General features: G+C 37.4%; 7 protein-coding genes across 7 annotated transcripts; 3 read left to right on the forward strand and 4 right to left on the reverse strand.

Moving 5' to 3' along the window:
- Positions 1-189: 189 nt before the first annotated feature.
- Positions 190-3,756, reverse strand: LOC146146837 (transmembrane emp24 domain-containing protein 6-like). The gene is made up of 5 exons (XM_083387100.1): positions 3,697-3,756; positions 3,472-3,604; positions 2,511-2,656; positions 1,578-1,745; positions 190-380 (listed from the first exon to the last, which is right to left on the reverse strand). Exons 1-5 carry the CDS (start codon positions 3,754-3,756, stop codon positions 312-314), a joined length of 576 nt encoding a protein of 191 aa, XP_083243226.1. The 3' UTR covers positions 190-311.
- Positions 3,757-7,422: 3,666 nt separating this feature from the next.
- Positions 7,423-10,365, reverse strand: LOC146146838 (cytochrome P450 2J4-like). The gene is made up of 3 exons (XM_083387101.1): positions 9,494-10,365; positions 8,288-8,627; positions 7,423-7,833 (listed from the first exon to the last, which is right to left on the reverse strand). Exons 1-3 carry the CDS (start codon positions 10,363-10,365, stop codon positions 7,423-7,425), a joined length of 1,623 nt encoding a protein of 540 aa, XP_083243227.1.
- A 2,194-nt stretch (positions 10,366-12,559) lies between these two features.
- Positions 12,560-20,581, reverse strand: LOC146146839 (uncharacterized). The gene is made up of 2 exons (XM_083387104.1): positions 19,769-20,581; positions 12,560-12,673 (listed from the first exon to the last, which is right to left on the reverse strand). Exons 1-2 carry the CDS (start codon positions 20,579-20,581, stop codon positions 12,560-12,562), a joined length of 927 nt encoding a protein of 308 aa, XP_083243230.1.
- Positions 20,582-27,406: 6,825 nt separating this feature from the next.
- LOC146146840 (organic cation/carnitine transporter 2-like) lies at positions 27,407-39,310 on the forward strand. The gene is made up of 11 exons (XM_083387829.1): positions 27,407-27,719; positions 28,273-28,419; positions 30,953-31,056; positions 33,217-33,371; positions 35,047-35,215; positions 35,402-35,510; positions 35,600-35,712; positions 36,227-36,441; positions 36,917-37,099; positions 38,438-38,582; positions 39,080-39,310. The coding sequence occupies exons 1-11, from the start codon at positions 27,492-27,494 to the stop codon at positions 39,111-39,113; spliced, it is 1,602 nt and encodes a 533-aa protein (XP_083243955.1). The 5' UTR covers positions 27,407-27,491; the 3' UTR covers positions 39,114-39,310.
- A 5,859-nt stretch (positions 39,311-45,169) lies between these two features.
- LOC146146841 (putative methyltransferase DDB_G0268948) lies at positions 45,170-46,084 on the forward strand. Its single transcript, XM_083387105.1, has one exon. It carries the CDS (start codon positions 45,170-45,172, stop codon positions 46,082-46,084), a length of 915 nt encoding a protein of 304 aa, XP_083243231.1.
- Positions 46,085-50,300: 4,216 nt separating this feature from the next.
- Positions 50,301-53,429, forward strand: LOC146146842 (solute carrier family 35 member G1-like). Its single transcript, XM_083387107.1, has 2 exons — positions 50,301-50,537; positions 52,893-53,429. The coding sequence occupies exons 1-2, from the start codon at positions 50,301-50,303 to the stop codon at positions 53,427-53,429; spliced, it is 774 nt and encodes a 257-aa protein (XP_083243233.1).
- Positions 53,430-57,673: 4,244 nt separating this feature from the next.
- Positions 57,674-60,413, reverse strand: LOC146146843 (solute carrier family 35 member G1-like). Its single transcript, XM_083387108.1, has 2 exons — positions 60,023-60,413; positions 57,674-58,230 (listed from the first exon to the last, which is right to left on the reverse strand). The coding sequence occupies exons 1-2, from the start codon at positions 60,411-60,413 to the stop codon at positions 57,674-57,676; spliced, it is 948 nt and encodes a 315-aa protein (XP_083243234.1).
- Positions 60,414-67,557: the final 7,144 nt, after the last annotated feature.

The raw sequence follows: 67,557 nt of genomic DNA on the forward strand, positions 1-67,557 counted from the left end.
ATAGCTCCGCTGGTGATTGTAATTCTTTACCAACGTTTCAGCAACCTGTACAAGTCGCCTTCGTAAGGGTGAATGACAACGAACGCTTGTACAATATGTGAAAAAACACTTAATAACAAGTTGATATATCGTTTTTATCGTTTTTGGTAACCTTATTCCACAGCACAAAAGTATATTATTATAGCGAGGCACTGTGATTACAATAGCGCCAAAAATGCGCAAATGCATCAAATAGTTTAACTTGTTGCATTTATAGCATCGCGTATCCATCGCAAGAACATTTTTCTTTGATTGTCGAACTTCTCTTGATGTCAAATTTTCCTGCATGTGCCACTGAACGGACGTCCGTCGATGTTGAACAATCGCTTGAGGAAATAAACCTGTATAACGAACCGTTTATACAAAAACATTTCTGTTGCATTTAAAATAACCTTAAATAACCATGTATTGATTTACTTGTTGGTGTACTATATGGTAAGCACTAAAACTTAAAAAGCTACAGTAATGCAGAAAAATCTGTAATATCATAGTATTATGACCAACGACATAATAAAGCCGCAAATACACAGTAATATCCACGGGAGAATAACTTAATCGTCTGAATTAGACATAAAACATGTCGAAATGTGTCCTAAATTCTTCGGAATAAGGCATAAAAAGCTAAAATAACGCATAAAACTGCAGGAGAGGGTTTGGCTTCGGCCGTTTTGGTGTCGACTTTGGGTTAAGATAAAAGCTGTATTGGCCTGATTGTAACGAGTTAGGTTTTATTCCAACGGGTTTAGAACCTCGATTTAGACGTTATTATGACTACTAGGTATTGGTCCTATTTTGGTTTATTCCGGCCTGTGTTTTATTCTGGCGTTATTGTTGTCCTTATTTCGGGTTTATGGCTGGATTTCATCCAAAAATATTCACATTTGAGCTTTTCACATTTTGAATTTTGACTTATAACATTTGGTATTGGATCAATCAGCCGAAAGTTTTGCGCCAAATTTCGCGTATCGGTGTCGCGAAGATAATATCAAGTTACGGATATGTTTCCTGTTAATTCACTGCGTTTTTAAAACATAAAAAAGTCATTAGCAATATTTATAAGGTTCCGTGCTTTATATTGCTGTGCTTTTTGCCAAACCGAACGAACACGTCGTTTCACCTTTAGCCTAGGGTTGCAGAGTCGGAGTCGGAGTCGGACCCGGGACTCGGGACTCGAGTAAGGCCACGTAAAACTACCCGAGTCCGACGTGCGTATGCGCAGTTCCAAATTTAAAACTGATTTGCCGACAACTTTAAATTGTAAAGGTGTAATAGCATTTAATGGAATTTTTTCCAACCATGTATTGTGGGTGGATGAATTATATGACACCCCTATAAGTGGATTGCTGAATATCCACCTAAATTGAGTTACGTAAATTGGTAAAGTACATGATGTAGAGTTGGAGCCTGATTCGTGGCTGGACGAAATCGTACATTTAGCCGGAGTCGCACTAGGATTAATTTTAATGGTCGGAGTCGGACTCGGGTAATTGTTAACGGACTCCGCGGCTCTGGTTTAGCCTATTTGTTGCGTAACGAACCTGTCCAAACGAAACGCTGCAAACCAGCAAAATCATTGCGACGGAAAAGTTAGCGACCAAAGTGTTATTATTTTCCACCAACTCTTCGTCACGTCTTGCCATTGAGTTTTCGTGCTTCACGCTGGCACTTACCCTGGCAACATCGTGGAACATTTTGAACAGCGTATCCTGAAGAAAAAACGGAAAATTACGTTTTCGTGTATCTTACTACACAAAATTTTTTGCGCTTCGAACATGACTTAACTTTCTTGGATATGCAACCACAAAAAAAAAAAAATTCCAAATACTGTTTTACGGTAAATTCGGTAAAAGGTTCGTTTTTTAATATTACCAAACTGGGTTAAAAAATTGAGCAGCCTGAAGCTCTTAAGTTTTATCACAAAAACTTAAGTCCGAGTCTAGTCTTTTAGAAAAATTACAAGTAAAGTTCCAGTCCGAGTCATCAGTTGCCCAAGTTAAGTCCCAGTGAAGTCATTATTAGAGCAAGTCACCTTCACGTCTAGTCATTGGCATAAAAATAAAACGTTAAACTATTAAAGTCATTAAATTCGTCTGATTAAGAGCAATAACTCGACTAAAAATAACGAAAACCCTGTATACAGCATGGAACATGTATCACGTACAAAAATTAAAACAAATAACCCAAATTTAGTCAAAAATATTTAGTGAAGACACCTAATTTTAACCAAAGGTGTTTGACAAATTGACATTTCCAAGACAATTCATTCGTCCTAAAGACTTAAGTCAAGTCGAGTGATTTTGGTCACAAGAATTAGATCAATTCAAGGCAAGTCATTTCCAAAAAACAACAACAAAAAACAGTGACTTAAGGGCACTTAAGTTAAGTCATTGACTTAAGTCATTACAACACTGTAATATAGTAACAAACATTTAGGTTTGCAAACGGGCAAAATAAACGAATATTGAACCTACATATAAGGTGTACATGGTGTCGTTCCTTTGCTTTTCCACAGAGTGAAAGGTAGTCACGTGTTCATGATGCAGTACAGTCAGTTGGAGGCTGACTCGCTTCGCGGAAAACCGGTCGACGATGTTTTCAAGACAAACCTCGTACCAACCTGAACCAAAGCTAAAACAATTAGTTTTTATAGGTGGTGGATAATGTCAACCTGCATTTTTTGACCCAATGGCGTTCTTAAGCAACTGTGTGGATCATTGGCATTTGGCATTTTTTGTCAGCCGATAAGTAAAAAGTGTCCGTCCAGATTGCATGTCCAGCTCAGTGGTTGCGACCTTTTTTTGTTTTCGCGACCCCCTTTTTAGTTTTCGTTAACATACGCGACCGGCCCCAATGTTGCTGTAGTACACAAAAAACTGAGTTAATTAGAACCCTTTTTAAAAAAAAAATTTTGGTGTTGTTTTATACAAAAACGGAGTTAGTTAGAACCCTATTGTCTGGAATTTTGCCCGAACTGGACATAACTAACTAAATTTACGGTTTAAGCACTAAAAGCAGTTTAAAAAGCTGAAATGAGTATAGTTATCCAAGTCCGCACTATACAGATGCTTATAGAGGTGAAGTATATTTATTAACATTCAAACAAACTGATTTTCGTTTAACTAAGTCTTGTATACTTAATTTGAACTTTAATTTGCAGGCAACCAGAATTGCTTTTTGCCATTTGGATTCGGGCGGGATATTTTATTCGAAAAAATGTCGTCATTGAATTAAGCAGTTGCATGTTTTTTGGGCTAATCGGAACTAACCACGGTGATTAGAAACCTATTCATATTAAATTAAAAGGACAACATTATTAGAATTCCAACACTCATCTCTGAAACAAACGCAATACATTTGATGTAATTATGTTTATAAAAAAGTTGTTACACAATTGAAATAAGAATCAACGTTTCGGTAATTAACTTTAGCTACCTTCCATGGGGCAGTAAAACTGAATGTGTTCTTCCAGAGTAGGTCTCGGGGTTCGGGCAGCAATGGATCCATTGGGATAGCGAACGGTTGCTGTAATGCTTCCGTGCGACTGAAAAGAAGGCGGGGTTTCCACCTATGACAACAGAAACATAAGGTTAAATCTATAGCAGGGGTGGCCAGCACGCGGCTCGCGAGCCGCATGTTAAATCCATTGTATATATATACTTTTCTTGCGCGATCGCTTTGTGGGAGTGAGTATGAAATGGACCATTCATTTTGTTCCATGTGTGTGTAACGTGTGGCTCTTAGCGGTTAACCAAGTAACAAATGCGGCCTTTGGTATCTGATTGGTTGGCCAGCCCTGATCTATAGGGATGACCGATACTTGAACTTTTATTCCGATACTGGTATCAGATAATTGGGACAAAAAGTGTCGACATCCGATCCCATACCAAATTACGTCAGTGCTATGTTCCAACAATCTAAATAGGTGAAATTGAATCATTAAAAAGCCCCTTTTGAAGTTTAACAGGCCTGAATTTGCTTTAGGTTTACGAAGTTTAGTTACCTTAAGCTATTTTATATAATTTTTGATACATTTACCTATCAAATTTACCCGAGTTAGATCGCAAACTATCGTGAATTTCTAGGTTAATTTGGTATCGGATCGGCACCGATACCACCCAAGTATCGGACGAGTACCGCTACTACCACTTGGCATGGGGTATCTGCTCCAATACGATATTGTCGGATATCACAAGTGATATCATACCCCGGGAATGTAATCTCTTATTGCAGGGGTTCTCGAATTTTTTTTACCGCGGACTCCCAATTTTTTTTGTTTGCCTTTAGTGGACATCGGTAAATTTTTTTTGCCTTAAGTGGACCACGGCAGGTAAATAAACGACGTCAAAAATTAATGTCTCAATGCAAATAGACGTTATAAATCTGCTGATTTCAGTCTAAAAAATGAATGTGAAATGGAGTCTAAATACAGTTAAGTTCAAAACCGTTTTATTTTCAATTAAACTGTCTTTTTTGAAAAATTTATTACTTTTTAGAAATACACTAATATTTTAATATCGACCCCATGGGCCCCCTAAAACTAGCTCACGGACCCAAGGACCGCAGTTATTGAACCCCTGTCTTATTGCAATCCTCACTCGCCTGAAATGCGACGATGAACTCCGAATTTATCCCGCAGCCTTCGTAGTAGCAATCCACGCTTGCCCTTGGCACTTGAACGATGGCGTTAAATTCGTTGTAAGTAAGGTCTTTCATTAGAGTTTGAAAAAACATTTTTGCGGCCTTTGTGCGGTATAGGTTCAGCGTCCGCTCCTCTGTAAGCCACAGTATTGCATCAGTGGTTTTCTGGCCCAATAGCTATATGCTTATTTATAAGTTATACAAAGATATAGGCCGCGAACTTTTCCCCAACGGTGAATCTAATCTTGGAAATTTTTTATATTTTTATGAATTTTAGACCGGGAATAATAATACCTTGGATTAACAAGGATTCGTAGTTTAAACCCATATAAATACATTGAATTAAATATTTTTTTCAATTTTGCACGCTTTATTTTAACTACCATTTAACAAGAAAATTTGCCTTTAGAATAAGTAGATAAAAAAACTATGAATCCCCGCAGAAAATTGTTGACCATTTACCAATTGGTTTTTAGAAGTCACTGAACTGCAAAACATTATTAAATTTAATTTTCGATTAAAAATGTATAGGCTAACTAGTTAATAACTTTGTAATGCTATTCCTCGTTTGAAAATGACAAACCTTAAGTTTATACTTACTTTCAGGTGGTTGTTGAATATTGGTCGGAGACTTTTCCAGATCACTTTTAACTCCAGCGCACAGTAGGAAAAATACCGCGAAACTGATAAAAAGTTTCATTTTACTGTAGTTTAGGAACGCCGTCCAAGAAGTAAGCTTGTTTTAGGCCTCTCAAACACTTGTGGTGCTGAATTGTCCACACAAATTATTCTGGCCTTGTTGAACTGTTTTTCGATTTTGAACAAAAACTACTTTTTATTCCATTCTGGAAATCTTTTATTGAATACAAATGCAAAAACACAATATTCCTTCATTATAATATCAGAGCCCAGTATAACATCCATTTTTTAGTTAAGCAATACCAAATTTTGATTTTCTGATACTACACTTGCACAAATTACTGCGACCCCGCTTCAAGTCACCTCACTTGGAAGTTCAAACTACTACCAGCCCGCTTCAAATAAACTCAACAATGTTTTATAACGATGTGCCATTCAACAACACTTATAACATAACGCGTCTCTATTAGAATCACTGTAAGAAGTTCGGCTTTTAAAAAATTTTTGAATAGAGAGGATATATTTAAGAAATTATTTGACTCAAAATAAAATATGTTATTTTAGGTCAATTCATGCGTTATCGATTAATTTAAGGCCAAAGGACACTCTTGATTTTACTATTAACACGTCGTTCAAGTTGTTAAGTTTGATTAGGTACATTAGTAAATTTCAATTTTTCTCAAGATCTTCTTACGAGTCCTGCGTAACCGCTAATTTACAATTACATGATCGAGTTTTTTTTTTACTTTTTAATCCATACACCTAAACACACCGAGACGTTTTAAGCTTCGTGGGCCCTGGCTGAATCATTACACGTTTTACCAAGTGTCAACTTTAAAATCTCTCTAGGCCTCCATATGCTGGCACGCGTGAAACAGGATGTACTAGCACACCTCTTCCACCGATATTACTGGGAGTTTAACAGGGCCACGCGACAGCACAACACGCTGTAAGCAAGATCCGCTTGATTAGCCCCTAAAAGGGAAATTGTGTTTTCTACCGCCGTCTAAAATGCAATTTACCCTAATATAACCTTTTAACAAGGCTGTGAATAGGGTTAAGGCAGTGGTTTTAAACTTTGTATAGCTTAAAAGTCACTTTTACGGGCTCCCAACATTTTCATCAAGAATTGTATATTTTGGAGTATTTTATCCTTTGGTGCGTCGGGCGATTCATAAATTCGACAATTTCTGTTAAGCTGGAAAATAAATACCGGTATTTGGGCAATATTCGATTCTCTGTTTAAGCCCAACAGTTTAAAAGTGACATTTGTGTTTGCAAAGCTTATAATTAAATATTTGTTTTCTCAGTAAGTCCTTTGCCCCCACCTTGCCAAACATTCACGCCCCTAGTTCAACAATCACTGCACTGAATTAACCCACAAAACACACTTACTAGAAACTGTTTGACGTAGCAAAGTTATGGGTTAACTTTATGGCAAACAATTGCCGCAATAGGCAAACAAATCACACAATGGGTTATGCGAGGGAGCACGTAATTGGATAAATTTTTCATATATTAAAAACAAGCAAGGTTATCAACGCCCACACAGAAGTAGGTATCATTATGAACGTTTCTAACAACTCTTTATTCATTTTCAACATGCATGGGCTTTGATACGTCTTACTACAATCTCCAACCATTGTGCTCCAAAAAACAAGTTTAGCTTTAACCGAGTGTATAGTATATTCAGTACAACATGATACAATAGATATTCAATATTAGAATACCAGTTTAAAATAGACTCGTATACAATAGTTTTAAATTTGGTTGAATCAGAACTGCACATTTTTTATTGCTAAGGCTAGTCATGAAGCCATAAAATAATTCTATTTTTCGTTGCAATTATGTTACCCAAAAAGTCAAAACTGATTTTTCTTTGCATTATTTTATGAAATAACGTAATATGTCAAACTGGAAACTAAGATGATCAAGGTGGTTTAACGCAAAATTACATTGGAGTGTGCTGTAAGCGAAATTACATTTTCGAGTGCTGTAAGTGCTCTTAGTATCTCACAAGAAGATCTTAGAATTTCACAAGAAGATCTTAGCATATCACAAGAAGATCTTAGCATATCACAAGAAGATCTTGGTATAAGTAGTACATCAATAATGGTTCGAAATGCGCACTTTATAGTCCGGCGGACGCAGCGACACCATGCTGGTTCCGCGCATGTCCAGATTCTGTCCGGGTTCGAGGTGGAAGTCGAACCTCCGGAACAGGGATGCGGTAATCGCAAAGAGCTGCATCTTGGCCAGCTGCTGTCCCAAACAGCTCCTTGATCCGACGTTGAACGGGATGATGTTGGAGGAAGGAACAAAGCGACCTCTTTTATCCAAATGGCGTTCGGGTAAGAAACGATCCGGATCCGGCCAGAGGCGCTCATCGTGGTGGATGCCGAAGATGTTGGTGATAAGCATTGCGCCTTTTGGTATCTTATATCCCATAAGAGTGTCGCTTCTGGAGGCAACGTGAGGAAAGCTGAGCGGCGCGGAAGGCCGGATGCGATTCGTTTCCTGGAGAATTAAAGAGGACATGACTCATGGTTCGGACACTGTTTTCACCAAATGGGCGATTGTAGGCAGTTTAAATTCTTAAAAGAATGATGAAAAGCTTGCGTAAGTAATACATGTTGACTAAATGGATGTAAAGTGTAAGGGTTTAGTTTTAATTCGGTTGTTGTTTTCGAGGTCTAATTTGACCGATTTTAAATTAAAACTTGTCGGGTATTTGCGTATCAGTGTCACGTTTTACGTTTTTTTTTAAAGATAGGCAAACTCAACATTGGTGCAAAATATTTTTTAAATCGTTGTATATAATTAGCTCTCATCGTTTAACTGCATTTAGATGGATCCTTAAGTTTGTTAGCTACGAACTTTCGTTGCTTTGGATATACCGTTAGTTATTGTACAAATGCCACCATGGCTTCAATGGTAAGCTAAAATATAAGTTCATGGCATAGCATTGTACCTGTATTACGGCTCTTAGATACGGCAACTTGTCCATGAGTCGCATTGTGATGACGCCGCTTTGCCCGAACACGTCATCCAGCTCCGCTTGGACCCTCCTCTGCAAAGCAACATCCTTGCTGAGGAAAAGTATGATCCAGGAGATGGAGGTGGAAGTAGTGTCGGTGGACGCCATGAAGAAGTCGCGAGTGAGTTGGATCAGCTGATCCTTGGAGAAAGATGAGTAGGGTTTCCATCTGGAGGATAGACTGGCTCCGTCCCTGTGTGTTTCGTCATTTTCGTCTGTTGCTGCTTGATTCGCTTGATTGTTGTTTGCTGCAAATGTATTGTGATGCTTTTGTCTTAATACCGTCAAACGTTTGGAGACACAGTGTCGTGAATAAGTCACTTTGAAATGATTTAAATCTCAGTCAAGTAATTTGTGAAAAAAAACTAAAAAGGTCCAATAAGATAAGTCATTTCTAAAATAACTTGAATCTAAGTCAAGTCATTCGTAAAATAACTTTTAAGTCCAAGTCCAGTTATAATTAGAGCAAGTCAATTTTTAAGTCCTTGTCCTTAAAGTGAAACGTTAAACTATTAAAATTGGTAAACTCGTCCTATTATTACAATAATTCGACTAAAAACTAACAAAAACGCAACAAATAGCAAGCAAGTTATTTTATGTACAAAACTTTTGATAAATAACCCAATTTTATAATGAAAAACGTTTAATAAAAACACTTCCAAGTAATTGATACAAAAGATTTAAGTGAGGTTAAGCACCTTAAAAACAGTGACTAAAGTGCACTTAAGTCAAGTCAAGTCATTGACTTAAGTCATTAGAACATTGTTGAGACATCTGCTGGTCAATGTCAACTTTATATGACTGACAATCGTTGCCATGTTATTTCCCTATTTATAAACATTTCACGCATTATATTGCAATTTTTGTTCGATAAAAAAAAAACGTTAGATCAGAACTTTTATGACTATCCTAATATATTCGAGCTAATGCATGATTTTTCGAAAGCTTGTTATATTTTCTTATTTTTATTAGTAGTGCTCTGTGCTTGTTTCCATATGGATTTTTTGACCAATTGAGAAAATGATTTACTTATGGATAAAAACGATTTGACTTTTAGTCTCGATTTTTGTTTTACAAGTGACAAATCTTGGCTGACCCTCTATTGTCGCGCCCAACCTATTTAAATTTAAGGCAAATAGCGCATAGTCACCATTTTCCATTTCGTCAAGAAAAGAGTCGACAAAGTCGCGGGGATTCCCCGGCTCGCGTGACGTCGCGTGCTCCTCGATCTCTATCGCCATCGCGCGGTGGAGCTTGTCGCGGAAGTCGAGCTCGCGACGACGTTGGTAGGCGAAAATGGGCAGCCAACGCAGGAAGGGAGCGACCATAAGGATGGCCGACACGATGTGCATCTTGTCCGGTTCAACCATTTTCTTTAACAGCTCGCGGAAGTCTTTCTTCTGGCGCGCTACCTCGTAGCCGAACACTATCTGCGAGATGATGTTGGAAACGGCGTCGTACAGCATCGCGTCCATGCGGATCGGCGCCGATTTGCCATCAATGCAAAGCTCCCCTAGCTGATCACACAGCTTGTTTGATATCTCGACCAGTCGGGGCTCGAGGCTGCGCCGGCCCATGCCGAATTCGCGGAGCGTATGGAGGCTGAAACGCCGTTGCTCGAGGTGAAAGTCGCCGCTGTTGAGCATCAGGATGCCGAAACCGCCAGAGAAGAGCGCCATGTTGTTGCTGGGACGGTCACCGAAGCTTGCAGATTTAACATAGGCTTCATGCGCAGCTTCGCGCCCTCCTACGATCACCACGTCCAGTAGGCCCATCTTGGTCAGGCACACCGGGCCGTATTTTCGGCTCCACGACGCCATGATGCGTTCCGGGTAGGCGCCGAGGGACAGCACGGCGCCGATCAGGGGCAGTCCCCGCTTGCCGGGCGGGCTGCCTTTGGGCGCCAGGTTCCACGCGTACCAGGCCGCGTAGTAGATTACGCTGAACAGGACGGCGATGTCGAGGTACGATTTCAAGGGCGCACCGAGCCACGCCGCTATTTCCGACAACATGTTAAACGAATCTGTCGCGTAACTGCAAAATATACCTTGCGTTCATACTGAAAAGAAGTTATTGCAAGGCTTTTGTGTATTTTTACCGGTCAGCAAGTGTCAAAAGGTTAAGAACCACTGCCCCATAGAATAAGGCAAGGCATAATTATGCTGTTAATATAAGACATATACTGAAAAGAAGTTCTTTTGGTATTTTATACTTGTTTTACCCGACGTTTCGGCTACCTATCCAGAATGACTTAATCCTTTCACAAACCCGGTAACCAAAACTTCGAAGTCACGATTTTTTACTGAGACAGCTCCGGAAATTCAACTATGATACTTATTTAGAGCTAGGGTACCATAAATTACTCGTGGCGTTTTTGTGCTGAACATACTCTCCCCAAAGGGGCTTACTGCCTTCCATACTAAAACATGAGGTGAAACTTTTGCCCCCTAAGCATGTAAATTGAGCCGGTCGCATAAGCAAAGGCCAACTATAACTCGCAACTCTCAGAGCTGTCGAACTGCATTGAATTTCCGTTTTTCGATAAACTTCAGATACTACCTTGATAAGAATAATATAAAATACAAAACAATCATATATAAATTTCAAAATACTGGTCTAATAATATTTATTGTGCTAACTATAGCTATATTTCCTGACAACTTCCCGGCTTAAACGTGCATTGCGAAAACTCGCACGTTAAATCACGGTTTCAATCGGTTTTCGCTTTTACTAAATGAGGCGATGATCTGCTGTCCTTCGCAATCAGGCGATGTGGGCAGTAATTCCCTGCAATGTTTGCGCAAGGCACACAATGTTTGTTTGCGGTTCATCGTAAATATGTTACATGTTAAAATGTAGTGAGCAATGCGTAAAACAAAAAACGAAAAAAAAATGGTACAGTAGCAATAATTTATTAAGGTAGATTTTTTTTTTTTTTTTAAGGTATATTTTGTTTTTTAAGTTTTGTCGAAAAATGTAAAATAAATTTCCTAAGTGTAGGCCTATTTTTTTCTCAGTTTTTATGGTCACACAATGAATTTCTGATTTATGTGGTAGTGTAAAATGTCTATCAACATGGCAAACCTAACTGAGCAAGTTAAAAATAGGCAAGCAAAGTAGAATTCGGCTATAGTGACCCTACGACCTACGCCTGTTTTAACACCAGTTGCAAAAAAGTGTCGTTTGCAAACCATCTGTTTTGCATAGAAACGACTTCGCCTATATGATAGTGGTTCTTAAATAATGGTTAGGGTAAAAAAATGGGTCGCTCTATGGTGATTCAATCCTGCGCAAACGAACTTTTTCGTTTTGTTTATCAACTATTTTCAATTAAATCATAACTGAAAAATTGCATCATAAGCATTTTATGTGGCAAACTGGATTATTGCATCATAAGTGGTTCTCTAAACGTTTTGAAAACTAAAACTGGTGCAAGACGTAGCCGCTTAGTTACTTTATTTCGTTGTTTATTTTTTGGAAAAATATTATTATTCTAGCTCGTATCACACACATATACTTTTGAATTCTGTTAGACTAGCGTTTTTATAGTGCTGTTTTAGTCACTAATAAACTCGGGATTAGAATTGAGAATATTGTGTAATATCTATTCGCAGCTTGTGCATCTGAGCAGAAACTCGTCCGTTTCAGTTCGAGCTATAGGTTCGTTTCTTTTGATGCGAGCTATAGGTTTGTTCCTTTTAACTATAGGTCAATAATTGCATAAAGTACTGCTGGAAGTTAAAATCAATCATTTGTTTGTAATAAATCATTGTTTCATAGAACTGTGTACCACATCTGATTGTCTGTGTCTTTTTCTACTTCATGCCTATCAGAAAAAATAAATTTTTCATGTTTGAGGCTTGGGTCGTGAGAGGCTCATAAAACTCCTATTTGTGTCGCACTCAAAAAAGTTTGACAACAACTGGCCTATTTTGACTTTTTGTATGAGGCACCTTGAACATAGTGACCCTTCACGATACATTAGTTGTAAACAAGTCAATTAGGAATAACTTCAATCCCAGTGAAGTAATTTCTAATAAAGTCATTTATAGTCCCAGTGAAATCTTTTTCTCCATTTCGATTGTTACATATCTCCTACACTGATTTCTTTGTGTATCAATCAATCAATGGATTGAACTTGTGAGTACGAGATCACGTATAAGATGGGACGGGACTCCTAAGTACAATCTCAAGGCGATATATTCTTCAACGTGGTTCTTGTCTCCGAGCATAGACCGAAGGTGAGACGTCTGTCTTGCAAAAATGTTCTTTGTCTTGAAGTTTCTCTGGTTCTTCTTCTTTGGCGTCGACTATAAGATTCTAGATTATCAGGATAATAATCTGAATCTGATTGGGTTCTTCTGTCTTCTGGTGAACTTTCCTTAGACTTAGCTTGAGCACTTGGTATGTGCGTTGGTCTTTTCTCTCGTCCGAAGGTCGAGCTTGATGGCCAATCACTACCCAAATCTACAAATGGGTTGAGAGTCCTTTTTGCTGAATGCGCTGATGAATCTTCTGACGAAGGGCTAACAGCGTCCCATTCGTCTAACTGTTTGTTTTCTACTGAACTTTGTGGACTGTAACCTGAACTAGATTTAACAGCCGAACAACTTGTAAATTGATCCTGATTACTGGACATTTTATTTTTGTAAGCAATCCTTTTTATACACAAAACTTAGAAGAGAAATTTTCTGTGCGAGAAAAAGGTTATGACGCAGCAATGACACGGCAAATTGTTACATTATCTAATATTAATTTCGTCACACGGGTGTTGGCTTATCGCCTTTCTCTCTCAACTTATCTCCTACAAGGAAGTTAGCATCTGTCCATATTAGTACACGAAAAGCGGCTTCTAACTGTAAACACAATTTCAATCATTGTTTTGAGATGCGGCTTATGTGCCAATTCTCAAAGCGGCGATTTAAGGTCGAACACTCTAGTACAATATGAGGAAGGATATGCGTCAATTTTTGCTATTTGTCATCTGTGAACAAGTGGCCGAACTGTTTCGCAAGGCACTGGCAATTTACCGGAAGTTTTCACTAAAAAACGCACACAGTAGCAATTGTCAACATTACATTTTCGAGTTTAGACACATAAAGCTCTTTGATAAATAGATATATTATTGCAATTTTGATAAATATACAACAGAATGTTTTTGGTAAGGATGCGTTATGACAATTTTGATAATTAGACAAGAAATAATAAAGGGGCGCATGTTTTTGTTGTTCGTTAATTACTTAAAACGATTAATTAAACACGTAAAAATGGCCACTGCCACCACAGATACTCGGCCGCTTAATTTTTGGCCAGGGTGCATATAAAGCCCTGGCTGTTTGTTTCCTTGTTTGTGTTGTTATGTTTTTTGTTTGTGGAATGCTCGTGGAGCGTTGGTCGCGAATTGTCCGATCATTGAACGCGTTTGCGCGATTGTTTTTTATGCTTCAATTCATGCTTCTTCGACATTTGTTTCATTGTTCTTGTGTGCCAGGTGGCACGCTTCTTTTGTGTTGCAACGATGATCTTGACGTCAGCATTTGCTGATTGCTTGAAACATCGTTTGCTTGCTGTTCGAACTCAATGTTCGCATCTTGACGTCAGCATTCGCTGATTGTTTGAAACATCGTTTGCTTGCTGTTCGAACTCAATGTTCGCCATGACAGAGCAGTGCTGTTTCGCTTTTGCCGTCGAAATTTGTGAAGCATCTGGGGAAAACCCCGTTCGGTGTTCTTTTGAAAACCGATCCGCGCCTTGCGTTTGATCTCTGCAGCGCCCAACGCTTGTTTGTGTTTGTTTCTGAAAATTAAAATAATTTTCGGCAGATATGTTGTCCAAATATTGGGGAGTACACTGTGGCAATTTAGGCCATTCAACACTTACACTTTGATTGCGAATATGTTCTTTACTCTTTATATATATATCAATTTTTTTTTTTTTTTTTTTTTTTATATATATATAGGCGCTTTAGGTTACATTTCAAATACACAAATTACAATTCATAATTACTCACATTACACATCTCTTTGCGATTTAATGAAATTACACATATATTATAGCGATTACACATTTTTTTCAATCTCGGTTATTTGCGATTAATGGGCGATAATTGCAACGATTAGGTTATAATAATTCACACAAGTTGATCCAGTGCTCCCGATTCATGCAGTTCTCGTTATTTATTGCTCAATTACTTCCTCCAAGTCAATTGGAATTTCATTTTCGTTTTGTGCCTCAGCGATTTGTGGGTTTCTATTGAAAATCGGGAAACGGTGCTGAAAATTCTGCCACCGATTCTGTAAGTGTGGTCTTAAAGTGGGCCTTAGGCGGATTAGACAATTCCTTATTATGGATATTGTTAGAATTAGTCCCCATGACAAGGATAATATTGTCAAAAATGAGAAAATGGCATTTAGAATTGGATTTGTGACCGTTGATAGTAGCATTAAGAAACTATTTCTTAATAGTTTTTCAGGATTCGCGTGCAAAGGATTTGTTATTTGATTTGATGATTCATTGATTTGCTGGCCTTCTATGAAGTATTTTAAGCGCTCTGTTTGCAGACTTGAGGTTCTGAAAGTAGCGATTATTGCTTCTAAATCGTATGCTTGATTTGAGTCATATCCTAGAATAGTTGACGTCACAGCAAAAATCATTGGCTACCTGAGTTTCATTGATGGGCATTAGTGTTGGTGAGAGTTGCATCACATCGTTCGATGCATGTACGAGCGTGTAATTTAGGAAAAGGTAAAATATTCCTTTTATTTTGAAACGTAAGATGCGATTGGGTTTGTACGTTTCTAAGTGAAGGACCATGGTTGATGCGTAGCATGCAGTGGTATACTGAAAAACCTGCTTTTGGGGTTTGTGAGAGTCGCGACCTCCTACTTTTTCCAAAAGTGGCCTCGTGGCAAAATAGCCACCGTAACCTAGAGACCGCTTTAAACGCAACGTTTGGGGGGAACAAGCTATCTCCGAAATGGTGTCACCTGTTCGTGTTGCGAACCTTTGTGTCCCTGTGAGTATTGATAGTATCTGCGAAGGGAATATCGCAGCTTGATTTTTTAAGCTTAAAGAAGTGAGACGTTGAAGTTTGCACTCGATAAATGGCGTCGCGATCGACGCATTGAGATTTTGCCGACATGGGGCCCAGTGATGTATTGATATTGAGAGGCTTTTTATCTCCAAACGGTAAGGCATTCCATTGTCGGAGAAATGTAACGACAATGTGGTATTTTGCACAAATTTTATTTGCGGGCATTTTAAGTTGCGAGGGGGTTGCCATATGAAACTGATATGGTTTAACTCGCAGTGTCCGCTTCGGACGTTGCAGTGCGTTAATTCCTGGTAGGGCGATATTAATTTATCGTTTTGATGGTCATAAAGAATTGTTGAGCGCGTTAACACGGCGTTGGTTATAGTTTCGTGGGTCGTAGTCGGCCATTTATATTCGTATTTCGGGCGGTTGTGTGTTTTAAACACACCTTCCTCGTTTGGTTGTAATTTTCCAATGTTATTTGCATTTAAGCTTTTATTCCAAAGGTCGCATTCAATAGTTGATGGCGTGTTGTCATAGTCGGTCGTTTCAGAGTGCGTTTTTGCACCGAAAAAGTAGTGCGTTGTTTGAACTTTCGTCACTATGCGTTGGCATGTGACCATTGGGATTTTTAGAAAATGGTGATCTGGTTTGTACACGGCCACACGGCAGCGTTTTACTGTATTGGGTGTGTGTCTATAACACGGAGGAGAAGATTGGATATCATATTCAGCCTTTTTTAATTGAGGGTTGCACACTGGGAGCACTAGAGTAAGGGATGCGCTTAAATTATTTACAAAACATACTAAACAGATTACTAACGGGGTTAAGACTTTCATTGTGGTGTTTAAGGGGAGTAGTCCTCCAGATAGGCGGGTGTTCTAGGAATTCGTGCGCCTGCACGCCGCTGAGTTTGAGGTGCTGGCTCTGGGGGATGACTTCTAACTCCCTGTTTCCGATTTTTGGTTCGTTTGCGTTTGGTCTGTGAAGCAGAATGTTGGAAATCGGTTTGAGTCTCGTTTTCAAATGGTTCATTATCACCAATCGAATCTTGTATTGTCTCATTTAGCGTCCGCGCTGCTTTTAAGCGATTTATTGAAACGACGTAAGGTTTTGCATTTCTTAGAATCGTATAGTATTTTGGCGTTCGATTTATTACGCGATATGGACCATTGAACATTGGTTGTAAGGGTCGCCTGACAGCGTCGTGTCGTAAATACACTTGCTTGCAGGTTTGCAAGCGTGGGTCAACATATGTTGTTTGATTGGTTGGTTGTCTCGGCTGACGGTATTTGAAACGTCCTAAATATTCTTGCTGTCGTGTCATAAATTGACTATCTGGTTCGTTGCACTCGCCATTTCCCTCAAAGAATTGGCCTGGTAATCTGAGACTTGCGCCGTAAATTATTTCGGCTGGTGTTGCCTCTAATTCCTCCTTGCAAGAGGACCGTATTGCTAACATTGCCATTGGCAGGCAGTGATACCAGTCGTCAGTATTTAAGGCTGCTTTTAATGCCTTTTTTATTATCTGAATGTTTCTCTCTGCGGCGCCATTTGCTTGTGGGTTATACGCAGTTGTGTGTATATGGCGTATGCCAAGGAATTTCATTGCTGAGGCCCATTCTGTACCCATAAATTGGCTTCCTTTATCAGTTGTTAGAATTTCTGGGACACCATAATTCGCAACCCAAGCGTGCATAAAAGCATTTAGCACGGTTTCAGCGCGTATGTCCGGAATAGATGCCGCAACTGGATATCGTGAAAATCTATCTACCATCACTAGAAGGTAGGAATATCCATATGACTCAGGCAAAGGGCCGGCTAAGTCGCAATTAACTTGTTGAAATTTACTTGTCATATCAGGGTATTGTTGAAACGGTGAGATTGTATGCCTAGTTACTTTTGTTCGTTGGCAAGCATTACAAGTAGTAGCCCATAATGTTACATCCTTTCGCAAACCAGGCCAAACGTATCGCTCTGCTATCATTTTTATCGTTTTCTTAATTCCTGCATGGGACATATTATGGACGCTGTCGAATATCATTCGTCTAAATCCTGTGGGGATTAACGGCCTGCTTCGGTTAGGTGCACTTATGTCACAAAGTAACGTTTCACTAGAATCTGGTACGGGTTTGCGTTCTATCTTTAAAGAATGTGTTCCATCAAGGAATTCTAACAATCTTACGTCTTGTCTTTGCGCTTTTGCAATTTCATTCCAATTTATCTGGGCTGCATGCCTGAAAATATGATTTACTTCAGGCCGTGACATTAAATCAGCAACGATATTAGAGGTGCCAGGCAGGTACCTTATATCTGTCGTGAATTCAGAGATGAACGCTAGATGTCTCGCTTGTCTATTATTATCTGATACGCGTTCCGAATTGAATGCGGAAACAATCGGTTTGTGGTCGCAAAAAACAGGTGAATTTTCTACCTTCAAGGAAATAACGGAAATGTTTTATTGCTTTTACTATCGCTAATAGCTCTCGATCATACGTTGCGTAATTACGCTCGCACTTATTGAGGGATTTTGAAAAGAAACCTAGGGGCTGTACTTTTTCTCCGATTTTCTGTTGCAAAACAGCGCCGACGCTTTTATCGGAAGCGTCCATAACTAAAGAGATTTCAGCCTCAGGATTTGGATAAGCAAGCAGTGTGTAATTCATTAAGCACTGCTTGGCCCTCTCAAATGCTGAATTGGCCTCCTCAGTCCATTGGACAATAGCATTGCGTCTTGAATTTTTACCTTTTATGAGGTTGTATAGTGGAGCTAAGGTTTTTGAAAGACAAGGAACCAGTGGACTATAGTAGTTCCCCATTCCGATAAATTTTCTAAGACCTTTCGTGTCACTAGGTCTTGGAAAGTTCTTAATAGCCTCGACCTTCTCAGGTGTAGGTCGGATCCCTTCGGGACTTATTACGTGCCCTAGAAAAGTTACGCTTTTTCTACCATAGGCACACTTCTTAGGATTTAGTTTTAAGCCAAAATCGCTTAGGCGTTGAAAAACTTCTTTAAGGTGTTGTATGTGCTCTTGCTCATTTCTACTGAACACTAGGATGTCGTCTACATAACAGAATACAAAAGTGAGTCCTCTCATGGCGCAATCTATTAATCTCTGAAAATTTTGAGCAGAGGTTTTAAGTCCAAAAGGGCTCCTTACGAAATGGAATAACCCTAGAGGGGTCGCCAGGGCTGTCTTGTGCATGTGATCCTTTGCAATCGGGATCTGGTGGAATGCCGACTTAAGGTCTAGACATGAATATATAGATGATCCATGTAAAAGGTCATAGCTTGTTCTCAAATTTGGTAGGCTATACTTGTCGTCAATTAGTAGTTTGTTTAATTCCCTATAATCCCCTACAATTCTTAACTCGTCAGTTCCTGCTTTTGGGACTGCATGCATACGTGTAGAAAAGTTGGAACAACTTGGCACTAGCAAGCCAGAGTCAACCATCTGGGCTATTTGTTTTTTTAATTGCGCGTAGCGTTCTGGGTGGACCCTTTGTGGACGGGCCGAAGGGGGTCGACCAGGCATTGTGGGAAGGTACTGCACAAAATTATGCTTCACTTCTGCGTGAAAATCTACGGGTGACATTAACTCTGGAAATTCCTTAACCAAATTTTCATATTGAATTTGAATTGGGAGCTCAGTTTCGTCTGTGCACTTTACATGATGGACGACTTTTAATTGCGTCTGTAATTTTGTACATTCCAAGAGGTTAGTCGCCGAATGTAATACCAATTCATGCTCTTTTAGGAAATCATACCCTAATATTGGTGTTTTAACCTCACATATGTTAGAATTTCCTTTCATAGCTCCAAAACCTATGTCGATATCGATTTGTTTCTTTCCAAAACTTTTTATTTGTGCACCGCTCGCTGTACTAAAGCGTGATGGATATTCGGTGTTATCAAAGTCGGTTTTTGGCATAAAGCTTTCTACCGCGCCACTATCAACTAAATACACTTGGTTTGAAATTTTATCCAAAACATAAGGCAGCGTCTGATTTGCTTCTAACGAAACGTACTGATTCTTTTTCCCTAAATGATTTACATTCGGCTTTTTATGATTGCACGGTGGTTCGCAACGAATTGCCCTATCTCCGAACGTTTCATGGTACCAGCATATTTGTTTACTTTCCTGCTGTACACGAGGATCATTTACTCTCTGAAAACCCGCACCGTAGTTTCTTTGAAAAGGTCTACTTGAATAGCTTGTAGTTGGGCGAGCGTCGCCATACCGTTGGTCGCGCGCCGGGAAGTCCCGTCTGGCAGTTTGATAAAATGTGCGCTCTGATTTACGCATGCCGCTTTCCGGATAGCTAGGTTTCCAATTCGCTCGTTGATTATTTTGATGCCCTATGTTAGCTTTATTCGTTACCGATCGCTGGGCAGTCATAAGTTCGTTTACTTTAGCGGTTAAGGAAGCCATATTATCAACCTCTTCATCTTGTTTTGGAATACTATTGCTCTTTTTTGTTATGTCATGGAATTCATCTGCGTATTTTCCAAGTCCCCTTAAGGTTTTGCCTTTTTGCGCTTGTATAGTTGGGCGTATTACCTCTGGCAGTAAATCTATAAATCGACTATGCAATATAGCTTTTGCTGTTAAGTCCTTTTCGGGATCCAAGGGGCACAATGCCATTAAGCGTGCTAACAATAGTGACGGCCTTTCATTTAATTCTGCACCCTGTGCATTTACTCTTCTGACCCATTCGGTGGGGTTAGTGCCAAACACATGACTTAAAATTGCTTTCTTTAATGTGGTATAAGGATCTTTAGCGAGACTAGCCTCCGCAAGCTGGGTGGCATATTTACTAGACTGGTCGGACGTAAAAGATGCGGCTAATAAGGTGAATCTAGTATTTTCATCAACGATTCCATTTGATTCATAAAATTTATCCAAAAACACAAAGTATGACTTAATTTTATTGCTCGTCCAGACAGCTGGAATCTTTAAAAGGGAATTTCTTAAACTACTTATACCCAAATCACCCTCTCGTTCATTGTTTGAACTTGAATCTCCATTTTGCGGGTTTATACCCGAAGTAGACGGGGTATTATCGCTCACCAACGGGGCCTCATTTGCTTGTATTGTAACGTCCTGATTTTCTGCGGTAACAGTTTTGTTTTGCGCGTCTAATAGACCCCCCATATCAGGATCTGAAGTTTCAGAGGTTTCACCTGACGCCATTTTACTCCTAGTTTTACTTCGTGTTACTCTAGGCGTAAACTTAGATTTTTTTACTTTACTTTTAGCGGGAGGTTTTAGGGTAGCTTTTTGTCTGATGTTTTTAAAAGAGAACTGCACTTCACGCGACATGCACTATAAATTCAAACATACACTTACTAATTTCGCGACGAAGCAAACGTAGGCTCAATATAATCTCGATGAGTTGGGCTGTTGGCGAGGAAGGTGTAGATGATCTTCCTCGTGCAGTCGAGTCGACGGTGAGTTGAAGTTCCGTAGTTGACCGCGTAGTATTTGACCAAGACGTCCACTTTCGATGTTGAACTATTGTCTATTGCTCTTCGACTTTCCTGCAGTCGGCTGCACCAATTTGTGAGTACGAGATCACGTATAAGATGGGACGGGACTCCTAAGTACAATCTCAAGGCGATATATTCTTCAACGTGGTTCTTGTCTCCGAGCATAGACCGAAGGTGAGACGTCTGTCTTGCAAAAATGTTCTTTGTCTTGAAGTTTCTCTGGTTCTTCTTCTTTGGCGTCGACTATAAGATTCTAGATTATCAGGATAATAATCTGAATCTGATTGGGTTCTTCTGTCTTCTGGTGAACTTTCCTTAGACTTAGCTTGAGCACTTGGTATGTGCGTTGGTCTTTTCTCTCGTCCGAAGGTCGAGCTTGATGGCCAATCACTACCCAAATCTACAAATGGGTTGAGAGTCCTTTTTGCTGAATGCGCTGATGAATCTTCTGACGAAGGGCTAACAGCGTCCCATTCGTCTAACTGTTTGTTTTCTACTGAACTTTGTGGACTGTAACCTGAACTAGATTTAACAGCCGAACAACTTGTAAATTGATCCTGATTACTGGACATTTTATTTTTGTAAGCAATCCTTTTTATACACAAAACTTAGAAGAGAAATTTTCTGTGCGAGAAAAAGGTTATGACGCAGCAATGACACGGCAAATTGTTACATTATCTAATATTAATTTCGTCACACGGGTGTTGGCTTATCGCCTTTCTCTCTCAACTTATCTCCTACAAGGAAGTTAGCATCTGTCCATATTAGTACACGAAAAGCGGCTTCTAACTGTAAACACAATTTCAATCATTGTTTTGAGATGCGGCTTATGTGCCAATTCTCAAAGCGGCGATTTAAGGTCGAACACTCTAGTACAATATGAGGAAGGATATGCGTCAATTTTTGCTATTTGTCATCTGTGAACAAGTGGCCGAACTGTTTCGCAAGGCACTGGCAATTTACCGGAAGTTTTCACTAAAAAACGCACACAGTAGCAATTGTCAACATTACATTTTCGAGTTTAGACACATAAAGCTCTTTGATAAATAGATATATTATTGCAATTTTGATAAATATACAACAGAATGTTTTTGGTAAGGATGCGTTATGACAATTTTGATAATTAGACAAGAAATAATAAAGGGGCGCATGTTTTTGTTGTTCGTTAATTACTTAAAACGATTAATTAAACACGTAAAAATGGCCACTGCCACCACAAACTTATTATAGAAATCTGTTCACTGAAAATGTAGTTTAGCTCAGTGTTATAACTGTACTCCCTAAAGTCAAAAAAAAATTCTAATCTGCATTTAGCATGTCAACCATTAACCCATGCCAGCACGGGCACGGCCGTCAACACATGCTTATTAAAATACGTGTTAACGGCGCATAACAATTATTCGACGGCCGCATGCGGCCGTTCGACCGCAGGTGAACACCGTTGATTTACTATCCTCGGTTCATTTTAATCGTATGTCTCATTTATGGCGCCCACTTTTGTAAGAATATAATTTTTTTAATTTAATTAACCTTATAAAAACACTAAACAACAGATTCTGTGGTAAATATAACACTATTACGACTTCTAGCGGTAACCTGATTCTAACTACAAACTTTAGACTTGTGTGCGAAAATTTGGTTCGCTTTTAGTACTAGACCTCGCTAACTTAAGGCTTTTAAATAAGGTAAACCTGAATTACAAAAGATATACAAAAGAAATAAATTATCGTTGTTTTAAACTTAGACTGTTGCCGATACCAAATTACCGAAGAAATAAATAGAACTTGCTAACCAATATTATTTCATAATTTTATTGCCAGAGTAAAATTGAATTTTTCATTTCTCAATCAATAAACTCTCAGCACGACGTCGTTGGTTTAATTTAAAGTTTAAAAGCTTGGCTAAAATGATGCCAAGTTAAGTGAAATAAGTCTAGAGTGGACAATTACCTACCATGCTATCTCATTCTTTTTAAATTAGGTTAAAAATGCGCGATAAAAACATAATGATGGGTCAGAAAAAAAAAGCGACAAATTAACACTCACTTAAGTCAGATTAAAAACACATGTCAGAAATTGAACGAACGCTTTCAGTAATCGACCCTTTTATTAGTGTTTTAACTTGAGTCGTTTTTAGCTAGTGTTTTTTGCGTAAACAGGGCGCGTCTTGTATTATTAAAATGACTCGATAGGCTCCAATCCAGCATAACTCGAACATTTATCGCTATGTCGGATCACATAGTAAGATAGTGACCATATAGGAAAACGACTAGTAGCTTAATCAAAATTGAAGCATTTAAACGCTGTGCATTGGATTTGCGTTAAGCTATAGAAATCCAGTGGAAGCAATATGCATCAACTTTTCAACAGCAATTTAAAAATCAGAAGTGTTAAAACACAATCGGAAAATAACAACAAGACTACCACTAATTTACTTTCAAAAGTGTAAAACATAAGGATAGCAAACAGTTAGGTAGTGAAACGTATTTCACTACATTTGAACGATGTTTCGCTTCACAAACGCCTAACTTCAACAAAGTTACAAACACGCTAGTAATTCGCTACTTTTCCAGAGATTAGCAGCGTTGTAATCTCACGCACATGTAATTCATTACATGCAATAAAAGTTGGTTGTTAACAGTTTACTGTGGGTTTTTGTTCAAGTTTATCGGGTAGCGACTGCCAATCAAACGAATGCAGCTGGCTGAGCGCAAGCGTCCTGTTTCCTCGATGTATCCAACAGGCGCCTAAATAAGCCTGGAGGGGAAAAGCCAAGCCTACTTGTCACATCAGTAATACGAGCCTGGCTCAGACAGCAGGGCTTGGTTCAGCCAGCTACCTATAATATGCTGCGTATTCCAAAAGAGCGTCTGTCGTTACTAGTCAGTAGGCAGCATTACTTTTAGGAAACCTGAGACGTTTCGCAGTCTATTAAGAAATTTCGCATCACTAGAAAGTGATTGCTGGTATCAGTCGTTTTAGTTATACTGCTACTGTCGGGTTGACATCGTTGGTTGTCTTTTCCGTTGAGTTTAGGCTTCCGTTTTGCATTTGCACTTGGAACCGACGATAAGAAAATGTGGGCGCTGGGCTAGAATCCTACCACAGCGTTGAAACATTTCTTAAAGCAAAGGCAATATATTGGTTAGGGTTTTTGATAATGTTTGGGTAAGGATGGGTCAAGTAGTACTGTTTAATAATATTGCTTAACCTACCAAAACCCAAACCCCAACCCGCACCCTAACCCAAATGTTCGTTGTGGTAGGATTGTAGAACAGCGTCAAAATGTGTTACTGTAGTTGCTGTATATCACTGTTCGAAAAGGTATAGCCATCGCAGGCCATTCTGATGTTACTTTGACATACATAACTGTTTAAATTATTGTCTTTTTTTGGTTTCAAATTACATTGAATTACGAATATATTATATGTGTTTGCACAATACATCAGCTGTAAATTGCTAGAAATTTATGCTCACCTAGTCACCTCTATGTTTATTTTTGATATGTATATTCGTTTAGGCAAAATAATATTGTTGACTTTAAAATATATATAATGGTCTTTGTATGGTAAACTGTCACCTATTAAACATAGATACAAATTATTTAGGAAATGTTTGTTAGGCTTCGCATTTGGGACATCCAGAACCTAGCCTTTAAGTTAAGTATCTTTTTTTACCAGTCACTACTACCTAGCGCCCTAGATAATGTAGCGTCATAAGCGAATTTGTGATGGTTTAGTTGCTTCCGCTCTGTTGTTGTGTACATCCTCTGGGTAGCACGTTTTGCATTGCATTGTTGTGCACCGATGCTTTGAAATACTCAGCAGCGTATGAATGCGTATGAATTGGAGAATAATAACAGAGCCTTTGTACTAATTTTGTCGATTTTGGGCGAGTTCTTTAAGATTTATCTTCCGCAGTGTAAATAGTTAGACACTAGCTAGGTTTAGTTTGGTCAAGGTACCTCGTATTTATTTAGGCACCGGTAGCCTTTGTGCTTAGATGGCGGCATTCATGGTTCAATACACAACAATTCAGTTCTTTCAATGCGTGGAGAAGCTGTTCGAAAAAAAGCTGCTTATTCCCTTATTATCAGTAAAAATGTAGAAAAACGGTCTTCAATGGAACTCGTAGTTACCCAGCTTGAAATGTTTTACCAAGCAGAAATTGCAGGGTTAAGGTAAAAACCTTTCTAAATTGACGACTGTAACTAGGCCCTAAATTATTTACATGACGTGAACAAGTTTGCGGATCAACGTATAGAAGTCAAAACCGTGGCTAGAAATCGTATGTTGATAAAACTACGATCCATCGCAAATTCGTCCGTGTAAATCGACTTAAAATTAAGTCAAAAGATGTTTCGAGGATTATTATCAGCGGAAAACAACAGTCGTTATGTTGTATTACTTAACTAAACGACTATTGTGGGCTACTATACGAATTGTACGTATACTGTTTATAGTAAACTACTACGCATTGTCTAGTCAAGCGGTTAGCAAAATTTTCAGAAACGCGTGCCGAATTTCTAAATTCAAGTATTTATTGAAAGAGTCGCCTACAACGAATAAAGGTTTATAAAAGAGGTTACAGTTTACCATTACGTGAAAGTGGACTCTGTAAACCACAACTGAATGTAAAAATATGGAAACAAATAATAAATATCATTGATATTTGATGTAGTTTGGACATTTGGAGCATTCACACTGCAAAATTTTATCATAAAGTAAAATAGTTCAATGCGGTGTTCTATCAAAATCAATGTTTTGTCAAAATTGAATTATTTATAATAAACGAAACATAGATAAACAGAAACATAATTTAATTGGTGTTACCTCTTATAGTTTTTTTATATTAATCTTGAAAGAAAAAAGTTACATGTCAAATGCAGTAGTTTACCGATGTTTGGTTTAGTTTGGATTTAGTTTGCCCCCGCAAAAGAATATTAGATTTTCCCAATGCCAGTGTCCAACAGTTGGAAAATCTCATTATCCCTTTGGCTTTTGAATAGTATTAACAACAGCTTTCTAGTTTTCCTTATGTAAAATATAGCTTCGCATTATTCCCATGCAAACAGATAACTTAAGTAGAAGATCATTAAACATAAAACTGTCCATATCACGCTTTAATTTTGCTGATATTGTTTCCTTCTTTTATGTTGACCTACTTTTTTCAACGCGTATCGATTACATTGTCTTGCTTTCATTTCGATATACATTCTTGCCTGTATTAGGAAATGTGTTGTATTAAAGCAATGGTTTTCAGCGTATGGTAAATGTACAGTTAGTGGTACTCGTATAGGCGAGCAGTTTTTATGCCTTACGTTTGGTCTGGAAAACAATACGGCAAGTAAAAAATCATTGAGGCTGGTCGTTATAATTTCTATTTTCTACTTTAAACGAAAATACATATTTGCGACTAGCGGTTTTGGCATTGTTTTTAAATTCATTTTTGTGTACGGTTTCAGCAGACAAGTCTTAGAACCTGGTAGACAAAACACTTTATGTGAGACAATGATCGGAGGTTGTCAAAGTCCACGCAGAAGTAGGTAACCTACTTCTTTCTGGACTTTGATATTGGTTTTGGTCATGCACGCAAGGTCCCAAGCGTTTGTTTCTCATTAAGCGGTGCGCACTGTCCATTTGCTGGGCCGTACATGGGCAAAATTATTTGGTCACTTTGTTAGCTTCCTAGTAATTTGACAGTTACTACAGTAAGTTTTTTTGTACCAGTCAAACAGAATGTTATCGGACACTTTTTGGAAATAGTTTATGTGCGTAAAGCAGACAGTGCCATATTTTTATCGTCATTTAGTGCGGGTTTTAGAAGATAGAAGACCAGTACTTGTTATACTCCGTCTTATTAACACATGCAGTTGTCAAACGAAATAGCCGGAAGACACTTAAGGCAGGCTTGCTTTTTGCTTGAGCAGTGAGTCGCAATAAATAATCCCAATATTTTTTTACTTTATGACTAATTAAAGTTGCTTTGCAATACATTGATATTAGCTTTTAGGGTTTTTTAGTACAAAATTTATTATATTTTTCTGCTTGTCGTTCAACGATTTTTCCATGTTTTTGCATATGATGAAATTGTAAAAGCCTTATACTCAGTTAATAATGGCAGAAAACCCTTTTGATTTGTGTGCTCAATGTGCATTTGTGAATGGCCGAATCCTTTATCCACAGGTTCTTTCACCACCAAAAGGGCATAACTTACTTAATATGAAACACCATCGTTTACTGACTTTCTGTGTGATCAACGCAATGTTAGTGTTGTGTCGTGTACAACCGAATCAATAAAAGTGAACTATAAAGCTAAACTTTTACTTGATGGGTAATGTATATTGCAGGTTGGTTTACTTATTGGCGAAATAACTTGGTAGGCCGACTTCTTGGTTATATAATCCATGGTTGCTGAATGACCAAAGTGTAACTGTTGTGGCGTGTACAAATCAAATCTTAAAAGGTTAGCTATAAACTGAATGTTACTTAGTGGTTATTCTATTTTTTAGCAAAAAAAACTTGGTAGGCCGACTTTTTGGTTTGCTAAATTCCTTTACGTTTGCCCGGCTATTATACAGTGGACATTTGTTCAAACAGTAAAATATTAAAGACGATGGCAAACCAGGATTTAGAAAACAATGAAACGAAAATTGCAATGCTAAAAGATGATGAGGCAACCAAATCAGACATTTCTGTCGCCAGTTCGAAGCCCAAAGAAAATCCATCTTTCAAAACACTCCTGCTGCTCATTTTACCTGTTACAACGCTGTCCTATGTTATATTTTTGCCCAATTTCCTCTACCTTACCCCGAAGCATTGGTGTGGCGCAGAAAACGAAACGGTGCGTATGGATGGCTGTGTGTTTTTTTAGGCGTTGAAAATGACTTTGTCTATCTATCTTACGTTTATGTCTTAATTGGTAGATTGAAACTTACAGTTATGAATACCAAAACATGTTTTATTTTAAGCAAAGCACATAGAAAGCAAATGACATAAAATGCATATCGAAGCAACAAACACGGCCTTCATAGTACGAGATGAAACCTAAAATATACAGCGAACTAACCGTCCTGCAAACTGGTTTAGGGTATCCATACAATTTATTTTATCTTATTGGAAATCCTTATATAGTAGTCGGTATCCAAGTGTGAGTAACAGTTCATGAAAACGGTCTTTCGTTTACGTGCCACTTGCAAATGGCTTAAACAGCTAAAGTAAAACATAACTTTATTAGTTAGATGATTATATAAGTGACAATATTCGTTGAAACTTCAACTTTAATAGCAACGTTATGTTTTCGCGTTCTTTGCCTGTCTGAAAATATTTTCCTGAAACGCTAAGAAATCCAATTTCATCAATCTTTAGACAAACTAATTTCACGCTTGTTTTACCAGGTCGAATTGGATGGCGGTTGGAACCAGTCATTGTCAAGCAACCAGTGCGTCGCATTACGTCACAACCTGACGTCACAAGTCAATACAACCACGAGTTGCGCCAAAATGTATTACGAACAAACACATGGAGAGACTGTAGTGTCCCAGGTTAGTTTTGTGGTTCCTTAAAAAATGTTTGGATAGAGACTTTCATATTTGCCAAAGAATTTTAGATACCGGAATTATTTATTGTTTAGAATTTAGATTCATAAAACCATTCGCTCTTAACTCGCAATGAAAAGCTTGTAAAAGAATGTAAAAAATACGAAATACGCCTATGCATCGAATTTCCGTATGGTATTAACCGTTGAAGTGTTCAAGTTGCCTTTCGAGGCCAAATGTGAGGCGACAGATTGTCCATATCTAATTCGACCATCCAATCTAGTCCCTTGTCCTATCCGATTTCGATCTAGAGGTCTACTACACTTTAACCGTAATGTGGTGAAACCGCGCAGTTGTCGCCGGTTTGGTCCTATTGTATAACTTATAGCCGACATTTGTGCAAAGTTGATAGATATAATGCCTAGGTACATTCTAAGACATACAATATGCTACATAACAATGAATGTCAGAGCCAGATAAGTCGAGTAAATCCACATCATCTTGAACCAGACGTTTTGATACTAACTTGTATCGTCATCGGTTAATGTGTTTGACTTGGACATTATCAAGCTACGCTATATATTCGTGTATAGTGTAACTAAGTACAGGATGCAATACGTAAAAGCGTTAACTTGGGGTGTCATTAGTACAAAGGGCGGGGTTCACAGGCCATGCTCAGAAGTTCATAAATATTTCACCGATATTTGACAAGCAGTCCGCTTAACACAGCAAGGCGAAAATGCTTTTTGTAAAATCGGACGTTGTACGCACGGTCATTTTAAGTCTCCTCGAATGCTTTAAGTGACTGATGGCCGCTGTTATATTTAGGTTGTTAAGGTAATTCGGTCTGTCGTCGAAGCAGCAAACAGCTGACACAATTCAAAACCATACCTGGTTTTAATTAATGCTGCGGCAGCTACAGCTATTACAGACTGAAACGTTATTACGTGTAGTATTAAAATTTCGGCCGGTGATTATGCACGAGTAGTTTGCGAAATCTAGTAATAGATTTTGTAATCTACTGTCAGTCTTGCTGTGATCGATTCCTTGCTAAGTTTTATTCTCCTGAGAATTTTCATAATCAGTTATCCTGAACATGGGGACAACATTTGGCAGTTTCACACGCTCAAACTATAGGACACTCACCTATTTAATGCATCCTGTCAGGGCATGAGAATCTCACACGAAATTTCAGCTTGTCGTGTTTCGCTTAAAGTAAAACAAAATAATTTAAGTTGACGAGTTTGTTTGCTGCGCAATATGCTGCTAAATGTTTGTTTCGAAACTCTACAGGTGACATGTACGAAGGACGAAGGTGATAGGCTACCACGCCTTTAAATACTCGAAAACTGATAATTGTGAGATAAACAAGCCAATAATGGAGCAACAGTGATCCCAAAAATGTAAAAATAATTTTCCCATGGCGATGGATTTTTGAATTGAAATTCAGGATATCGGTCTATAGTGGTGTTTTTTCGAAAATGGGTCACCGTTTAAGTCTCTTGGGTCGCCGATTGCAGTAGTTCAAATCGTTAGATTTATTAGGATTGGTTCTGAGCGAGATTTCCCCGAAATTTGGTTTGTTCGCTTAAATTAAGTTCAGTGAAGAGAATCATCAGGTCGCCAAAGATTTGCTGCTATGCTTAGGCTTAATAATTAGGTGGCCGCGAAAAGAGGTTGAGAAACACAGGCTTAAAGCATTAGCTGTAAGCCACGCCGTGCATTCTTCGCCGTTTAGTGCTATTTTCCTCAACGCACAAACCCACTGCGAGCCGTGACGTTTGTGTGGCGCAGTTGCTAAGCTAGCGGTAAATCGATGCTTGGCCTAATTCTGGTACAATCAACTGTCAATGGCAACCAACATCTCAAAACGGAGTTGTGTTTCGCCAAGCGTAACTTTTAAATGTTTTGCTTAGCTTTGCAAAAATAGACCAACCGAATGCGCAATATTTATCCAAAACGGCATGCAATTTTCAAACAAGACTTTGAAAAAAAAACTTGAATTGAATATTATGTTAGGGCCATTTAATATTATATTTGTTATAAAAAACATATTGAATTAATAGAAAGTTAAGTTCAAAGTGTTCCACTGTTTTAGGCCGGGTTTAAGATACCGAAATATACCTGTGTTTAGGAAGGCGAAAATAGCATTTTATTTCAGTAAGATAACTGTGAAGACCAAAAATGCCAGCCACTACTCATTTAAACGTAAATCCAAAAGTACAAACTCTCTGTTTTCCTTCGACTCACATAATACGTTCGACAGTTTTTGTATTGGGGTTGCGGGTTGCAGCCAACTGCAGCCGTTCGCCAGGTCTACCATCAATTTAGGCTGAATTAAAACAAACATGTCCAACTCCAATGTATTGCGAAAGTTTATCATGAATCGTGTTTAATTGTGCAATTAACATGCGAAACCTGAGCAAAAAAAATTTACCAACATGTATAACGCTCAGTTACCATTAACTTGAAATTATTGGGAATTGTGATATGTTACAAGTATTGCCGACTGATTGTTAGTTTTTACCCTGCTTTACAGTTTAACCTTGTGTGTGACTCCGGTTGGAAACGTCCGACTATCCAGTGTCTTTTCATGATCGGTATCATGATAGGAAGCTTCTTTGGAGGAACATTGTCCGATAAGTACGTTAACATTTTTAGCAATCGTCATTTTCAGTGATAAAAATAAGAATGAATAAAATTTTGATTTAGGTCTTCCGCTGCATAGCACAATGCGTGGGTACTTTTTACAACTTCAATATTTTATAAAATAATCAAGAGGCGTAAATAAATTTGCGTCTTCTAAACTATGTTGGAATTTTTTAATTAATTGAGAAGTAAACAAACTGGTTAAACCAATAGTTTTGTACTGTACTATAGTGTTTTTCAACTTCATATGAGAACGTTTTTTTTTTAAGACCCGAAGACCATAATCTTAAGAATAACAGTGAAGCTTTGGTGAACCATAATCCTTTCACTTAAAAAGGACTAAAACAAAAGACAATTCTCGCATTTAATCTCCATATATGTTGAAAAACTGCTATAAAAACTCAATGTTTCTATTAAGAATAATTTGAGTAATGCTGTAACTTTTGAAATGTGTACCCCAGCAAATACAATAACATTTAAACATTACAGTGATGTGAAAAGCACTTTCGACACTAATTAAAAGCACTCTTGACACTAATTTTAGACTTTTTGTGTAGCTTTGTTACGTGACTAACTGACAACATTGATTAAGCGTTCGCAGTACGTCTCCACGCATGTATTAAAATGTTGTGGTTTTTCTATCCAAATGTTGTGGTTTGGTGCAAAGCACAAACAGTTATTCTTGTTGCTCGATTGCTAGTGCTGCAACGTTTCCGCTGTGCAGTGTTCCGTTTGAAAACAAAATAAACACAGAAGCACCCGCCCGGGGCTGTTGTTTTAACGTTGTTCACTGAAAAACTCGCCTACGTATGACAAAGGTAAACTCCGCCAAACGCATACAAAAACACCTTGAAAACTGTGAGTTTGCGGGGCATGCCCTCCAGTTGTATGTAATGTACAGGCTGCAGGTGCACTTCATTGCAGAAACCTCTAACCTTTAAAATTAAAGAGGAAAAACGTATAATAAACTTTGAACGACAAAATTGTGCCTTTAGCGTAGTGTAAGAAATGTCCAAATACAGTTCAAGCTTTTAATGCAACTGTTTTTGAAAACAAAACAAACAATAAAAGCAAACGTCATTCGATGTTAGAATCGCAAGATTTACAAGGAGGGGGTTGTCTCCACCAGGACCATAACTAACGATACGCTTACTTGGCTGGCAAGATATTTTCTTAGTCGACTAAAAATCCACCGGCTCAAACGGAAATGCCTATATTTGCTGGTACTGAACCATTCACACACATGTAATAACCTCAAAGAACGTTCAGGCTGGCTTACGGAGTAAAATCGTTTAAGGGTGACTTCTTGTGTAAACTCGTGTTTGATCTATAACTTCAAAATGGGATAAAACCTAACCTATAGGATGCATTTCTGCATTTTAAAAATCAACACCATTTTATTCCCAAATCGGTACGTTTGTTATCATTAAATTAGCTTCAACAGGGTTGGATCAAAAACAGTTTACCGTACTTGATTTTATAATTTGCGAGCTTTCTAGAATTTAAATAAGCACACATATATTGTATCTTTTACCGATTTGATCATAAAAAACATATAGGAAGCGTCGAGGGTTGTCTTTGCTAATCTATAACCGTAACGAAACCCGCACATAATATAGTGAGCATTTCAACCAATCACAATCGATTCCGGTTATAAACAGAAGAGTTACAGCTTTTTTATACGTAATTTGAAAATTTTAAAGTAGTCAGAGACGTGATGTTCTAATAGCTTTCAAACAATTTTTCATTGGATGACACTTGTAATACTATTTACACTTGGTTTGGTGTTTAGTTGAGGATTGGGTGGAACATGCGTCTCTAATGTAGGCTAAGTAGTTTTTCTTACTGTGTCAAATTTTTATCAAGCTCCATCTTCAGGGATAGCTGAAATTAGTTTAAGATGTTCTTAAAATTCCGTATTGCCGGGGAACTGTCAATCGTTTTTCAATCATCATGCTTAACCACAGGTTTTTTTAAGGTTTGGTTGGGGTGACCGCTAAGTAGTTTCAAGAGACCGCAAGTGTTTCATTTAAATACCAAAAAGTTGCAAGTCCAAAATTTGGGAAACCGCTGGATAAATTTTGGGGACCGTTTCGGTCACACAAAACACCTTAAACACAAACACTGCTTAACCACATCTGATGTTACACGCAGGTTCGGCCGCCGTCTAGTGGTTCGCCTCGGCTTTTTTCTTGGCGGAATCATCATTCTGATCCTGTCTTTCGCAACAAGCTACATCTTCTATCTAATCGCGATTACAATCACGGGAATCTTGCACATTCTTGTGTACACCACTTCTTTTGTTCTCGGTAAAAACAGTATTCCGATATGTTTTCAAGCTTAAATAACAGATAAAATGCAGGATGTTCATCGTTTCAAGCTTTAACTTGCAATTCATAAGATTTAAGTTTTGCCACAATACGACACTTTATAGCCTTAACTATAAAACTTGACTTTTGACAACGTTCCAGCTGTTCAGATATACTTTATATTGAACGTGCTGGTGTATATAAATAGTTTAAGGCTTAATTAGAGTCCTATTGAATCACATTCATCTTGTGAAGTAACAGAATTAAAATAAAATATAATGAAACTAAAAAAACTAAGTATTTCCATTTACACCCCTTTTGTTTTTATGCTCTATCGAACCGTTTATCCTGGCTCATTGTTAAATCCCACTAGCTATATCAGACTTTTCACCTTCGCAACCAAATTTCAAGCGTGAACAGGTTGGCATTGCTGTACACCTTATAGCAGGGGTTGCCAACCTTTTTACGATCTCGTGCCACTTGGACGCTCTGAACTGCCACGCGTACCACTTCTTTTAAAACAATTGTTCTTAACCTTTTTTCTACCGCGCCCTCCTTTTGGTAATTGTCCTGTGTCTTGTACCCCCTTAGATATTAAACAATAATACTAAAGGAGAAGCGGTATTTTTCAAATACATATCAATCCGACAGCATGAAAATAAAATAGTTAACTCTTCGTGGCGCAAAGCGCAAAAAAATAGCGTTTTTTTCGTTCGTATTGGATAAACTTTTATTTGGGAGACACACAAAAGCTGCTCGTTCTCGATATATTGGTTTACATCGAGCTGATTTTGATAGACATGTTGTAAAATTTAAAACATTGAGGTAATCGTGTTTTAACAAGTGCGATGACACACAATGCAAAGGCTATTTACTGCAAATAACATTAAAACTTGGCGCAAAAAGTCTGAGTTACCCCCAACAAGGGATGCGCAAAAAAAAGTATTTTGTAGTTTGCGTGAAGCGCAAAATGTTTTCCTAGTTTTGTTGTTAAAATTGACAAAACACAGTTTGTGGAGAGAGGGTGGCATGGTGCACAACTTAGATCTTTGTCAACCATATCATACTGTTGTGACTGAACAAGTAGCAAATATTGTCCTAAAATTCGAGAAACTATAATAAAACATAAGTAGCCTCAAAGTTCGCAAATCGAAAAATTATGAATCATTTTTCTTCAGTTTATTTTCTAAACATGTGTAATTTTGATGTTATACATAGGGCGGCATACAAGCAGATTTAATAACTAACACAATATGGAACTGATAAAATCATAATAAAAAGGTAAATATTTAAAGGTAGAGCTTGCGCCCACTTAAGAAATGCTTGGCGCAACCCTAGGGCCCACTGCCCCACAGCGCTGTACGGTATTTAAAGCAACTGTGCTCCTCCTTGTTAGCAATCGACATGACCTGTATTTTGAAGATCATAATGGTACGAAACATCGGGATAGTTACATAACTATGAATAGGCTTCCGGAAAAAGGATAAACAAAATATAAAGTTGTGAATCAAGTTTTTGTGAAAAAACGGAAGCTACTCGCTAACCACCTGAAAAACCTTCGCGTACCAATAGTGGTACGCGTACCACAGGTTGGGAACCCCTGCCTTATAGGGATCTCTGGATACGCTTTTTCTGTATGTGTTTATGTGTAATTCAACTGCGACGTATGCTACAGGACAGGAATCGGTGCCTTGTCATAGAAGGTCGTTCGCTGCGCTAACAATCAATCTTTCCTTTGGACTGGGCAGCTTAATTGTTCCCTTGGTCGCTTATTTCGTCCGTGACTGGAGATGGCTGCTACGTGTTGTTGCCATTTCTACTCTGGTTTATATGCCAGTGCTGTGGTAAGCACATTGTAATGCTTGCACATTTTCATGTAATTATTCTCTGAACACAACAAACGTTTTATTTACAACGTGTAACATTGAAACAACAATTATAAAAATAAGATTATGTTGCTTGATATAACGTTTTATTGTAAGTTTTTTTTTATGTTTTAACCATAAAGCTAATTTATTGTCAAACGTCAGGATAATCAAGGAATCTCCGATGTGGTCATCTCAGAAAAATAGGCAACCGGGACAAACTAAAGACGAAGTTCTCCTGGACGAATATGAAAACGAAATAAAGCATCAAAAGGTAGAGTGATACATATCGAAAATACATAATCATCTATCAAAATACTTTAAGTCTAAATACAAATATTGAAATGCCGTTCTCCTTAACAGGAACCGGATACAGTTGTTGAGGAGATTAAACCAAATTCCCGCGAAAGTTCTGGAAGTCTTTTGTGCACCAATCGGGTGTTGCGGGGCCGTATGCTTATGATGTGTTTTTTGTGGTAAGTCAAACCCCTTTATAGTATAAGCGTTACCGTTTTTTTGCTTGTCTATACATGATGCGGTACTGGATTCCCTTAGGTTTAATAATGTTTAAGTTTATAAGATGGAAAGCTAATAACTATAGTTTTATTCTTTAAAAAATTATTGTCCCAATCTTCTTGTTTTTTTCAGACACTGATACTTGATTGTTTGGGCAACGGGAGAGTGGTTCGATTTGAAACCATATACCTCACTACCAAGAACAAATAATTTAGCTTGAAATTGCAGTCTACTTGTAAACTATACGTTTAAGCCCTAATTTGTTCAGGGTAAAAATTTTAACCTGCCAACATACTATTTTCCTTAGGATATTCTTTCAAAGTATAAACCCCACTTTGACCTAATGAAGCACGGTTGTGCGAAAGCTTGACGATAACTCAATACAATTTGTTTTTTTATACAGTGCCAGCTGATTCCTATATTTACTTTTTACATGAAACATTGCAAACCTTGTACATATCACATTTGTCACAGGAACGTGACCTTCCTTTCCTTCTACACTCTGAGCCTAAACGTTTCGAACCTGGGCGGCGACGTTTACCTGAACTGCGTCTTCGGCGCGCTGGTCGACATCATGTCCTACGTGGCCATGTTCCTTGTGCTTCACAAGGTCGGAAGGAGGAATTCTCTGGCCGCGTGCACCTTCGTCGGCGGGGCCTTGTGCCTTCTAACGCCGCCCATGCGGAACCGTGAGTCGTAAAGGCAAATCATGGCATAAAAGAGCCGTACAGGCAAATCGTTACTAAAAATTCAAAACGTGGAGGATGAAAAAACTGTTGTCCTATTAGACTAGGCACTCTAAAACTTTTTTTAATGCAACGAAATGAGCTTTGTCAATCAAGCGTTTTTTCATCTACAGTACGGTGTTCAAAACATTGGTTGTCGAGTAGCAAGGGTTTCCCAAACTTTTAGTCTGAAACCATTTTTTAAATAATAAACGTTACAATTAATGAACGGGCTAAAGGCCTGGAACTTTTGGTGTATGGTCTTTTAGTTACCGAAATTAGATGCTTTGTAATCGACAACTGAAGTAAATCTGCCTTAAAGGAAATAAAAACTAGCAAATGCCGCTGCAAAAATTGCACTCAAGGCACGAATTTCATTGCACCGTCGTCTGACTTCAATAAAAATTATTGAGTCACAGCGTTGGTTCTTTTCACGCAGTTTTGGAGATCCTCGGAACGGTTTGCGCGATGACTGGCAAGTTTTTCGTCACCACATCCATGAGCATTGTCATCCTTTACACGGGCGAGCTCTTTCCCACACTGCAGCGCAACACGGGGATGGGAATAGCGTCCATGAGCGCCAGAGTGGCCAGCGCTCTCTCGCCATTCCTCATTTTCACAGGTATACGTTTTGGTAAAAATTATTTTTTCGCCCACTCAGATGATCCTGGTAAGTTCAGCTGTTGTACAACTTAAGCAGATTTTATCGGTGTGGCGTTCGTTATACCAGTTCTCTCCAGCCTTTTTATCAAACGAGCCCAATTTAGCAAATTAAATCAGCATTCGCATGCGACCTCATTTTTTGCGAACTAAATAAAAATGTCAAGTTGCCGAAACTAAATAACACAAGCTAGTTTTCCACAATTCCTGAGAACTACACTGTTACACATGCGAGCCAACATGATTGCTTTAACACATGAATTTGAACATTTAACACACGAAATAACACAAAAGTTTTAGTTTGTTTAATAATTATAACACGGCATAAGTAGTTCAATAGCAAGATTTAACATGTCATAGGTTAAGTTTGGGGCTTCGAAATCCAAAAAAGTAAACTTTCCTGAAACCTTGGGGCATTTTACTATTAAACGAATGGCAAGAAATGCGGTTTGCTTCATTAACAACTTCTTCGGTTCAGGTTCGGTTCGGGTTCAAATATTTTTGTGGAATCCGGTTAAATTTCAGTTTCGGTTCAGAGCCACTTAAAAGTTATGGTTGGGGTCCGGTTTGACTCCCTGACAACAATCGATTAGTTTTAAAACAAGGCAGCAATCTGTATTGCAAAAATTAGTAAGGATTGCAAACTAAAACAAATTGTTAGTGTATTTAAATATTTTTACCACCATATAAATTCGAAAACTTACACTCTTGCTCAAGAACAATCGGCAACAATTTCCTTTTATTGATTTTAATAAATTTAGAATGTGATGTCTATACTCCTAATTGATTTTATACAAACCACTATGCGCAAGCTTGGTAACAAAGTAACAAAAACTAGACCTCATTATTACTCATTGAATAGAGTCACAGTGATAGCAAATTGAGAAAGTGTGCCATTTGCTGCGCTACATTCAAGAAAAAACAACAAGTTTGTCTCATTAACGGATTTTGTTACATATATTAGTTTGTCGTTACGACAAAGAAAACGAAATGGCGAGGCTTAAAAGAGTATTAGCACTAAAAAAACAGTGCTAATACAGCAGAAATATGGTGAGTTATAAAGATCCCAGGAATATTTTGGTCGGCCCATTAGGTTGAGACGCTGTCACAGACAAATTTACCGGAGCTGGGTGAAACGAAATTGCACCTAAAATAAAACCTATTATAGGTATATCTCCTTTGGACGAGATATATCTTCTAAGTAAAACAAGTTTTTCGCGGTGAATCTATTTAGCCAAAATGCTTTATATCGGTATTATTCGCCCTTTTTTAATTATTTACTTCCAATGTTTTGTACCAGGCGAAACAATTGACCTTTCCATTCCGTTTTACGTCATGGGCGGCCTGTCGATTGCAGCAGCTTTGATGACGTTAACGCTTCCAGAAACTTCCAAATCGCCCTTGCCCGATACATTAAATCAAGCTGTTGCTCTAAACAACAACAGGTAATTGCACTTAAAGTTAAACGTAGTAATTTACTGTTATCCCGATTGACCAACCACAAGTGTTAGGTTTTAGATTATTTAAAAAAGTTGAATGCTTTTTTACTACATCGGATTAACTCAGTTAACATGCGCCAACTGATGAAACAATTATTATTATTTAGTCTAAGTTCACAAAAAAGTCGCATTTATTTGTTGTTTACTAATTATCTTTCGTACCCTTATTGTCATGTTTGAAACTACTTTTTGTAATTGTAAATCAATATCAGAAGTGCTTAGTAAATGGGGCTGTGTTTCGAGTTTATCTGCCATTTACTAAAAGAGGGCCATGTTTCTAGTTTACCTTGTATTTATTAAAATGGGATCTTCGAGTTTACTTGCTATTTTGTTAAATAAATATTATACATTGGCACGAAATATACCGCAAACTTGGGAGAAGCTAAATAATTGCAAATTATTTAATTAAAATGATCTAATTTTGCATATTTTAACTTTGACAGGTACCGGATCGTGCGAAAGAGGACTGACACGTAAAATCAATCTTTACGAAAGATGGACTATATCCGTCTATTTTGTATGCTTTTCCATTAACATTTCTCTTTTCATTTAAGCACTTTCGCATACAATATCACGTATTTTTTGCATGAACTAAAACACCTAAATAATATTGTATTTTCATAGCAATTACGCTGTATACTGCATGAAGACAACACCATAATGACATTACGAAGAATGCGAGTAATTATTACCAGTTGTAGTTATGACATTTTAGTCAAAAAACACAAGTACTTATTTTTGTTAATCGTACATGTTTTAATAAAGCAAAAGATTACTACGACTTTAATGTACAAGCAGTATAAAATTATACACACGCGGATCGGATAAAGCTTAAACACAAAGTAGTGTTCCGTATACTGGAACTAAATGAAATAGATGTTAACCAGTCGTTTCGGTTTTAGTTGTAAAGTAAGAAAGTACCAAGTTTAAGATTTTTTTAATGCATTGTTTGACTATGATTTGACTTGCTTTTCCAATGGCTTAGATTTAGACCGATGTTTTGGTTATTTTGCAAAATGCTTGACGTGTAGCTAAATCTTTTTAAATTGGCCTGTTTCAACACTGTGGCTTAACCACTTTTTAACTCGAGCCAGGGCTGCGGGGTCGGTTAAAAAAACGAGTCCGACTCCGGTCAAAAAAATTAACCCGAGTCCGACTCGGGTTAAATGTGAGATTTTGTCGAGTCCCGGGTCCGGACCTGACGCTATACAGTCTGTATTTCGCTAATTTACGTAACTAAAATAGCGTGAATATTTAGCAATCCACTTATAGGTGTGACATATAATTCATTCACTCACAATACATGGCTGAAAAATGTTGCACAATATGCTATTCCACATTTACAACCTAATTGAAATTTGGTTCTGCGCATGCGTATGTCGGACTCGGGACTCGGAGAGTTTTACGTTGTCTTACTCGAGTCCCGAGTCCCGAGTCCCGAGTTCGACTTCAGCAAAACAAATTGACTCCTTGAGTTCCGAGTCAGACTCCGCAGCCCTGACACAAGCCCTATTTTTTACTTTGAAAGGGGTACATGACGCAATGGGCACAGGATAATTTCGACTTTTTCCCCAACCCTTTCCCGACTTTTACTTCAAATCTTTCTCCAACTCTTCTTCCGACTCTTTCACCACTATGACTCAACTCTTTTATCGACTCTTTCTTCGATTCTTCCTCCAAATTTTCTTTCGACTCTGTCTCTAACTTTTCCTCCAAATCTCCCTAAACCAACTCTTTCACCTACTATTTCATAAACTCTTTGTCCAACGATGACTCTTTCTACAAACTCTTACTCTAACCCACCCTAACTCTTACTTTCGCATGTGCCCTCTTCCTTAAAGCCGTTCTAAACGCACACATTTTTTGCGCAATTTCGCATGCACACTTTTGCGCACATTGGGCAAAACAACAAACTCGAACTCGAACTTGAAAAGTGCGACATTTTAAAGCCATTCTGAAAAGTGCGTAAACTTTTCTAGGCATTTTGAAATGTGCGCATATTGTTTGCACACTTTGAATTGCACATTGTGCAAAACAACGCCACGTAGGCTACCCTGTTAGGGTGTGTCATAGGATGGCTAAAAAACAATTTTTGAGTTTCAAAAATCGGCCCATGGGTTTTTTGGTGCAGTTTTATATTTAGAATATTGTGGTAACATTAAATTTTAAACATTGTAATTTTTGCTAGGTAAATTTTTACTTGAAGTTTTACGAAAATTCAGTATTTTTCGCAATTTCGAAAAATGTGTTACATTAACTTTTAGGGTGAAAATAGGTCCGTAAAAGTGAAACAAATGGTCTTAATACAATTGTAGCATTTGATATTCGTTTAGAAACGAAATTACCACTTTAGTAATTGTATCATATAGAACCTAAACAAAATAACCAATTTACTACTGCTTCGTTACTGCTAAGAGAAACGGGTCTTTCTTGGTTCTGTTCCTACTCGTCACATCTCAACTGACTATCTGAGTTCGGTTGTAACTTTCTCTCCATTTCTGGTTGTACACACGACCACTGGCCTATGTCCTAGCTTCACACAACATTCTATACTGTGAGTGCGTGAGGGCCAGGCAGGGACAGACATGGGATTTCAATGGAAAGCTCTAACTTAAACATTAGTTAGACTGCAGTTGAGAGGAGGCTCATAGCCAGCCTCGATATTCTTCAGGTCTATGAGATCACTGAGGATTATTGCATTTGGATTAATGTCAGTAATCTTCCTGACCTTGAACGAGTCGTCACAAACATATTTCGTCATGTACAGAAGTCTCATATCCAAGATCGTCCTGACTGGCACTCTTTTCTCGTCCTTATCTTTCATTCTCTCCTTATCTTTCCTATTTTTTATTTTTTGCCTGGGACGTCAGCTGATTTCCTTTTGTAACTTTACCGTCTTATTTGAATATACTGATTATACTGTATGAGAATAAATGGCGACCCCTATTACTCTATTTTTGCAGGTTCTGTACTGAAGGCACTTTCAAATGACACACATCAATACTTGAAATTAGAGAAACGTCAGGGGTTCTCAAAGTGGGGAACGCGTAGCCCCAGGCTTACGCAAGATAAATTTCGGCGTAGGCGAGCAAGTTCATTTTACGGACACTTTGAAGATTTGTAACGTTTGCGCTAAACCAAACAAACAGCGCATGTTTAGCAATGTTTTATGCTGTTTTAAGTAAAACACTACTAAGTCTTTCCACCGTGATCGACGTTTTGTTTTGACACTATTTTATTGTCCGTTGGTATAGTCATTATTGTTTAGTAACGAATGACCTTTTTATGTTCTGTTTCGTAACAAACGAGAACGCACTTAAGCAACTGTAGCGTTTATATGGACCAGGGCTGCCACTCCATTGGTTTTCCACTAGATCTAGTGTTTTTTTAAATAATCTAGTGGTCTAGTGGTTTTGTTGGAGAATCTAGTGGTTTTTGTAACCTTGAAATCGAGTAATAAACTTTTAGTTATTTTCCGGATTCCATTGTTAAAATGGTAAAGTGAATGAACAATTTTATTTTTTAAACCAAATGCAAAAGTTTGATCGTGTTTGGTGACCGTCGAATAACAAGTTGCTATACTGATTACTATGAGTGTCGTGCTGCTCGAAATCCTATTTAATCACCGCTTGCCAACCAAAGGTGCTAAAGGGGGAAGAGGGTCCGAAGTGAGAGGAAGGAGCATGTCTGGGTAGGGTATATAGGTAATGCTGGCGAATTAGCCGGCAAAATAAAAAAATCCTTTTTCAAAAAGTCGACCTCTACAGGGAGGAATTTCTGGCGATCTCTGGCTAAGACCCCCAGGGTCAGTTATACGTATTTATAGTGAATAGAACTTCCGCCAGGGCCCAAACCCAATCTTAGCGATTGTGAACTAGGTCGGGCCCTTTTATTGTACTTTGCTGTTCAATTGATATCCTTTTGTTAGCTAGATTCTTGAGATATGAATGTGAGATATGAATGTGTATATTTACCAAATAATGGCTTTAATAAAGCATATATGGCACACAGACTGAAAAATAGTCTATTTTTACATTGATTAAACGTCTGGAGATGTTAAACCGACATAAAAATGGCCATTTGTTGTCGCGATAACAATCTAGTGTTTTTTTTCTCCGGATCTAGTGGTGCTTTATGGTCCAGTCTAGTGTTTTTTTTAATTTTGAGAGTGGCAGCCCTGATATGGACTCCAACCATTAGACTAAAACTAGAACAACACCAACACGGTCTGGGATAAGCGTAAAATAGGACAATTGCCCAATAGTAGCCCTAAACCCGTCCAAATCAAACCTAAATGAGGCCCGTACAGACGTTTTACTTAACTTCCAACTAAATAGTTAACAGCAATCACGCGGCCCATATAACCGTACATGATAAAAATCCAAATGTAATGAACAGCTTGCAGACCACTAAAAATGGCCAAAACTTCCAGATTGGGGCCTCTGTCCACAGCTTCTAATCACTGACTTGCAGGTTCAGTGACTTTACAGCTGTAGCCTGTATAGCTGTTTTCTAATTTCAAAACTACCATTCACAACTATGGTTGTGTAAAACAGGGGTTCCCAACCGGGGGTACTCCTACCCCTTGGGGGTACAAGATTGAATATCCAGGGGTACAGAGATCGGGCCACAGAGCAGCTTTTTAAACAGATTTCACAGTGCAGTTTTATTTTAGAATTGTAGCCTAAATGATATTATACCAGGAGTATGAGCAGCAAAGAAGGTTGTGAAACCCTGGTCTTAAACTACCGTAGCAAAAAATGTTGAGAAACCCGGGTCTAGTCGAACATTTTGTAGCTTTTATTGTCACTGACCAAAATTCAAATAGCTCGCTAAAAAGTTTACGTCCACCTAAAAAAATTCGTTTTTAGTATATGTAATATGGCATTTAATATCAATCCTAAAGTAGTTGCAAATCTACAGTATTCGCAAGTTAAGCAAAATTACATGAAAAAGTCAAGTATTTGTAAATTCACTGAAGTGAGCCATCCAAATGTTTTTAAAGTAATTTCTTATTTGAACCAACACCCAGTTGTGACCAGACTTGGACAACTAGATTTATTTAACTTTTTAAAATTAGATCAGAATTAAAATTGGAGCATTTCAGTTTTTCCAAATTAGATTAGACTTAGAATTATCGATTGTGACACGAAGGTTTTGGTTCACCGCACGATTGTATGACGTACTTCCGCGAACTGGTTTATTTCAATAACATAAAATCCGTGAATTTATCCGGTCATGCAAAATATATATATACACAAAATTTCCGGGATTTTTTGGTAAGTGGGATGATAACGCATGTTGTATGTTTATACCGATTGGCTAAGGACAAAGCAGCGTATGGACTGCATATAAGCCTTCTCTCTCGAGTTTTTCTGCGCATAAGTTTAATATTGCCTCAAGACATTGATTTACAATGAAACTTTGTTCTGTTTTTTTAAATTTGGTTATCTAAGTTTGCAATTGTTTTTACTATTTTTGGATAGCCTAAAAAGACATTAAAGGAATCTAGCACATTAGATTTTATGACTATAAATTGCGTGAACGGCAGTAACCACGATGGAGTTTAAAAGAGTTTTGTAGAACAAATTACTTTCAATTAAGACACAGGCGTAAGAGTGAGAGAAAGTGGTATTAAAAAATTCGGTTTAATTTTAAGAAGTTAAAATTAAACCGAATTTCAAAATATAAATTAAACGGGTATATTGAGCATTAATTGCTCGTAAAACTCAGCGTTTCTGTTTAGAAGACATGTCCAACGGAAAACCGGCGCTTGTCTTACTCAGCGAGCATCATTAAGGAAGATAGATATATTAAAGTGCATCTGAAAATTTAAAACATGAGTAGCCGGTGTATTCATGAGAGTTTACAAGTGTACAGAACTAACTTAACGTATTTTCTTATATGCGATTTTCAAGACCATTTCTGCCCCTTTCCCCTATGCAAAAAGAAAAATGTTTTACTAATATTTAGGGTTTATGCAAACGATTTAAAAAGAGTCATGATTCTATATGTTGTGAAACTATTTAAACAAAACTGTATAAGATCTATTAACCAACACCATAATACCAATTCACCTATATAGAAGTAAAATTTAAATAGGAATGTAAAGAGTTGAATGGTTTTAAGTATTTGTTTGAAATCTGCCGAGTCTGAAATCGTGCTGTTATTGACAAGCCTTGAGGTTTTTAGGATTAAGTTTTATAAAGACACTAACTGCCACAGGCATGTTTCCATCGTAATAGTACATACAGCAAGATTTGTTTTAGCTGCGATTCCGTCGCTACTTATTTTTGAACGATTTTTACGAAACAGGTTACTGTGCGGCATAACCGATGTTAGGCGAGAGTGTTTCAAATCACATAGCAACACCCATGACGTTTTTTTGAAGCTTATATGCTTTATTATAAAATTAAGTTAGCGGTGACTGTGTGTGTTTTTTTTAGAGACCAAAAAAGTAAAATAAAGTTAAACCTAAATAAGTTTTATTAAAGAATCATATTACGTTGCAGATTAAGATATAGACATCGAAAATGAAGCGATTTTACGAATCAAGCGCGGTGGCCAAAAATTACGTCAAATACCGCGGGGTCTACGTCAAAAAACTTGCCGACGTCGTTCTTGATTACGTCACAAAAGACAAGGGGGTCAGTAGCGGTGGTTTATTGGATAAGCTTGACCTCATGGTAGAGGTGGGCTGCGGAAGTGGACAGGCCACCGAGCTGTTTACTCCTTTCTTTAAGAAAATCGTCGCCACCGACGTAAGCCCGAATCAGATCAAAGCAGCAAACAATAGAAATAAGTTCGAGCACGTTTCCTACTTGGAGGGAACTGCCGAAAAAATCCCGGCCGCTGATCGCAGCGTGGATGTGCTGCTTAGTGCGGAAGCCACCCACTGGTTCGATCTGCCTAAGTTCATAAACGAGGCTTCCCGCGTCCTTAAGCCAGATGGTAGCCTTGTGCTGCTCTCCTACTATTTTCCCAGCCTTAGCCTCAAGGGCGACCAGCAGCGCACCGGCAAGATCTACACCAAGCTGTTGCAGGACATCCTCGACCAGACCAACTACAACAGGGAATCGTACGCTGAGCTGAAAAGCGGCTACTCGTCGATTTACGAAAATATCTCGGCCGGGGAAAAGGTGCGGCGTGAAGTGTGCTCAACTGTTCCGTACACCTTGGATCTCTTCGCAAAGTCTCTGCGAAGCGTGGACGCGTTTCAGCACGACTACGAAACGAAGCTGGCCGCGCTGGAATCGAGCAAAGGCGAAGTGACAGAGGAAGACATCAAGAGCATCGACATGGTGCAAAAGTTCAGCACAGAGTTAAGGCGTTTGTGGGGAATTCCCGATAAATCAGAAACAGAAGTGCTGATGGATGCCGATTTCAAGTTTTACGCAGTTATGGCGAAAAACTTGAAGGTTGGTAATATTCAACAGGCCAATAAATAGATAAATCAACACTAAAATGCAGCAAAAATGTAATCTAGAATAGGCTAGCCGTTACTCAGTATGTATGATGCCGTCGCATAAAGTTTCGTAGACGTTGTTTTTGTTGCTTATCGTACCATTACTATTCGGTGTTTATAAACTGTATATATCTTTTTATCCTAACAAAAGTATAGCCCCCTTTGACTATACTTTGAGTCAAGTTTAACTTTGTAAATGCAATTTTGTTCGCATTTCGCGCAAGCTTTTATCCGTTTTAACTATTAGTCCAAGGGAGTTTGCATTCTATGGCATATTGCGCTGTTGACTTCCAACAAAGTTCGATATCTAGATCTACATGAGATCAGGAATTCGCAAACTGTTTTCAGCTGCGTATACTTTTGATGTATATTTGTATGTATGGCGTACCCCTTAAAAAGAATGAATTAGAAGAGTCAAAACATGTAATTTTGGGTTGCACGCCATAACTTTGATTTGTTTGCTAAAAATCAATAAATTTAAGCCGAAATAAACTTTGTGCCCATTAGCACATATTTTCTAAAATAATTCTGGCTTGCACCATCAACACAGTTATAGAGACTGAAATTAACTACAATTATTGAAGCTACTGCCAGTAACATCCAGTATTGTAAACAAGTCATTTATAAAATACTCAAATCCAAGTCAGGTCAGTTGTAAATAAAGTCCAAGTGAAGTCCCAGTCCAAGTCATCGGGTGTCCAAGTCAAATCCAATTCAAGTCATTGACATAAAACTAAAGCGCAAAACTATTAAAATTGGCAAACTCGTCCGATTATGAGCCACAATTCAACTAAAAAAACATAATATACAGCAAGAAAAGTGTTTAATGTGCAAAAGTTGAGATTATATCATAACTTAATTAACAAATATTTGATAAAAACACCTTATTTTAACCTACGTTATTTGACATAATGACTTAAGATCATTTCTAGTCATTTGGCCAAAAGAGTCATTCGAAAACAGTGACTTTAGTGCACTTAAAAAAAGTCACTCAAGTCATTGCAACACTGGTAACATCACAATGTAAAAGTTTTTTTGTTAACGAACAAACAGTAGTGACTCTCGGGGGAAAATAAGACAAAACGTTGGTTACGGTTGAACGATTTAATGTTTACTATTTGTAATTTCAGCTTCCCAAATTTGTAGATGATGGCATTAGAGTGACCGAACTCTTGACAATTAGCAGTTTAAAAAAAACCTTGACATTTAATCATAACATTATATAAAACAAAACTAAAACACACATGCAATCCATAAATTATGCTCGATTTAGCAGGATTATTGTTCTGATTCTTCGAATTGTACAACTAGAATTACTGATAATAAAGGCGATTATTTTTTGAAAATTTACATGTTAGATCAAAATTTGTCAAAATTTTTGCAAGTTAAAATTAAATAAAAATGCACATGATTCGTTTACAAAATTGAAAGGCCTAGTTTATTGCAATAGGTTCAGCTCGAATTTTGTTTTTGCTTTATATAGGCCTAGTAGTTTATCTCCGATTCGAACAAATTGATTGGCCAGTGTTTGCTGTCTTAGCTTGCGGTTTGCAATTTTCCCATTTTATATTTGGATAATATGCCCACTCTTTGGTAATTTTCTGTAAACTATTTTTACCTAGTATTTCAACGGTTTTACACGATATTGTTCTAAAATAACCAGCGTCTTGTTTTGCATAACTCAAAAACAAAACTTAATAAGAATATCAAAGCCCATACAGAAGTAGGTATCATTTTGGACGTTCCGAATAACTCTTTATTCATTTTCAAGTTATTCGAAACGTCCAAAATGATACCTACTTCTGCATGGGCTTTGATATTCTTATTACGTCTTACTACAACCTCCAACCATTATGCTCCAAAAAACAAAACTGATTTGTGTTCGACCGGTAGTCATTAAAACATCCAAAACGTGTAGTTGACAACGCAAAGACAAAAATGCAATACTTCAAACAACAATATGGTGTTTAAATCAATGTATTTTTACCAGATCACCCTATACCAGTGGTTCTCAAACTGGGCTCCGCGGTCCTTTTGGGGTCCGCGAAGCACCTAACAAAAAATCAATACGACGCTCCTAAAGAAGAAATTTTTCTGTGCATTAAAATTTGCAGGCAACTTACTTTTCCAAACCAAGTTGATTAGTTGTTCATTCACGTTATTGCCGCTTCGAGTTAAATTGTGCATTGTGACGTCATAGTGTTGCATTGTGCTAATGCGAATTACGTTTTTACAGCTGCTGCGTTGTCACTTTGGGCTGTAGTACAGTCACGGTTTTAAAACTGTTCATGATTGCTTTACTTAAATAAAGTGATTAGTTAGAGGTTAACAAAGCCGAGCTAATAGCAAAGAAGCAAGTGCACCCGTCCCATTGATTCCCTTAAAAACAATGTGTTATTTTGTGTTTATTTGTTTAAATTTTCAAGTGACCGTGAGCAATTTAAAAAAAAATTGGTGGACCGTTGCGTCATTTTTTTTTTTTAAAGTTTGAGAACCATGCCCTATACTGATAATATTCAAAATGTGCTACTGAAGCAATGTTGGTTGATTATGAGAATTAAGTCTTTTTGCGTCGTGAATTAACATCACTCCTTCACTAAGTATTGCTGTAGTCTGATGACAAGTCCACACAATTTTTGTTGGCTGGTGTTAAGCAAGCCAGCATTCTGTTTATTGGCTAAGCCAAGACTGGTTATATTGACATAAGCCTTCGCATATATAAGTTGAAAGTTTGCATAAAAGAGGAAAGGCGACACCAAAAAGCGGAAATGAATTATAACCCGGAGCCTTTTTGGCAGCCGGGAACTGTGACAATAAAGCGTTCACACAGGTGAAATACTTTTATCTGTTACGGAAATATGTGTCACGATATAACATTTATTCATGTGTGAAACAGCCAAATGCTTTGTTCTCAGAGTGACAGCGGGTGTTTGGTAAAGGCATGCACGATTTACAAATCGTCAATCATTACATTTTTCATAAATACACAACTCAAAATACACAACTCAATAAAACATTTTAAATGACCCCAGTCGCTACACTACCATCGTATGGACTTGCAGTGTTTAACGACTTGCAGCAAGTTATTAACGTTTGTTGTTGCGTCAATGTGACAGGCTACCGACAATTACCCAACCGGAACACCCCGTCTGCTGACTTTTGTAACTCAAGAGCTGTCTGACCACTTTTTCGTTGCTTTTAGAATGCAATGCGACAATTTTCATTTCTGGTAATTTTTTTTGTACTTTTTTATTGTCGTTTACCATGACGCTAGTAACTGCTATTTAGTTTAACAAATCTTAAACAATAACATGTTTCTCACCGAGTTGTTGGCTGAAAATCAAACATCGTAAAAACTACAATTACTAAGAATAATGATAGTAATCAATACTTTAAACCTCCGCTGTTTTTTTGCAAATTTACTTTTTTAAGACAACCTATTTGTAGATTGTAATAAAAATTCGAACAATGGTAAGATCGATTAAAACCATTTTCCCACGGACATTTTTTAATACTCTACATTACATATTTAAATACCTATGAACAACAAAAAGAGAGTTAAAATTTCTCCAATTAGCCGTTTTACATCTAAATTTCTTAAAATTCCGAAGGCTAGCTTAGCAAGAAAACCTAGCTAAACACAATCGCTGGAGCAAAAAGTAGGAAAGTTAGCCGATTTAATATTGATTGGTAATGTTTTAAATATTTAACGTAAACATTAAAAAAATATTGTCCGTGAAGAACTGTTTTAAGTCAATCTTACCTTTGTTTGAATTTTTACTACGATTTGCGCAAAAGCTGTCTTGAAAAATAGAATTTTGCTAAAAAAATCAGCGATGGTTTAAACTACAGATTTACTGTCAATATGTTGACTAGTGGTAATTGTTATTATATGACTATTTTTAGAAAATTCCGTGCGAAACATGTTTCAATTTTGTTTTAACTTTTAAAAGCGCGATTGCTAGCGTTATGGTAAACAGCACTAAATAAATTCTAAAATTTTCAAATAAATTATTCCGATGATCCAAAACGATGACCCGCAACAGCAAGACTGCACATTTGATTCAGCAGAAGCAGTACAAATCGCTTCGGTTAATCATTAAAAGAATACACAAGGAAGCTACGCGACTTGAGTCCAATAGTTTTTAGCTTTGTGGACTGTTTAACCAACAACTGTGATTTGCCATTTGAAGAACACTATGATAAAAGAGAAAAATTTAAAGACAGGAACATGCTCAGAAAACTTTCGGTCATTGTTGGGCTGTTTATTTGCACTCATCGCAGCTGTTTTTGCCGCCTTATCAGGACTGTTGGTCAAGTACGTAGATGCACCAGAATCGGAACAACTGCAGCTAGCGAGAAGCGTTGTACAGTTCAGTTTTATGCTGCCCATTCTTACCTATCGAAGGGACAGCTTTTTTCGACCTCAAGTCAAAGTAAACGCTATTTTGCTGTGTCGCGCTTTCTGTGGATTCTTTTCCAACTGGTTTTGGTTGTATTCGATGATTTATATTCCGGTCGGCGATTCGGCGGCAATATTAAGTTGCAATGTTATCTTGACAGGCATATTCGCCAGATGTTTCTTAAAAGGTAGGCTACGCAGCTTGTATATACATTTATATGTAAGACATATAGGAAAACAGGCTTTCCAACCATAATGTTTTGTCCCAATACCCTACCAGCGTAATTCTTGTAGTTTTTAATCGGGTAAGACCCATACAAAGTAATTAGTAGGGTTGTGCTATCTGGATAGCGGTTAACCGATTAACCGAGGGTTTATTGCTATTTTATATCCGGATATAATTTTGACGGTTAACTGGATATCATGCGTAACGTTTTCGGTTGATATTTACACCTTTTCAGTCCGTTTTCGCCAAAGTTTCTGTAGGTAAATGTTTGCTCAAAACCCGCCAGGGATGACGGCGACAGTTTCTTGAATACAGTTAACAAGTATCTACTGGAGGCCTGGGTATACCAAAATTTCGCATTTAATCTCAACTGTTGGTAGTGATTGCTGACTGGCCTACTGTTAAGCAGCCTACTTAAGTCAATCATTAAATCAAGCCTTTAATCTTATGGCATCGTGACTCACAAAGAAATACAAAGAGTCGCGTTTACAAAATTTAACGATTGATGGGTTGTGCTTAGTAAGAAAGTAAATATTCAAAATGAGTGGTTTATTTATTTCTATGGCATGGATTGTTGCGTACCTGGGCAACATTCGGCCCGCCAAGCACTTTAATCCGGCCCGCGGCTTTTTTGTAATATACATAAGCTTCTGTACAGGTTTGGTGAGTTTCTACAGGTTTATTTTTTTGCGCTTCGGTCGATGTATCCCGTCTTTAAAACATGAACGAATTACCGACTGTTTTCTAAACTCATACCAATTCACATTTGGTCAACCTAATTCAGTAAACGCCATGTTCTGCGCTTCTCCCGATTAATGCTATCTTTGGAACATTTCCATTCTACCGCAAGTAACACATCGATTACTTAAACCCTCAAAAGCGAAAAATGCATTGTAAGTTTTTTGTGCGACTTTTCTGCGTATTTTAACCCTAATTTTTTAAGTCAACGCGTCCGACAACTTGTTAAACGCCTATTTACCAAGCGATGTACCTACATTTTTTGTCGGTGATCAATGCGTCACGTTTGCCTCTAAGTCTACATTAAAGTTGGCATTTTAAAACAAATGCGTCACAATTTTTTCCTTTCTTTAAATTGGACTTAAATTGCACATTTGCGCAAAACACCTAACATAATGACAACTTCGTTAGCTTATTTCTTTTATAGCGTTAGGGTATGACGTCATATTGCGTGTATTTGAGATCCTATTTTTGAACTGGCCCGCCACAACGTTTTAAGTTTGTCATGCGGTCCGTGGTTAAAAATAATTGCCCACTCCTGCATTATAACTGTTGGGTGATTTTCCACTCGTCTATTAATATATTAACGTTAATTGCGGAGGATTTATATTAAGATAAACTGATTTTTATTATCCGGTTAACCGTTTTGGACTAGTTCAAAGTACAAATATCCGGATATATCTGATTTCAGGATACTAAAAATATTAATACCCGAATCACCACCCTCTTTGATATATATGAATGCGGTCATGATCTGTGCTTGTGTTTAGAAACATGCGTTTAAACAACCTTTTTTTTAATGTAAACAATTATTACAAATTTCCCCCAGTGGACGCCAAAATGGGGAAAGTTCTTACTCTCTATCGTATTGTAGAGACTATGCTGTAGTTATCTTAAGCAAATCACGTTGAATAAAATTTTCCCAGGCTAGTAAAGTCTTGGTCTGCGCCATTGCAATAACAAGTTCTATCCAAGTCATTTGATCATAGCGTGCACGCTATGATTGGCATCGAAAATAAGTGTGAAACTTACAAAAATGGGGAAACGCGCTTTTCTGATTAATTTTGCATGCAAACATCAAAAACGTAACAAATAGCAAGTTAAAATTGCTACATTTATTATTTAATATTCAATGCATATAACCTATTTGTTTTACATTAAAACACTTAAGCTCAAGTCAAGCCATGCGCGTAAACAAATAAAGTTCAAGTCAAGCCATTTTACCCGAAAGACTTACTTAGTCAAATCATGCCAAGTCACTTGAAAAGAGTTTACTTTAGTCGTTACATCACTGAATAAAGAGAGTCCTTTATAAACCGATTATTTAAAAGGAATTTTGTCCTTAGAAAACGTCTTGAAATGCCATACAAGCTGATATGGCAATTAATTCCTTCTTGTCTTTCAGAACGCTATGGTGTGGTTCAGTGCATCCTTTCTTTCGTCACAGTCGCCGGGCTTGTTCTTATAGCTCGACCGAGTGTGATATTCGGTGAGAGTTCAGATGCGACAAGCCAGTCGGATAGGACATTTGGAAGCGTCTTAGCGTTTTCTGGGGCCTTGGGATCCGCTGTAACTTATGTCCTTATCCGCAAACTGGGAACAGACATACACTTCAGCCTTTCAATGTTCCACTACGCCTGGGCAGGCGTACTGACCATGTCGCTGCTTTCCATTGCCAGAAATACATTATATCTGCCTTGCCTGCACGATGTGCTGGTCATGACGGCTGCAGCGATTATTTCGATGTTCTCGTCCGTTATGTTCACTCTTGCCCTGCAAAATGAAAAGGCCGGAAAAGCGGTTTTGATAATGTCGACCAGCGTTTTCTTCTCGTTTGCGTTTGAAATGATTTTCCGTCCGTACAAAGTAGAATGGACCAGCGTGGTCGGTTCTGCATTGGTTGTTGGTTCTTCTTTCTTTGTCACTTTTAGCCAAATTAGGAAGAAGTTGGCTTTAACCTAAGCAAGTAAAATTTAAACAACAGCACTGTTTTTTTCTGTTTACTAACTTTGTCGATTTTTCTATTACACGCAAAACCATTAATAAAATACCTCAAGAATTGCAGTGCATCTGCGGTACTCCAGACTTCATTTTATATTTTGAAATACGGCGCCTAATCCTAACGTAGTAAATTATGTTTATTTACACTCAGAAATGCATTACAGTCTGTTTTCAAATGTAAAAACTAAAATATAGTAGATATCCTATAAAAGTCACCTTTTAAAAAAATATTAGCATATAAACTATTGGGGATGTTTCTTCAGTATATTTGGCACATCTAGACGTGTAATTCACGACCAAACCACATTTACAACAGTTCAATTTATCAATTACTGTGTGTCGCGGCATAGTGAGTGGGTTAAGAGATTCGTGTACCGCCTGCCGTGTGCGGTGAAATATGCAAGAAAAATAATTAAATATCTTATCAGCGTTTTTTTCTCCATTTTATGATTGGCTACAAGCTCAAAACGTATGAAAATTTGCGCTATTTAAAAAAAAAACAGCAACATCGTGCACTTGCAGCACATTAGAGTCCGTGGTTTTCCTCCAACGCTTTGCTCGGGAATGACTGCAAAATAAAGTGTCAGGCGTAATTATGTTAATTATTACACCCGCGCTTTGAGTTTAGATTTCAGCCTTTTCTGAGCGAAAAAACAAACCCGACAAAATGAAACAGCAGTCCAGGCTTCAGGTACAGTTTGGTTGAAGTGAAGGTGGGCACCATTGTAAAGAAACAATACTATAGTTAGATATTTTGACAAGTGAGACCTTAACCGATTCTCGACTTCAACATCGACATATACTTTAGGCCTCAAACAAATATAGCTCAAAAAGCAGTTTTTTTCATATATGGAAAATGTTTGCTTTTTGCGAGTAATATTTATTTCAAGTTTTGTAAAACGAGTCGTTAATGAAAATAAAAAAGTGTAAAATGACTTCACATTCATAGTTTTTTAGGTTTTTAAATAGGAATAGTGTTTTGTGATATGAAAATAAAAAAGTGTAAAATGACTTCACATTCATATTTTTTTAAGTTTTTAAATGGGAATAGTGTTTTGTGATATAAAAAAAAACATTAGAAAACAAACTCACTGTTTGCAAGTTGCTGGAAAACTCAATCACGAGGCAATGTCAATATACATAAAGTGTTATGATATAAGTTTTAACTTTTACACATAAAATTCAATAACTGTGGTCAATTTCAGTATCTACTGGCGTGCAGATAGTGTAAGCCAGAATTATTTTAGAAAATATGCGCTAATGGGCAAAAAGTTTATTTCTGCTTAAGTTACATATCCTGATAAGTTACTGTGCAGATCCTTACAACTTTTTTCTGAACTCCGGACAAAACAAGAACTTGCATGAATATTTCGTTTTCTGCGACAACTGTTTACAGCACCATTTTTTTTGCAATTTGCGCAATGTTTGTACTTTTTCCTCCACAAGCTTTGTTGCTATTTGCACAATAAAAAGTATGTTTTGAATCGTCATTTATAGGATTAGCTTTAAAAATCTTAACCCACATTCAAGTCCTAATTTTTGCAGCTATTTAGGCTAGCTACATATGAAATTGTCAAACACAACGGGTTCCTTTCCCAAAACATTATGCAAACTGTCCATGAAATCCTACCTCCATTCGCTGTCTTCTAATACCGTTTTCGACTCTGTCAATATTCTGCTGGCAGAGATGCATTAGCAAACGCATATATTACGTGACCGAAAACTGAATAAAATTGCTTTAATATCACTGAAATATCTCACAGATATATAAATCACTTTGCAATCTCTATTAACTCCTCACAGTAGGCTAACACCTTCTTCAACTAATAACTATTTTCCGTTTTTTCACAAGTTGCAAATTATGCGTTGCTAGGCAATATACATTACATTTTTGTGACGTAATATTTAAATATATTTAATTTATTTTTTTTTATTATGGCTAAAATATTACGTTGTAGAAATAAATAAATCTGCAATCATTTGTAATTGCATTATTAACAAAATGGCTCCAAATTCTTTTGCTTAATTACTATATAAAAAAACATTTTTTTTTTACTTTGTAATTATTCCTTATAGGCCTAGTAATAAACTACTTTAATCATTTATGTTAGTATTGTTAAGATGTTGACATTGATTAACATAGCCCAGTGTTCGTTAACAAGGCCTGATTTTAACACCTAATAAAACTATTGAAAAAGTAGGCCTATTTGGAATAAGGTATTTTTTTCCGTTTTTAGACAACTTGCAAATTTTGCGTTGCTAGGGCAGCAGATTACATTTGTGTGTCTTAAGATCTAAACATTCATTTATTTATTTACTTTAACTGGTTAAAATATTCCGTAAAAATGCAATCGATTTTAAATGTTGATTGACAAAGTTGCTGCAAATTCTGTTTAATCACTATTTAGACAAAAATCATTTATTATACGTTGTAATAAATTGAAATAAACTACTTTTAACTATGTTTGCTATTACTACCAAGATGTTGACATTGATTAACATAGGCCATTGTTGGTTAACAAAGCCGGTTTAAACCAGCTGATAAATATATTTTAAAAGTAGGCCTACTAATATAAATAACCTATTTATCACTCCATGTATATTTACATTACATGTGAATCCAGTGATTTAGTTTTTCAGCAACAAAAAAAAAATGTAAATTAAGTTGTTTTTTATAATGATTTTTTCGTCACTAAACACTATACTTCCCATTTAACTTGAATCCACTTAAGTAACTGTTTTCAAATGACTCGATTTGGACTGCCATTTTATCAAATAAATTGGGTTAAAATTAAGTGTTTTTATTACATATTTGTTCAAAAACAAAATTGGTTCATTTATTTTAATTTTTTACCATGTAATAAGTTGCTTACTGCATAGCCTATTGGCTGAATATTCTATGGTATTGCTCATAACCCGACTAGTTTAACGTTTAACTATTATATCAATGACTTGACTTGGAGTTGGCTTGTTGTAATAATTGCTTGACTCCCAATCGGAGTCGAGACTTGACTTAAGTAACTGATAGTTTTCAAGTTTTAGTTTCTACCCATTCAGTTTAGTGTTCGTAGAGTCGAAAAGTATGGTGGTAAAGGTCTTACTTGTCGAAATTTCTAACTATAGATTTTTTTATTTATAACCGCGTAAACACCTTCAATTAAACCGAACCATACCTGAAGCCTGGACTGCTGTTTCGCTTTGTCTGGTTTATTTTTACCCGCGAAACGCTGAAACCTGAAACCTTAAACTTAAAGCGCGGGTGTAATAGTTAAACTAATTACGTCTGACACGTTATTTTGCGGTCATTCCCGAGCAAAACGTTGCCGGAAAACCACGGACTCCGACGTGGTGCAATTGCACGATTTTTTTTGTAAAGCGCCAACATTTTGATACGTTTAGAGCTTGCAGTCAGCCAGAAAATGAAAAAAGACCTCGGCACACCTTCTAAAAAGATTTTATATCTTAAAAATCGTAAACCACAAGAAAGTTTATAAATAGACTGATATATGTTTTAATGGATAGTACGAATCTAGGTATTTCTGCATGTTTCGCGGCACACGGCACACGGATATTTCGAGCCACACTTTTATGCGGGCCACACACACTTTGATAATCTCTGCTTGAAGGGTAATTTACAACATGTTTAACGCCACTGCTCTAAAAAAATTCACTGTACTTTGTACCCTAATTTTTTGTCAAAACAACAGCATTGAACAGTATTTTTTAATGTTTATGTCAGGGGTTCCCTCTTTCTACCACTAAACAGCAATTAAGACATTATCAGAGCAAAATCAAGGTCAATCGTCACACAAACTGAATATGTAAATAACTAATGTTTATTGTGTGTTGTATTTAGGTTACTGTATATTTGAAAGGTTGAAACAAATAGGAGGCCAATAATCAAAATTTTCAAAGGGGGCAACGGTTTAAAAAAGGTTGGGAATCCCTGGTTTATATGGTATTTTTTAAAAGGTAACTTTCAGAGGAAGTCTGTGGTAGTTCAGGTTTTTACCTAAATACTTTTAGACAGACCGTAATGCATTTCTGAGTGAGCATAAACGCGATTCGCGGCGTTAGGAATAAGTCTCCAGTACCGCAGATTCACAGCAATCCTTAAGGTATTTATTAACGGTTTTGCGCTAAATCAAAAAATCTACAAATTTAGTTAACAGAAAAAACAGTGCTTTGGTTTAAATTTTATTTGTTTAGGTTGAAGCCAATTTCTTCCTAATTTGGCTAAAAGTGACAAAGAAAGAAGAACCAACAACCAATGCAGAACCGACCACGCTGGTCCATTCTACTTTGTACGGACGAAAAATCATTTCAAACGCAAACGAGAAGAAGACGCTGGTCGACATTATCAAAACCGCTTTTCCGGCCTTTTCATTTTGCAAGGCAAGAGTGAACATAACGGACGCGGACATCGAAATAATCGCTGCAGCCGCCATGACAAGCACATCGTGCAGGCAAGGCAGATATAATGTATTTCTGGCAATGGAAAGCAGCGACATGGTCAGTACGCCTGCCCAGGCGTAGTGGAACATTGAAAGGCTGAAGTGTATGTCTGTTCCCAGTTTGCGGATAAGGACAAACGTCACAGCGGATCCGAAGGCCGCAGAAAACGCTAAGACGCTTCCAAATGTCCTATCCGACTGGCTTGTCGAATCCGAACTCTCACCGAATATCACACTCGGTCGAGCTATAAGAACAAGCCCGGCGACTGTGACGAAAGAAAGGATGCACTGAACAACACCATAGCGTTCTGAAAGACAAGAAGGAATTGATTGCCATATCAGCTTGTATGGCATTTTAAGGGTTTTTCTAAGGACATTTTTTTTGATAATCGGTTTGTCAAGGGCTGTCTCTATTCAGTGTCATGAGTTAAGTAAAGCACTTAAGTCACTCTTTTCAAATGACTTGTGTTGATTTGACTTGAGTCTTTCCGGCAAAATGACTTGACCTGAGATTTGTTTATGTTTACGCATATGAATTGACCTAAACTTAAGTGTTTTAATTGAAAAAATAGGTTATATGCAATAAATACTAAATAATAAATGTAAAAATCTTAACTTGTTTTTGTTTCGTTTTTGATGTCTGCTATTCGAAAACTGACCAGAAAAGTGGGTTTCCCCATTTTGTGAGTTTTAGACTAATTTTCAATGCCAATAATAATAATTAATGTGACTTGTATAAAACATGTTATGGCAATGGCGCGGACTAAAATTGAGTTGGCGGAAGCGTTTCCTTCAAAGTGAATTGTTTAAGATAATTACAAAACGTGGTCTATATCTTAGTGTAAGTAAGACTATAAGAACTGTCCCTATTCTGGCATTGATAACAAAAAATCTTCTAATATATACTAGTGTGCATTAAAAGCATTAAAGAAAAAAAGGTTGTTTAAAGGCAACGCGTGTTTTTAAACAAAAGCACACATTATTGCCGCATTGATATTTATCGAAGAACGCAAAATTAGACAAATATTTGCTAATATTTTTATTGCTGACAAATATATTTGTTAATTAGGATATTAACATTTTGTAGTATCCGGAAACTGAATATACCCGGATATTTGTACTTTTAACCGGATAATAAAAATCAATTATCAGACTATCAGTCTTTTGTAATTTACGTTAATAGATTAATAGATCTAACAGTAAAACAGTTCAATGCTAGTAAAAATGCATTCCCCTACACAATAATTAAACCACCCATTTTGAATATTTACTTTATTACCAGTACTATTTTACTTTATTACCAGTACAACCATCAATCGATAAAATTGTGTAAACGCGGCCTTTTGTGTTTCTTTGTGAGTCACAATGACATAGGATTTAGGGGCTTGGTTTAATGATTGATTTAAGTAGGCTGCTTAACAGTAGATCAGTCAGTAATCACTAACAACACTAGAGATTGACTGCCAAATTTTAGTAGACCTAAGCCTCCAGTAGCTGACAGGAAGCGATACTTGTTAACTGCATTCTAGAAACGGTCTCCGTCGGCCCTGGTGGGTTTTGAGCAAACATTTACCTTCAGAACTTTTGGCGAAAACGGGCTGAAATAGTGTGAAAATGAACCGAAAACTTTTCGTATGATATCCAGTTAACCGGAAAAAGTATACCCGGATATCAAATGGCAAAAAAACCCTCGGTTAATCGGTTAACCGCTATCCGGATAGCTCAACCCTACTAAACTTTGTATGGGTTTTAACTCGCAACAAACATATTGTGTTTACTTTGTCGGATATGCTGAGAGTAGTCCGGCACATAGGTTACACCCGCATTCAGGAACTTATGAGGCCTATTGTTTCCTGGTGTAACCGTTTCTTCAGCAGGGAAATTACACAGATTGAGTGTTCTACCTTATCCCACAAATTTACCATTCTGTAATATTACTTCTTAGGTTTCAATTCACCAGAAAAATGAAAATTTACCAGAGTAACAACTATGAAAAAATTGTGCGAGTAGGGTATTGGGACATGACCAACATTTTGGTTGGAAGCCAGTTTTATCCCATCGGTTTTAGATATATATTTATATACAAGCTGCGTAACTTACCTTTTAAGAAACATCTGGCAAATATGCCTGTTAAGATAACATTGCAACTTATTATTGCCGACGCATCGCCGACCGGAATATAAATGATCGAATACAACCAGAACCAGTTGGCGAAGCATCCACAGAAAGCGCGACACAGCAAAATAATGTTTACTTTGACTTGAGGTCGAAAAAAGCTGTCCCTTCTATAGCTAAGAATGGGCAGCATAAAACTGAACTGTACAACGCTTCTCGCTAGCTGCAGTTGTTCCGATTCTGGTTCATCTACGTACTTGACCAACACTCCTGATAAGGCGGCCAAAACAGCTGCGATAAGTGCAAATAAACAGCCCAACAATGACCGAAAGTTTTCTGAGCATGTTCCGGTCTTTACATCTTTCTCCTCTATCATAGTCTTTTTTAAACGGCAAATCACAGTTGTTGGCTAAAGAGTTGACAAACCTTAAAACTACTGGCCTCCGGTCGCGTAGCTTTCATGTTTCTTTCAATGATTAACCACAGCCGTTCATGGTGCTTCTGCTGAATGAAATGTGCATTCTTGACGGATCATCGCATTCGGTCATTGTCATTTCCTCAAATAATTTATTTAAAATTTTCATAATATTTTTATTGCTGTTTATTATAAAGCTAGCAATAACAGTTTCAAAAGTTAAAACAAAATTTAAACTTGTTCATCGAGTTCTTGCGGCTACATCGCCACATTTAACATTAATAAACATATTCACAGTAGCCTAACTCTGTACCTTAACCTTAACCCATTGCTGATTTTCAAGCAAAAATCAAATTTTCAAGACAGCTTTTGCGAAAATCGTAGTAAAAATGTAAACAAAGGTAAGATCGATTTAATAATTTTCTTCACCGGATTTTTTTAAATCTATTCATTGCATTTTTAAAGATTACCAAAAGTACTATCTTTTTGCTCTAGCGATTGTGTTCAACTAGGTTTTTGCACTAAATTAACTTTCCGAAAAGTTATTTAGATGAAAAGCAGCTGATAGGAAGAAATTTAAACTATCTTTATGTTGTTCAAAAATGTTTAAATGTGTAATGGAGAGATATTAAAAAGAATTGTCCATGAGGAAAATGATTGTAACCGACCTTACGATCTACGTATTAGCTGTTTGAAAAAAAAAGGTAATTTTGCGAGAAAACCAGCGATGGTTTAATATTACTATCATTATGTTTACTAATGTTAGGTTTTGCAATGTGTATTTTCAGCCAAGAATTCGGTGAGAAACATGGTTAAATTTTGTTAAACTATCAGAACAATGATTGCTAGCTTTATGGTAAACGGCATTAAAAAATTCTGAAAATGTCAAAAAGATATTTCACCAAGATGAAAATTGTGGTATTGCCTTTTGAAAGCAACGAAAAAGTGGCCAGACGGGGTGTTCCCGTTGGGTAATCGTCCGTAAGCTTGTCAGATTTGCATGACAGCTAACGGTAATGACTTGCTATAGGTCATTTAATACTATTTAACGCATCTAAAGACGCTCGGTAGCAATTTTTGAATATTAATTATCAGTAATTCTAGCTGTATAATTCGAAGAATCAGAACAATAATCCTGCTAAATCGAATATAACTCATGGATTACGTCTGTGTTTTAATTTGATATAATTTTATAAACAAATGCCAAGGGTGTTTGAACTTCAAGTTGTTCCGAATTTGGTCATCTACATCTTTAGGAAACTGAATTAACAAATAGCAAACATTTGATTTTGTCTCGCGTTTTATGGCCCGCGTGCTGCATTCAGCTTTTCATGTATGATAGTCAAGTCGGCGCCAAATAGATTTCAATGTTTACTACAGCGCAGTGGTTCTCAGATTTATATGCACTGCCGCCCCTATACAGCAATTTATACATCATCCTCGCCCCCTACCATGTCAAACGACAAAAATTACGATATTTAATGTAGGCTATATACTATAAACAAGTACACCAATCACAGAAAATTGCTCTTTCCCTGAGAAGTGTAAATCGTGAAAACCCCCGTTTGCTTTGGAAAGGCGATTTATTTTATATTTGATAGCAGTAGTGTCACGGATGAAAATCTTCTGGGACGACAATTTTCTTTGCAAATTGTACGCCGCGGCCACACACAGCATGCAGGCGGATCAAGGATTTTGTGTGACCTAGAAAAAAAAACATTTTTGTATTTGGGAAAAATACATTTGTTATATTTAGGACTTGAGTTCCTCTAAAACTATGGACTAAAGCACATTCGAAAGACAAGCAAGATTTGCGCCTCGTTCTAAATTTACCTATATTAAATTTGTTGTGGGCATGACCTACTCCACCCTGACGCTATTCGGGTGCAATGTAAAAGTAAGCCGATCTTAACAGTTTATCAATAAATATTTGCTATTTCGTAATTACTTAGCCTTGTTTATTTTAAATGAAACGCAAACCAAAAAGTTTGGAACATACTTTATTGCTCCGAGGGTCACAACTCACAAATGATCATGCTTGTTTTGGACCACACTAATTTAGTGTATCGCCCCTCCAAAGTTTTTGCATCTGAATAAAATGCGTGTCTAACCAGCAGGGTTTGCGGAGTCGTTTATATAGCTTGAGTCAGACTCGAGACTCTACTTTATTTTCTATAGGTTGAATTGGGACTCGAGTTTTAAACTGACTAACAGTGTAGGAATATACTAAATAGCGGAGCCTGTTGACGGCATTAGTCGAGCATATTGTATTGTAACAGATATCGCACATATAGGTGGGTTACAAAAAAAAATGTTTTGATACTAGATCCACTATACACAAGGTGTCCGATATTCGATACTTTATAGGCTACCGGTACGTTTGTCGCACTGGCCTTGCCTTACGACATTTTATTGAATAGTGTACCATGGTATACCAAAGCAGGGTTGTGTTTTGTGCATATATGTATGTAGTAGTCTGTATAATGTTTTTTATTGTACGCAACCACCGAAGGCTTGATGTTATGTAACTTGATATTTTTTGGTTGTTAGCTACAGCGTCCTCGTAGTTTGGGTTGTAATATGTAATATTATCAAAGTTAATGTGTCTCCGGTCAACATATTTGTTATATCAGCTAAGCTCGCCAGAGAAATCATTTCGCTTTGATTCAAATATAATTTTTAAGCGGTTCGTGCAACGTGAGTTGCGTTTGATGTCATTGTTATCTGCTGCGTAATTATAGAAGTTATTTAACTCCTTTTATACTCGAAATTCGAAAAAAAGAGTAGGCGGAGTCCCGCGTTGTAAACTTTAATTGGTAACAAGCTATTGCTGTCAGCCATAATGTATAAACGAGTGTTGCTCACTGTGAGCAACTCTCGGTTATAATTTGGTAACTTTAAGGTTTAGTATTGTTTCATAGTTTGTAGTTGTGTCGTCATAAAATTACAATGGCGGTCAACTATAGAAACAAAATATTCTACTGTTGACTGGTTACAGGTGTACAGCATGTGTAGGGCCTACCGGAATCGTGTCATTGTGTTTTGGAGATAGAATTGCAGGTTAAACGTGTATTCAGATCAGCAGGCGCCAAAATTAGCTTAACTGCCAGTAGTGGATTTTATACATAGAGTACAGTAGCTCTGCCAAGGAATAATATTTTAGAAAGTTAAGTTATATTGGTTGTTTTTCTGTTATACTATCAATATACAAATTTGCCAAAATGTCGGCACTGGTCTAGAATCCTACCACATTTTAGCCCGAAGATTATATTGCTAACAATATTTGGGGTTAGGATGCGAGTTAGCGTTTGGGTTTGGGTGGGTCAAGTAATAATGTTACGGTGTAGGCCCTATTTATTCTCACATATTCATACCCTCCCAACTTTGACAACTCGTTTCTTGAATGTTAAAATAAATGTGTTAGATTGAATCGGTTGTGTAAACTGTAATACGTGTTCAGGTTGCTGCCAAAACTTAATTAACTTTTTTGCCAATGCATCACTACACAACAGGGCTCTTACAAATGAAAACGAGAAAATCCCTAAAGCTATGTCAAAAAATCCCTAGATGGCATCAAAAATCCCTAAACCTTAATTAGCGCGTTATAATATTATATAATCACATTAGTCAAAATATGGCTAGTAGGGGTTCATATATATATATATATACAAATTAACCATATTTACATGCTAAAACTGAACTTTAGATATTCCCATATTTTTTGAATAACTATACATTGTGCAGCTGTAGCCTATAGGTCTAGCCTACTATTGTTCATTATGTCTAGCTACTCATTTGAGCAGCAATGTGTCGACTTACTTCACCTGATGCCATTTTAATTAAAATTACATCTTTAACCTAATCACATTAGGAAAAATTGACTAAGTTAGTAGCCTACAATGTATAATGCACAATAACGCAACAATTAACAAATTCATGCCAGGTATTAAATAGGCTGAGCAGTTTCAGTTACTTTTAAAATTTTAAATAATTTTCCAAATGAACAGAAACAAGTAGGCTGGCATATCTTGAACCTGTTTTTTTTTAAATTGCTATTCAGTTAACATTTACTAATTAACAAATCATACAATACGATTTGCAAAAAAAGGACAAAATAACCCCAAAAAATCCCTAGATCATCAAAATTCCCAGATTTGTCTCTAAAAGGGGCTAAAAGTTCCAATTTGGAACTAAATCCCTAAAAGTGATAGCACTGCTACACAATGAACTATTTTATTAGGCCTTCTTTGCATAGGAAAGATGGTATGACGTCATAAGATATCGCATCAGACCGCAAAAGTTTTTGTTCAAAACTTCCGTATGAATAAAATGTTAAGCACCAGACAATATTGGTAAAAAGTAGTAAAAAGCACTACATTTTATTCAACCGTATTTTTTTCATTAAACAGCATGTGGTATTGGAGGTTTAAACTGAAAAATGTGTAACTGTGACCTAAACAGCAAAACTCCTTAAGTTGCTATAGCGTCGGCCAGAAGAAACTCATGGGAGCCGGGAGTTCGGCCCAACATGCGGCTTCAGGCGGCGCAGCTGAAGCTGTCGGCTTTCATTCGGCTGTTTTCACTTTCTTGGCAGCCAACGGAAAGATGATAGCAGCGTTGGCCGTAGCGTCTGTAGTTATCGTGGCCTCTGTTGCCATTCCTACAGTGATATTAACTCAATCGGGCAACAACGAGACCACAGATGCGACAGAGATATATTCTGGCGACATAGTTGATGGTGAGTTCTATATTTTTTATTTTGCTCGTCATATATATCCTCACGTCCGACGACTTTTCATTGAGTGACATCTGAGCCCTATAGCGATTGATGTGAAGTAACAAGTAACGCCAGATGCAATATGAAGAGCAGTCTTGACCGAGTACGTTTCCGTTACACACCTGATTTGTTTCCTCTTTTTAAATTTGTTATTTATCTTGCACGGTGGCGTGTAGCCCACCCCATGTGCCACCAAGCATATCAGAAAGACTAATACAGCGGTCTGAAAAATAGCTTTAGTGATGTCAAATATAAATGTGTAAACAGTATATAAAGTAAGGTCAAACAGCATTCTAGTTGCCATAATTTCCTAAGTCTTGCGTAAATACTTAGGCCAGAGTGTTTTCAAACTGTGGTTGTGAAGTGTTATTTAAAACATTGACTAACAATTGTGTTAGGTGAGGCACATTGTATCATTGTTTTGTTGACAATATTATAATAGTTTGTAGATAGTAAACAGTATGTAGTATAGTAATAATTTAAAAGTTAGACCAATTCTCTACCATGTGTTACCTGTTTAAGAAATTGATAGGATCCGCATGTCAAAAAAAGTTAGATAACAGTTGGTTTAAAATAAAAAAATGTGCTCGCAGTAAACGCATACGGTTGAATTATGGACACAGCAATAATTTCTGGTGGCCAAAAGGTTTTCCTTAATTGAGGTCTACAAGTTTCGATGGGTCTTTGTAAGAAAAAATCAGCTTTGCAAACAAGGTTATTAAACTGTTTATCCATTTTTACTCCCATCAACAAGGGTTTATCAACTCAGCTTTTATTTAGATTTCTTAGTGTATTAGATGCAGATTTTAAATTTCATATGAAAAGTCGGATGTCGTGTTCAGTTATGAGCCTAATCAGATTATACCAACTTTATGAATAAAAGGCAGACCTATATTTTAGCATATTGCAAACAAGGAAGGGTGCTCTAATTGTTGGCAAGAAAGCGAGTTAATGAAGTCCAAAGTGTCCCGCTTAATTTTGGCCGCCTCGTTAAATGTATTTATATATTTCACAAAAGACGGACTGTCCACTGCAGACGTTTGGCAATTCCCATAACTTCGGCAGAAACGTCGCCGGACACAGTAGCAACAGCAGCAGCAGATGAGGTTTTAACCAGCAAAGGCGCACAACCTTCAACTACAACGACAATCGCGCCGACGAAAGCGACGAGCGCGACAGAAGCGACAACCCTACAAGCTGCCAGTTCAGCAGCGGCGACCACCACGACTGTTGTCATAACGACAGCAACGACTACTACTGAAAGGCCGACATTCCGTGAGCAGTTGTTTTTCTTTTTGTATAGGAATGCCCGATATGTACCTCATTGGCTATACCTGGGAAGACCAACTTTTAGCAGAATGAGCCGCATTGCAACTCTAAGAATATCAAAGGGCCACAAAACCTATTATTAAAAATCGAGTTTACATGCCGCATCATGCCATGGTACGACACCTTTGGGCTGATATATCTCCATAAAACGGTCCGCAAAAACACACATGTAGAAAAACACACATTGCACAATGATGGGTCCACAAGTGTTCGATGGATGTTGAAACGCGACATTAGACTCCATTATAGTCTTAAAAAAATATAAGATTAGGCCTACATCAAATACTGCGCCTTCTACACGTTTTGATGATAGTCGAAACAATTGTTTTAAATAAAGGCTTCTGAAAGTGAGAATAAGTGTTACATGGCCGCACGTAAACATGGCCGCCTCGGGTTGAACATCCCTGGGCCATATTGTTCTAGTGTAGGCTTATATACATTTGGAAATTGTCAGTTATATAGTTAACGACCAAATGACTAGGGTTGTTTTAACACTCGTTATAAATGGGTTTTTCGGAGATGACGCATTCAAAGCTAACGGCCACATAGTATCACGACATCTTTTATCCCTAAAATAATACCTGATACAAAACGAACATTATGTCTTTGGTATAGTATTAGTGAAACATAAATAGAACCGGTTATTCTTAAAATACCATAAATGACTCTGTGAAGGTTCAACTTGGACGCCGGGTTTAATTACACTCTTTGTTTGCAAAATTTTTGTGAGCAACAAGTCCCTTGTCTTGTATGTTGCTTGCTTATTGTTATCGCACGAACTTTCGTAATTCTAAGAATTAGAAATTATGCTATCATTAAGTTCGCCTTTCGATTCATTAAAAACATTATGAAAGCATCAATCGATAGTTTACCGATTTACAATTTATTTTTATTTTTTTATTTACATACATTGATGCCTGTATATCCGTAAATAGAACAAGCAGCAATGCAGATTTATGACACCCGGCTGTATTATGAAAGCATCAATTGATAGTTTAC

Source organism: Ascidiella aspersa, chromosome 4 (assembly GCF_963924565.1).
Source record: "Ascidiella aspersa chromosome 4, kaAscAspe10.2, whole genome shotgun sequence".
Lineage (NCBI taxonomy): Eukaryota > Metazoa > Chordata > Ascidiacea > Phlebobranchia > Ascidiidae > Ascidiella > Ascidiella aspersa.

Coding starts and splice junctions, on each gene's coding strand:
- LOC146146837 (XM_083387100.1), bottom strand. CDS start 3,756: ATGGAACAAAATGAATGGTCCATTTCATACTCACTCCCACAAAGCGAT. Junction 3,605..3,696: donor AAAGCGATCGCGCAAGAAAA/GTATATATATAC, acceptor CTGTTGTCATAG/GTGGAAACCCCGCCTTCTTT. Junction 1,746..2,510: donor ACACCATGTACACCTTATAT/GTAGGTTCAATA, acceptor TTTTTTCTTCAG/GATACGCTGTTCAAAATGTT.
- LOC146146840 (XM_083387829.1), top strand. CDS start 27,492: ATGGCAAACCAGGATTTAGAAAACAATGAAACGAAAATTGCAATGCTA. Junction 36,442..36,916: donor AACGCCGCCCATGCGGAACC/GTGAGTCGTAAA, acceptor CTTTTCACGCAG/TTTTGGAGATCCTCGGAACG. Junction 38,583..39,079: donor GTTGCTCTAAACAACAACAG/GTAATTGCACTT, acceptor TAACTTTGACAG/GTACCGGATCGTGCGAAAGA.
- LOC146146843 (XM_083387108.1), bottom strand. CDS start 60,413: ATGATAGAGGAGAAAGATGTAAAGACCGGAACATGCTCAGAAAACTTT. Junction 58,231..60,022: donor TGCCAGATGTTTCTTAAAAG/GTAAGTTACGCA, acceptor CTTGTCTTTCAG/AACGCTATGGTGTTGTTCAG.
- LOC146146838 (XM_083387101.1), bottom strand. CDS start 10,365: ATGTTGTCGGAAATAGCGGCGTGGCTCGGTGCGCCCTTGAAATCGTAC. Junction 8,628..9,493: donor ATGGAAAATGGTGACTATGC/GCTATTTGCCTT, acceptor GACGGTATTAAG/ACAAAAGCATCACAATACAT. Junction 7,834..8,287: donor ATCTAAGAGCCGTAATACAG/GTACAATGCTAT, acceptor TTAATTCTCCAG/GAAACGAATCGCATCCGGCC.
- LOC146146841 (XM_083387105.1), top strand. CDS start 45,170: ATGAAGCGATTTTACGAATCAAGCGCGGTGGCCAAAAATTACGTCAAA.
- LOC146146839 (XM_083387104.1), bottom strand. CDS start 20,581: ATGGCGTCAGGTGAAACCTCTGAAACTTCAGATCCTGATATGGGGGGT. Junction 12,674..19,768: donor TTATGACTGCCCAGCGATCG/GTAACGAATAAA, acceptor CTGATAATCTAG/AATCTTATAGTCGACGCCAA.
- LOC146146842 (XM_083387107.1), top strand. CDS start 50,301: ATGATAAAAGAGAAAAATTTAAAGACAGGAACATGCTCAGAAAACTTT. Junction 50,538..52,892: donor TTTTTCGACCTCAAGTCAAA/GTAAACGCTATT, acceptor GGTGTGGTTCAG/TGCATCCTTTCTTTCGTCAC.